At 41.5% G+C, this 60324-nt stretch overlaps 3 protein-coding genes across 3 annotated transcripts; 1 reads left to right on the top strand and 2 right to left on the bottom strand.

The window, feature by feature from the left end:
• Positions 1 to 235: 235 nt before the first annotated feature.
• diras1a (DIRAS family, GTP-binding RAS-like 1a) lies at positions 236 to 16648 on the bottom strand. Its single transcript, XM_036521746.1, has 2 exons — positions 16392 to 16648; positions 236 to 1869 (listed from the first exon to the last, which is right to left on the bottom strand). The coding sequence occupies exon 2, from the start codon at positions 1818 to 1820 to the stop codon at positions 1224 to 1226; it is 597 nt and encodes a 198-aa protein (XP_036377639.1). The 5' UTR covers positions 1821 to 1869; positions 16392 to 16648; the 3' UTR covers positions 236 to 1223.
• A 7421-nt stretch (positions 16649 to 24069) lies between these two features.
• Positions 24070 to 52807, top strand: apc2 (APC regulator of WNT signaling pathway 2). Its single transcript, XM_036520920.1, has 15 exons — positions 24070 to 24146; positions 33713 to 33871; positions 35514 to 35604; positions 35897 to 36203; positions 36701 to 36809; positions 37048 to 37161; positions 38314 to 38409; positions 41174 to 41263; positions 41415 to 41802; positions 41921 to 42019; positions 42386 to 42525; positions 43186 to 43263; positions 43978 to 44094; positions 44255 to 44469; positions 44630 to 52807. Exons 2-15 carry the CDS (start codon positions 33731 to 33733, stop codon positions 50352 to 50354), a joined length of 7710 nt encoding a protein of 2569 aa, XP_036376813.1. The 5' UTR covers positions 24070 to 24146; positions 33713 to 33730; the 3' UTR covers positions 50355 to 52807.
• Positions 52808 to 52865: 58 nt separating this feature from the next.
• c2h19orf25 (chromosome 2 C19orf25 homolog) lies at positions 52866 to 56517 on the bottom strand. The gene is made up of 3 exons (XM_036521420.1): positions 56411 to 56517; positions 55788 to 55950; positions 52866 to 54763 (listed from the first exon to the last, which is right to left on the bottom strand). Exons 2-3 carry the CDS (start codon positions 55933 to 55935, stop codon positions 54579 to 54581), a joined length of 333 nt encoding a protein of 110 aa, XP_036377313.1. The 5' UTR covers positions 55936 to 55950; positions 56411 to 56517; the 3' UTR covers positions 52866 to 54578.
• Positions 56518 to 60324: the final 3807 nt, after the last annotated feature.

Raw genomic sequence — 60324 nt, 5'->3', positions numbered from 1 at the left:
CTTGCTTCGCCACTCCTGTACAAGCATAGAGGATTCTGTGGAGAGGCAAACTTAGTGTGGTACAATTTCACCCTTCCAAAAGGGGTGAAAAAAGGGGGAAATTTCATTAAAAGAAAATACTAAAAATCAGATTTCTCACCAAAACACATTTAAATTCTGAGAGATTAGAAAAATGTACATACGTTTGTTTCAAACTTGCCTTTCTGCTATTCCTCTTTTTTTGTGCTTTGCATCGGTAAAGCTCTCCACTGAAAGTGGAATTTAAATGTAAGAGAAATATCAAGGGAAATGAACATGAAAGGCATGAGAAACATACCATTTTTAAGAATGATGAAAAGAGAGCGAAAGCATGTAATTCACTCTTGCAGGAGATGTTTTTTCCTCAGGTCCATGCCATAGGTGCTACCTAACATCTGATTGTCCTGTCATCTCATATAATCCATCAACCAAATTTGTAATGGTGCTTTTCTCTCAAAACATTGGATAGATGTGCTGCCCAACTATTATGATGCATCTTCTGGAGACAGACTTTGTGTAACTGAATTGTACTGAATTTACCGGATTGCCCTGTCGCTGAAATCATGCTAAACGTGAACAGAGGAAATGAATGGGTACTCAGACTGAGCTGATGTGCGATGCAGGCTTCTTTTGATCATCAGTGATGCATTGGTAAACTACAACCACTCCCTTCTCCTGAGAGCTCACAACAAACGTTTAAACGAAACTGAGACAGCTATGAGGAAGAGAATCTGAATATGTGGAATGCTGTAGCTCTTGTGGGGGTTGTTTCTTTTGTTTGGAAATATACAGTGACATGCAGTTCTCCACCCTGTTCCACAACTGTGTAAATCAATTTGTTCACGTGTTCGTTGCAAGAATATGTTCATTACACTATTTTCCCATCATTTATGTTCCTGCCTCCCAGTTCCCTCCCCAACTCCCATCTTTAGAGCGGAAATCTCTGAATGCAAAAACGCATGACGTATGAGTTGAGTATGCCTTTGGTGATTCCGGATTTCAGGTCAGTGTGGTGAGGGAGGTGGCAGGCGGGCTGTGGGGGATGGAGTGGAGTGGACAGGATGGTTTCTGGTAGGATGTGGAAATCTTTTCAGATGACCCTCCCTGCCCTTCCTCAAAAGATCTCCTCCCCAAGCACCTGTCCTTTCAATGCCAGTCTCTCCAACTCCACCTGGCCTCCTTCTTTTCTCCCTGTGGCAGCTGACCTACATGACGCTGCACTTTCCCTTCAGCTTGTCAGCACGCTTCTGCTTGCTGGAGCGCTTGCCATCGATGTTGAGGCTCATGTTCCTCTTCTTCTCCAGGTTGAGCAGCTCTTGAAAAAGCTCCTTGACATTGTAGTTCATCTTGGCGGAGGTCTCCATGAAGGCACACTTCCACGCGGCGGCCTGTGTCTCGCCCTCCTTGGTCTCTACCTCCCGCTGGGTCTCATCGCTCTTGTTGCCCACGAGCATGATGGGAATGTTCTCCACGTTGCCCTTGATGGCCAGTATCTGTTGGTAGATGGGTTTCAGCTCCTCCAGGGACTGCCGGCTGGTGATGGAATAGACCAGGATGAAGGCGTGGCCCTTGGATATGGAGAGACGCTGCATGGCGGGGAACTGGTGGCTGCCGGTGGTGTCGGTGATCTGCAGGGTGCAAACACTCTTGTCGCAGCTGATCACCTGCCGATACGTGTCCTCCACGGTGGGGATGTAGGTGTCCCGAAAGGTGCCCTTCACAAAGCGCAGCACCAGCGAGCTCTTGCCCACCCCACCAGCCCCAAACACCACAACCCGGTAGTCATTGCTCTGCTCAGGCATTGTGGCCCTGCGGTTTTACAGCTGCCTGTCCTTATCTTTTACTTGAGACCTAGAACAGAAAAGAGAACAGACATTAATGAGGTTTTTGAGGGTTTTCAAAAGGAGATTGATAATCAGATGTGCATACACAAGTAACATCCTTCAATTAAGGGTTGCAATAAATTTTTTGTGAAAGACACATGAACTTCTAGAGAACCTGATGGACCTAAATTAACCCATTTGTGCCCAAATGATTTCACATTTCACACAAACTCTTCTGCATAGATCAACAAAGAGTGCTGACAGAAAGATTTCACCACAGAATGACAGTGCAAAGATTCAACCCATTACCGGAACATCACAACCCTTGAGTTAAGTCTGACATAGTGTAAATTTGCTTTTTATAGGTCAGTGTTAGGCACTATGCGCATGTTTGTATGGAGATTATGTATATGCACTCAATGTATTCTGCTGATACAAGGTGAATATAAACTGCTTTCAGGATATAAAAGACTGTATACATTATACAGTGTTCACTAAAAAGTGTTGCTGTTGTGTGCTTATTTCTTAGTTGAGGCTCATTACCCAATGTGTTACTTGCGATTGTCTATCTATGCCCTTATTCTTGTGGCTCTGTCTTGCATTGTTGGTTTTGGAATCACTTTGGGTATAGAACACAATCTGCCTACCAAATGAAAACATATTTAAATAAATAACATTCGCACCTTTGACTATCAAATCAGAAAGTAATTTCTCTAAATGCATCTTGAGCCTTGTCCTCATGTGTTCTTTCATTATGTAGTGTGTAAGAGATATATTATGGAATTTATTTACTGACTACATGTCTAGGATTCCCAATCAGTGCAAATAATTTAAATGGTGGTAATTATATCAGGAGCTCGCTGCAATCAAAAGCTTGCTGCCTTACTGACATTATTATTATTATTAATATTAATAATAATAATAATAATATACATATGTACACATTCATTTCATCAATTTTTACATTGTTTTAAAACCTCATTTTGCTTCAGATGCTCTTCAGATTATTACTATTATTGCAAAGCAGCCTGAACTCTCTTAGATATTTTCTTATTCACTAGGATAAATTCTCACACTTACTGGACCCTTTAAAAAGGAGCTTGTCATCATAAATTAGCATTAATCTGTACAAGGCACAGGAGAGTCCACAGATCAATAGACTTTCAGAGCATTTACTATGCCTTGTGCAGCGGTATCAAAACACAGCCCAGCCAAAGAGACTCCAAATGAAAAAACATCCACTGGATAATGATCAACAAAATGTTAGATCTACAAATATCCACAAATACAATAAATGTATGTAACAATGATCAAAATAACCATTCAGATTAGAATGAGTGTGTGTGCGTGCATGCACATGCGTGCGGGTACAGTCTCTATCAACATCTCGGTCAGACTCCATTAATGACTCATTCATCTTGCTGAGGCCAAAGCTGTGGCCATCAGTCTCTGAAACCAGCAGGCCCACAGGCTGGATCAGTCAGATGAATCACACCTTTGTGTGCCAGAATCAAGGTGACACCTGCATCTGAGCCCTTCTTACACTGAGTGCCATTCTGAGCATGCATGCATGTCGGTGGGGGATAGGACAACTACAGGAAGGTATTGGTTTATGGAATGGTATGCCAGCTACATGTGTTTAATAATAAATAATTTATAAATCTTGGTTTTCAAAGAGGTGAGTGAGTTTTCTCTGCCATGTATCTGAAGCTAAAAGAGGCTGGACATGATTTCTACCTCTAGGGAGTCCCAGCTTGCTGCTAGAAATAGTGTTGCTGGCCCAGCAGGGGTAGTCATCCCTCTGGATCAGGCAGAAGGCCATTGCCCCAGCACAGTGGCTTTGTGCCGTAGGAGATGCTGCCGTTTGCTTGAGATGATAAATAAAGGACCTGACTTATTCTGGTCATTAAAGATCGCATAGTGCTTATCGAAAAGTGCAGGAGGCTCCCTGGTGTCCTGGCTAAATTCTCAATCTGTTCCTCTCAATCTGGCTATTTTATAATCCCCAGATTAATTACCTAACCCAAATCCCTCCCTCTCTAGCTCAGCTGGACTGTGGTCAGCCATGTACTGCTAAACAGTGGCTGTGCATCACCAAGTACTACACGTGATGGTTGAGGTGATTCACCCACTTCCACTCCAAAGTATTTTAAGACCCTTAAAGGACACTATATAAATACAATCCATTATGATTCGTAGCAGTACTAAAGAGTGCCCTGAAGGCACTGAAGGGGGAAGTGAATACTGATCATTAGATCTTATTACTACATATTCTCTTGGACTTCATGAATGAAAATTAGCCTGTCCTTTCAATTGCAGCATCTAAAATTTCTATTCACAGTATGGAAGAGCCTTATATTAATGCTAATAGTGTAATCTTGTCACAGCAAAACAGCTGTAAATGGACAGCATTCAGATTATCATACCAATTACAAAGTGAAGCAGTATTGATGTGATACTGCACCCACTCTGATCGATGCGATTCAGCGCTGTGATGTCCCTGTGGCCGGACCGGAGCTCCCACTGCATCTGGCCCCATAAAGCTCTCCCAGCTATGGCGGAAAACAGACAGTGACGCCAATACTTTCAGAGAGGCGTTCTCATTTATTCGCTGATGTTTTTTGTTTGGAGAAGACAGCAAGCTGAGGCAATTCATCTTATTAGAGGTTTTAGATGAACTGTGCATTACGGACAAGTCCCAATACAATGACTGCGGTGCATTTTCACCATCTGTGTCAGCTGCATTCTCCACAGAGATCTGCTGACGCCACAATTTTTGGGAATACCCATTGCTGCTATGCATCAATATTTATGAATCGAGCATTAGACAAAACTGTACGGAAGTGCAAATTCAGATGCTTATGCCTTAAATTGCTTGTGGCAAAAAGCAACACTGCATATTTCGTATGTCTAGAGACAGTAATTATTTCCTGATTTCATCACAGTCAACTAACAGTCATGTAACTGAGAAGCCCAAAGACAGGTGCAGGGACCGCGCCTGTCCATCAAGCTCAGGCCATGGTGACTGGACCTGGGCTTGTCTAAGGGGAGACCCACGCTCTGCTTTAGCAGAAGCTTGCAACCCCCCTCCCCCTCCCCCCCCAATCTGGCAGCAACAGCGATGCGAAATGACAGCCTGACCGTGTCTATCTAGTCACAGGGCCCTCTGCAACCATTTGCACTAACACTTTGACTGGCAGGTAGTAACTGAGGATGCCATCATTAGGTTGGCCAGTCTGTCGACCTGCAGCCCCAGGGCAACAACAAGAACAAACAACAGCTCTGCCTTGAGATGCTGAAAATCCGGCAATCACGCTTTTAAATTTGCTGTGTGTTTGCTGTGTGTGTATACTTTCACAGTGGTCACAACATACTACAGAAATGGAAATTTAGCCAGTTATCAAAGAAAAACATCTTTATTTGTAAAACAACACAGTACTAAAATCCATGTGTGCTTTTGAGCACGGTGTTATTTTTACACATTTTTATTCTTAATTTTTTTTCAAATTTGTTAAATGAGTGTATGAATGTGTTGCTAAACCTAACTGAATGATGTATAAAAACTACACAATCTCATGTATTTAAAATCCATCAAGCAGGTTTGGTGATGTAGTTCTTGACACAGTGACTAATTTAATAATGAATAAGAATCTAAATACAGTTTTCAGTTAACGTGCATATCTTGGGCAGAGTGCGAAAGGCATATTATCATAAGATGGTGAATGTTTCTGAGTGTAGGTGGATGCATTTCATGGCATGTGTATAGCATATGTGCGGGTGAATTTGACTGAGTGCGTGGGTGTACACTCCTATGTCTTTAGGTCTGTGACCATATGTGGGTGTACTGTATATCTCTGTGTGTCTAGCTCTGTGACTGAGTGTATGTGGGTATATATCTCTATGTGTTTAGGTCCGTGACTGTATGCGTGTCGGTGTATATCTCTATTGTCTGGCAGTGAATTGCATGTGTGTGGGTGTATGCCTCTATGTGTTTAGGTCTCTGACTGTGTGTGGGTATATATCTCCATGTGTTTAGGTCTCTGACTGTGTGTGGGTATATATCTCTATGTATTTAGGTCTGTGACTATGTGTGTGGGTGTATATCTCTATGTACTTAGGGCTGGGACTGTGTGTGTGTGGGTGTATATCTCGATGTACTTAGGTCTGGGACTGTGTGTGTGGGTGCATACCTCTGTGTATTTAGGTCTGTGACTGTGTGTGTGGGTGTATACTTCTACATATTTAGGTCTGTGACTGTGTGTGTGGGTGTATACCTCTATGTATTTTTATCTGTGACTGTGTGTGTGTGGATCTCTGCATTTAGGTACATGACTGTGTGTGTGTGTGTGGTCTTATACTTCTGTGAATCTGGGTCTGTGACTATATGTGTGTGGGTGTTTCATGTCTTTGCATATCCGTTATGTGTGTGGCAGTACATTACCATGTGTTTAGGTTCATGACTGTGTGCGTAGGTGTGTATGTCTGTATAAACGCTGTGTGTTCCCCTGCGTAACACAGACATGGGTGTACATCTGTATGTTTGACTGCATGAATGCATTTGTGTAGATGTGCCTGTGTTTCAGCATACTCTCTGTGGATTGCAGGGATTTCTCTGCTGTGGGTTTTTTCTTTAACTCTGGGGTTTCTCTGGTTACTGTGGTAACAGACCCAGAAGGCAGGTCCATTGTTAGACACAGGGAGAGAAGGAGAGAGGAAGAGAGAAAGAGAGCAAGGTAGGGACAGAGGCAGAAAGAGAGGAGCAGAGACTGGTTACGAGGGGGGCAACATAAAATAGTCCCTGTCAGCTCTCAGTTACCGTGACAACCTGCCAACAAATCCTCACATCATAAAAGAAAAAAACAAAATCAGATTACATTTGTGGCTCTAGACTTCCACTGCATATTTTGTGTGATTTAACATCCTGTCTCATAAAGAGAACACTCTCTGGCAACATGAACCCCATTTACCATCATTTTTACTTACCAGCAGCAGGATTATGCACTGTAGCCAGAAACAGACTGCTGCAAAGTAACAAACCAACTGGCGTATGCCACTGTTCAGAGATTCAGTGCCATGTGGTAAATGCCTGTGAAGGTTTGATCACAACAGTAAAATAGGCTCACCACTTTACACCACACAAGAATTTGACACTACATGGCTGTAAAATGTATATACAGTAGTTGGACCAAATTTCAATAATCCAGACAGGAAAGAAGTTGAATAAATCCTAATAATGTACATTTAAAATAATATTTCTTTCAGTTTTGGTCTCTGCAAAGAATGCCATTGCACCAGTATTTACATATTCTGCTTATTGATACTACCACATAGAGCGTCATACCATTTAGAAAGCCAATATACTGTGCAGCTGCATGATAGTACAGACAAATACCTCTTACTTAACTGACCATTCATATAACAACAAAGGACCTGTACAAAACCCACAACTCACACTTAAAGCTTTGCAACTGAGATGCCAAATGTGCTAATTGCACTGAGGGCAGTGCAATGCAGCTCATAACCTTGAAGTACCGGCAGTCTTTAAACTGACTGAGATCACTGGTTACTGGGTGGTAAGAGAGTAATGCCGGCCACAGAGAGGAGTGTTCCCTGTATCTGCAGCCCTAGTCCTGACCTGTCCCAGGGGCCCAGGCTGATGAATAACTCCCATCCAGGTGTCTGCAGCTACACAGAGGAAGCCCTGGGGTGTTCATTCCACACACGCTGAGCAAGAGCAGGCGTTGCCGATGCTTAAAACAACATGAGCTATTTCCATGGCCATAACGAGCTTCCCTCCTGACTAAACTAACCCCTTTCATCACATGCGTAAGCATGTACACACAGTATGTACACATGTGTGAATGCGCACATGTAAGGACACACAATCACACCCAGACAGAATGTGTCTCATCACTACAGCATCTCATTTCTGTCAGACACAGAACTCTCACTCACTGCAAAGGTCCCAAGGCTCACTTACTCTCATCATGAAACTCAGCTGTGATCAGCTTGACAATGTGCATATGTGTGTGTGTGTGTGTGTGTGTATCTGTGTGTGTTATGGAGGCTTTAAAATGCAGAGTGACTTGAGTTGCAGGAAGGTGAAATGGGGAGAAATTTTCTCCTTTCCTTCTGACATTATTTATAGTACCTCCAGCTCTTTCCATGAGAGCCAGTCATTTCACGCTGTTACTGTCAACTGTTCAGCTTTCTGAGAAGCTTGGAGATGGGCAATGAGTCCACAATAGGATGGATTCTTTGGATGGATTCTCAGTCTGCGTAATCACTACCATCCACAGCAGTTTGTCATATTTCCGCCAAGATGAACTGTACACAATGGTGCAGAGTCTTCCATCCACACAACCTCTCTCCTGCTAGGCTTGTACTGTGCTGCTCTTAATTTGTGTGGTAAAATCTAGCCAAACGTTATTGATGGGGAGCCACTTACAACACACCCTCACACTTAACTAGGGGGAAACTGATACTTTTCTAGAAAAGACTAGACTCCAAATATGGTAAAGATTAGCTTAGTAATATCATGCCTCTAATAAAACTCAATGCAGGAAATAACCCACAACCCTAAAGCATGTATATGGCCAATCTCCAATTGTTACAAAAACACCCATGTATTTTTGCCTGCAAGAAACATTCATCACTTATATTGCAACTAAGGCCACAAACTGTATAATTTTCACTTGATGTTGCATTTCCTTGCAGCATTCTATGGGCTGGGTCCAGCTTACCAGCATACTCATGACATTACTGAATAGCCTGAGATTAAACAGAGAAAACTCATTTAAGAAAGAAATTGAAGACATTCAATCAATATGCCAATTTTGTGCAAAAGAAACAAATGTAGAAAAGTGTATGGCAAACAGAACTAATTTCACTGAGCAAGTACACAGATAGCTACAAGAGCTTTTTGTCCACTCCAATATATACTCCTTTTACTTAATACCAGCAGAATCATAATGTAATGATATTAGCACATAATATGACATATATTCAGGCTAGGGGGAAACAAGTGAAACAAAGGTTGAAAACAAGCAAAAAAACAGTAACTGCTGTAATGTTATGCTACTACACATCCACAGCTACCAATGTGCACAAGATGAAGATGGATCCTAACACAATGCATTTATTACTGTGTTGTCACAAGAGTATCAATTGTTTTGTGCCCCAGTTCTGTATCTTGCATTCTAGCAAGAGGTTTGACAGCTCAAATGGTGACATGGTATCTTCTAAAGAGCAAGAACAACACAAAGACAGAGAAGGAAAAAGAGAAAGGGAAACAAAGTCATAGCCAATATTTCAGCTCTCAGTTTTGCTGTAATTTTTTTGGATAGTGTATTCAGATAAGTTGACTAAAACAAAGGTCTCTATACAGTTCTCACACCCCCCTGGTGGAGCATAAAATAAGTTGGCTAAAATAAATTTTCCACTATAAATAGGAAGGTCAGAACAGGTCCCTTGATTAGTTGGTTTTCCTGCTGTGTAATCTAACCGTGCTTCTGAAATATGTACAAAAGATATCCCTTGGTTCTCTCTGTTGCCAATGCCAACAGAAGGTAAGAAACATTGACTTCTGAGTACCGCATAGGCTGTTAGTGTTCTTCTCCTTGCCAACAATACCTACCCTCTTTCAGCCGTTTTTCCAGAATCCTCCACTGGGGTAGCAGTTTGTATCTCTACATTTTTTTTCCTCTGTGTTCCTGTACATGTAAGTACCTTCACAAGTCTCCTGTCCTCACACCATCTGACACTAAATACTCCCATCAGGTAACCAAGATCAGACAAAAATGCCTCAAGCGTGTGAACCCACCAGACCGACTGACTCCGAATTAAGGGCAGCAGACTCTTCCGCATCAAACTAGGCTCCAAACTCTCTGAACTGTAAACAGCCAAACCTCCTCAATTAGTTCATCTACATTACAAGATGCTGGATCGTGTAAAGGCAGAGTGAACTCCTACTGTGGCAAATAGACAACCATCTGTTGTTTCCCAATTTAACGCCCCACACACCCCGTCATTAAGGTGTCTTATGCCATAAAGTTTATAATGCAGAGCTTCAGCACAAATTAAATTAAAAAGTAAATATCTGAAATACATATAAAGTTGTGGATTTTCTTTTCTCCACCTTCTCCACCCTCCTCTCACCCCCTCCTCCTCCCTCCCCCTCTCTCCTCTCTGCCAACGATTTCAGGGTTTACTTCGAGGAAAAGGTGACCAGCATCCGGGACTCCTTCACTCCTTCAACAACACCCTTGACCACCACGAGCAACTGCACCAACCAGCTGTCTTCCTTCATGCCGCTCAAAGACTTGGAAGTGCTCCAACTCATCACAGACCACCATGCCACAACCTGCCCTCTGGACCCCATCCCCTCTACCCTGCTCCAATCCATATCTGGTGAGATCGCCCCATTTTTTCCTCATTTATCAACTCCTCACTAACCTCTGGTACTGTCCCCACAGACTTCAAGAAAGCTCTGGTCACACCACTCCTCAAGAAACCATCCACCGACCCATCCGATGTTACAAACTACCGACCGGTATCTCTTCTCTCATTTCTATCTAAAACCCTGGAACGTGCAGTACTTAACCAACTCTCCCCTTTTCTTCTCAGGAACAACCTCTTGGACCCCCATCAGTCAGGTTTCAGAGCTGGATATTTATCTGCCCTCATCCTCCTCGACCTCTCTGTTGCTTTCGACACAGTCACCAACAACCACCAGACACTATTATCAAAGCTGTCTGAGATGGGCATCTCTGGAACCGCCCTCTCCTGGTTCACATCCTACCTGACTGGTAGATCCTTCCAGATCTACTGGAAAGGCTCCACCTCTGCACCGACCCCCCTCACTACAGGAGTTCAGTACTGGGACCCCTACTCTTCTCAATTTATATCAACTCTCTTGGCTCAGTTATCAAATCACATGGCTTCTCCTATCACTGACGACATCCAACTCTTTTTCTCTACCTCCCTCTACCTCCCAGGTCAACAAAAGAATCTCTGCATGCCTGGCTGACATCTCCAAATGGATGACATCCCACCATCTGAGGCTGAACCTCAGTAAAACGGAACTGCTCTTCATCCCAGCCGGCCCTTCCCCCCTGCATGACCTCTCCATCACCGTTGATGGCACCACAATACCATCCTCTCAGTCAGAGCTTGGGCATCATCCTCGACAGTAACCTGGACTTCAAGGAGTACATTGCTCACACGTCACGGGCCTGCCGATTCCTCCTCCACAACATCAGGAGGATTCGTCCGTTCCTGACAACATACGCGACGCAGCTCCTTATCCAGTCCACAGTTCTCCCTCGACTGGACTACTGCAACACTCTCCTCGCAGGCCTCCCAGCCTGCACCACCCAGCCTCTCCAGCTCATCCAGAATGCAGCTGCCTGACTGATCTTCAACCTCCCCAAATTCTCCCATGTCACTCCCCTGCTGAAATCCCTCCACTGGCTTCCTGTCGCTGCCAGGATCAGATTCAAGACCCTGACCCTCGCCTTCTCTGCAATCAACAGGACAGCCCCTGCCTACCTCCAAGAACTCATCCAGCCCTACACACCAGCCCGACCCCTGCGCTCAGCAGCAACTGGCCGCCTCGCTCCTTGCATGGTCAAGGCAGGAGGTGCTCGTTCTGCTAGACATCGGCGTTTCACCTACATCACTCCCCAGTGGTGGAACGAACTCCCTGTCTCGCTACGGACAGCTTCTTCATCCCATTCCTTCAGACGGGGCCTGAAGACGCACCTCTTCAGACTCTACCTGGACTGACCCAGCACACAATTGCTGCCCCCCCCATCCCCCCCCCCCCCCCCCCCCCCCCGAATCAGTGCTGTCGTAAATTGCTGTGCTTTCTAAATTGTGCTTTTTAAATTGTTTCTTGTTGCCGCCTTTACCCTGACGCTCATTGCGCCGTTTGAAGTTGTTGAAGTCCGCCGTTTGAAAGTGTATCGTATTAGTTGCCCTATAGGCTGTAATTGTACAAATCTAATAGTACTGTGTCCTCAAACAGACCTTGCTCTCAGCTGAGAACTGTCTCATTGTGGAACTGTACACATCCTGTCCCCGTACTGTCACTATACTTGCTGTATGCACTTTTGTAAGTCGCTTTGGATAAAAGCGTCTGCTAAATAAATAAATGTAAATGTAAATTGTGGTACCCTGGCAAATCCCATCCATCTGTTCTATATCGGTGTGTTTCAATCTAATTCTAAAAAAGACTATAATTGTCATTGATCCCTGTTGTGGGTTTTCCGTTTTAAATTAGGAAAAGTGTGCCTTATGGCATGGAAACCTCAGTGCTTGAGAGAAACCAGTTCTCTGTTAAATTTGTTTACTCTTTGAAACAGAGTAGTATGCATCATGTGTTATGTCTCTCTTTGGCTAATCTAATTTCCCTGACATTGCCACAATCCAACAAGATGTCTGCATGAACCGGACCATACAGTACCGTACAGTGCCTCCGATTGCGTGCCTTATTATTCTCAAGCGGAGATATGAGTAAAATCCGTTAATGAATGATGTACTCTGACCCCTCTCCAAGGACAGAACCACAGCTGGTCTTTTTGGCACTGTTTATCTGCTGTGAGCATATATATCATGATGTCATCTTTCTCTCTGTGTGCATCTTATTTCCTCCTCATCATTTCCTCATACATCTGACTGCCTTACTTTGTTTTGTGGTGTACTGCATTATACTACCAATGCTTACAGTCATCCACAAAAGGTCTCAAAAAGTCAAAAGGCCTTCATTTAAGATTGATTTATTTTCTGATATACCACTCAATGCTTATAGTCACCCACAATTCACAGTGACCATATTCAGTCATCAAAAGGCTTTGCTTTATCACTTAAGTCAGAAATGAGTGTCATGTGGCCATTACAGAGCAACCTCGACAATGCTGACAAAATGTGTTAATCAGACCTAACATCTGATTGCATGCCACAGTGCCTAGTGATAGTATTCATTGTGGTTTTTCTTGAACTTTGCTGGTTCAATCCACTGAACATATAATAAGGTCAATGATATAGCACAGACCTGGAATTTTTAGGACAGGGAATGTAAAAGGAGGAACAAGCTGTTTTAATGAACAAACATGTGCAACAATACTAAGTTAATGAGAAGGAAAACATTACGTGACATGATAACCATGGAAAAAAGAACACACAAGAATTCAACAACTTGAATCCTGGGGATATTTGTTGAATTCCCAGATTTTCATGAAGGTTCAATGTGATAACTGGTGTGGTCCAATCAGATGTCATTGGCTTGACTCCCATCCTTGACCCCCATCCTGAACCTGTCAAGCTGACATATGAATTGATGTTGAATTGTTGACGGTTATTAGATGGCAGAAACCTGTTAATGATTCCCTGGACAGTTGATTTAAGCCTGCAATAATTGCCCTAGTAATAGAAAAAGGTCTTCCTTGCTTAGTGGTTATAGACTGTTACTGAGTCAGGCTTTGCTACTATTAACTTCTCTTTGCCTGCTCCTGACTTGCTTCTGGTCTTCCCCCTTCCCCATTTCTATCCAAAAAATGAATGCAACATATTCATCTGATTACTTCAAATTAGTATCATTTCATTTGATAGTGATTATATTTCTAGATGTGTAAATTAGTAGCTAAATCTATTTCATGATAAGCAAGGTTAAACCTTTTAAATGCTGGCCCAAGCTGCCCTTGCAGTTTTGCAGTGCCAGTTCTACTTACAGTGCTCATGTAATCACATAGCATTCTGGCTACCTGGGATAAGATGCAATGCTTAGAGAAAATGTTAAAGAGAAAATGTTCCCATCTCAAGTAACATTAACACTGATTCTTTTTTTTCTTCTTAAAACTGCAGTCAAGAGTAAGAGGTTGTAAGAGGATACAAGCAAAACTATGAACTAACAGCATCCAATTCATGTTTGCGGATATAAAAAATAAAAATGAGTCTGTCAATTTAAATTTAATGGCTAATGAGAGGGAAGAGCACAAAGAAGGTTTCTTATAGTTATGTACTGTAAATTCTTTTTACAGCAGCAGGAAAAATGCACCCTGAGCCATGAATATTCAGTACCAGCAGGCTTCCCTGCATCTCAAGATCCGGTCAGGTCCGGTCAGTTGCATTCCAAGCCGCTGTGCCCCAGCGTGACAGTTCAGCTCTGCCCAGTGCTGTCTGACTGCTACAGGAACAGTGAGACAAATCCACCACTGAACAACTTCCCTCCTGAAGGAAGTAACATAGCCAATCTCACAGCGCAATTGAGTTCCTGCCAAGTCATGGCATCCCACATTCTTCCCTACTGAACAACAGGGCTCTGATAGGTGTGGGAAGAGATTCAAGTAAAACAGGTTTGTTACAGATATTGGTGTATTGTAAATGGTGACTCTGCCATTTTGGCAGTAAGTTTTAAACTGCAGTCCCGCTGTAAGGAGTAGTTATTGTGACTAATAAACTCATAAACTATATCATATCTATGAATGTATGTACGTAAGTATGTATGTTTACATGAGTGCACATATTTCTCTATTCATCATGAACACTTGATTCCGCATTACACAGACGACTGCATTTTATATACATATATATGTGTTTGAATTTATGGACTTTTCATCTGCAGATAACCAAAAATGTGTGAACATATGAGTACTAGTAGATGTGCACTCATGTACTGAACATGACACAAACTGTATGCTTTATAATAGCTTTGAGACAAGAATTCAGAGCACTGAAGTCTGCAAAACCCTGTTTCAGTTACCTAATAAAAGAAGCCAATTTTATCCTATGTAGTACTAATGAATGTTTCTAGGGAGAGGAGCCTGTTTTGCCCCAGTCTTTTCTGACACAGATGTTCAGCACAGAGGGTATACTGCCTTTCGGTCTCCACCCCTCTCTTCCCCTTCTCTTAATGCCGCTCTCCATATTACGCACTACAAACACAAGCCCCCTTCCACTACTTATGTGGTCATCTTATATGCCACTCTGCATATGCATTTGCATCCTAAATGTTGGACTATACAGTTGTTCAGTACACATTGGTGCTTATTGTAATTTAAGCTGAATAAAATAACCTGGGTGGCAATGCAAGCAAATGCTGTTGCAATGTACTGTAGGGAATGGACTACAAGTAACAAGGGACAAGCTGTACACATGTACCGAACAGCAGCTTTGATTAAGCAATACACAAAGTCTATTGACTGATACATTGTACTCCATTATGGCAGAGCCTGTTGATACCTGACAAGAAATAAGAAACATTTAAAGAATGTTAAATCAAAGATGGTTTATTGTGAATACTCAATGTCATTTTGGCACTCCATTTCTATTCTTTAAAACCATATTTACCTGGGTCTAAGGGGTCACTCAGGGCACCTATGAGGTCAATGAGGTGTAGTGTATGGGTCGCATTGTAACACATGCTCACTGGCATGATGAAACACAGTATGCCTTTACTCAATTTATTGATCATATTTAATATACTCCTACTTTACAATTATGCATGGGATGAACACAAATCATTATTTTGTGCTTGTTATATGTGAGATCACTGGCTACATTTACAACATTAAACAGCACACAGACATTTATTCTCTGTCAGCCCGTATGGGCGCATGCATGTATGCATGTGCATATGTATTATATTACCCATCACGGCGGCATTCTTATACAACCAAAACGTGGGCTCGAGAGGACGTCAAAAAGGCATGTATACACCCACATAAACAAAGCCAGGACTATTACCCTCAACTATAATCACAGTTTACCGACTCGTTCTCAACAACACATCTCGGTTAATCACTGGAATTAACAGCACTCGTCATTGCCTCCACGACTTCCACGCACTAAATCAACCCTTCACTCGCTCTTTCTCAGGGAAATTATGCTGAGCATTGCACCCGCATTGCAAAGAAAGAGCCAACTGATACAGCTACCCCCACATCCCTTGAGTTGGGATCTGTGTGCTGCTACGGTCAGTTTTAATGTTGATCTGAATACTGATTGTCTATTTTCAGACCACATGCAACTTAACATGGTCTCATGACAGGATAGTTACAGCCACCAAACAGAATATCACTAATTATTCTAAACCCCATCGATGACGGTGATTATTTTTTGATGAATACAGTAACAATAATACAAGCGTTGCAAGCATGTCGAGAGTGAAGTTGCTCTATGTACAATGAACTTCGAAGCGCACTTAGACCTGGATCACATAACACAAATCTGCCTTTTATCTAAACACAAACACGCTGTTCGCAATCCGTCGGTTTCAGTCCCAGGCGCATTTCGCATGAATTTCATTCATAAATTGCGGGCGAGGAAATGTTACCCTCACCTGTCTCGTTATGCTGTTCCGTTATTGCATGCTATTATCCATTTACCATTATCATACAAAACAAGGCTTCGCACAACCCACTAGACTGTGGGCTAATACGGCTATATCGCAATGCCTGCATGCTTAAGTATAATAAAAAAAAATTAAGTGAAAGAAAGAATGAATGAACCGATTAATGAATTAATTAATGAGAAGAAATGTGCCTTGCCTACCTGAGCTTAATCGTCTCTTTCCTTGCCCCGTGTTCAGGGTTTAAATTGACACAACCGTGAGAAATAAACTGAACCTACAGTGGAATCCTCTTAATGCATTGTACAGTATTCGTGTTGTGCGGATGTAGTCCTCTCTTCACTGCAGTTTCTCTTTCTTTCTCTCTCTCTTCTCACTCGCTGTTTCTTCTGATTTAAACCCCTTGATACCAAAGATAGGAGGTGCTTTTCTTTTTTTTCTTTTTTTCTTCTCGCCCTCCCTCAACTAGCTTCCTTCACGTCGAGAACTGACGCAAACCACCGGGCATTTCCAGCAACCAAACGCTTATCACCCCCTCCTTCCTTTTAGCTACTACAAACATTCATATGGATATTCTTTCCCACCACATAGCCACTGTAACTTAGTCTTTATCATTAACCTAACTCACCGTAGTATCATTTGTGCCTGCCTTTCTTCAACGTTATCACAGCAAACGTAAAAGAAATCTCTCTTGACCTTATTGCCCAAAGTGCTAGAAATAAACTCGTTGTTTATACCGTATTTTTCAACAATCTGTACATCCTCCCGAAGGGCATTTTGACACATTTATAGAACATATTTGGCTGTTCAAACGCATCGACGGTATTTGCAAATGTTCTTCTACTATACTCACAAGTTTCACAAGATTTTTCACCACAAAAAAGTTTAAGAAAATTATGTTTTACTTGCAGGCAGCAGTCTCCAAACACAGCCAAACGAAGGCTTGTTTTTTTCCTATTTCCTGCACTTAAGTCATGGAATGGCTGAATCCAGCTGCAACAAGCAACAAGCAACACGGATTTCTGGATCTGAGCTGTATGTTCACTGATAGAGAAATGTTGTTTACGAAACAATTCATTTCTTTAAACGACTCAGTTTGGTTCTGACAGCAGCCCGTTACAACACGATGCCATTCGAAATCCCTCACCCGTTGCAGTGCGTGCGGGTACACAGAAACAGCGAGAACACGCTAGAGCTACACTTTGAAATGTAGCCTACCATCGCTCATCCCTTGTCTCCGCCTATGTCAAGCCTGTTCGAAATCTTTTGGGGATGCCTTTTCGTAAAACAGTCAGGTCTGTGGTTAATGCATTGCCAAATAATGAACCAAACTGCATCGAAAATTTATATTCATTCATCCGAATCATAAAAAAAAAAAACTTAGTGCCACATTGATGTGTCAACGGATATAGTTTTGTATGAGTTCAGATGGGTAAGGTAAGGTTCTTGTCCCACTAGGCTGACGTATGAAATATTACAAACTCACTGACCAGCCAAATTCCCAGGTTAAGAGCGTGAAATTTATTATGTTTGATCAGCACTGAATCCTGTCCATGCAAAATTTAGTAAAAGAAACACCATACCACGCCTATTAAAAGTAACCTACTTTTGTAAAACATGATGATGTTGATATTGTCGACATTTTATATATTTATATTTATATATAAGCATAGGCTGTGTTTATAATTTAAGTTTTATCCTTTAATTTAAGCAAATGACCCAAAGTCTATCTGTATGGACATGTAAAGCAAATGTGATTGGTCAACGTACATATGTTCCATTCCATAGGATGGCTGATAACAATGCTAACCGAATGTTCTCTTAATCTATTCACTGTAATTACTTACAGGGTAGGCCTACGTGCACAGAATGAATCACGATAATATAAGTTAGAAACATGACACACTGTGAAACACGAATCCATTGTTTTTTAGAGTAAGCAAAGCACCGGAGTTGGAAGGTGAATGGTTTATGGGCTTAATGCTGTTTATAGGCAATTGAGGCATTTGGGAACCGTAAAATAAAATGGCTGCTTAGCACAATGGCTGAGGACGCTAAATTAAAAAAAAGAGTTGCTTAGAAAACAAGAGACACAAGTTCTCATTAGAGTTTGAGAGCTGCAACACACATACCGATTAGGACCGTAAAATCTCACAAGTATGAAGTTATACTGGGGTAAAGGTTCCGGTTTGACAGCAAAACTATTTACATTTTTGCACTTGTGACCATTCACACCACAGAACCTTCAATTGAACTACTGAATATTGAAACAATTACCGAGATTTTGTCTCCACCTAGCGACATATGTGAGAAATGCAGGCGGAAAGCAACAGCAATGGCTTGGTCCACAGGGCGCGGCCGTGCATCATGCATGGTTTCCACACCATGGCCGCTACCCACGGGCGGCTACGGAGTGAGCCCTAGGTGGACGGTCAGAAGAATGTGGAAACATGCAGACTTTATACTCTCAGTTTACATATAAAATTTCAAATGGCAGCATACTTGACAATGTACTATTTTTTTCTGTCACATGCAGCTATTAGTGAAAAATCACTGAAATTCAAGCATCCCTGTTTCTCTCGAGCTTGGTATGATCCATAAGCGTTGATCAACGTCTGTTATACTATTCCGGCAACTACAGTCAAATATGTATGTAATGTAATGGAACATGACTCAGATGATATGTTTTTGAATGAGATCATCAAACTACCATCCGTCGCTGTTATAAACATCTCTTCTCCTCTTGGAAATGATTTAATGTAGTTATTGTCATTGTAGTAAATACATCCAAATTGAAATTAAATGGTTTTAAAACTATAAAATTTTAATAATTATCTCCCGATGAAAAATATAGTAACTTATCATTAACTGAGAATAGCAGTGCTTCAAAAAAATATTTCGTATTGGACCGATCTGTCCATTTGTTCAAATTTATCAATAGTCAACTAGCATGTGACGAATGTGCAGTTCACTGTAATTATCATGAACTGTTTCATAGAATAATACGTTTCACCCCATGTTTCACTTAGCTGTATGCTCTCAGTCTGTTTCCTGTCATTTATCATTTGTCAGATAATCCACAACATCCACTTTTACTTAACCTGCAGAATAAGCCTGTGTGTATGATGGTGTAGGAGCAATATCATAAATTTCAAATTGGAACCCATAAGATTGCATATTGCATTAGCACATATTTTGGTACTGTCCACTGCCTTTTACGCCCAGACCCATATATCTGTTCAAACCCATTTTCATTACTGATATAAAATAACAAATTTAACAATTTGTTATTCAACAAGTTATTCAACTGGTATGCCCTTCTGTTCTGATTTCACAAACTACTAAAGATTTTTGTTTGTAAACCAAATGAACGTTAAAAAGTATTATTACAGCAAATTGATGCACATTTTAAAATGGCAAATTACACCAAGGGATACCATGTGTACATACTGACATACAATACTTTACCTACCATACTCAACAATAGTGATAATCTGCTTCATGCATTTATTATTATTATTATTATTATTATTATTATTATTATTATACAATTATAATATGATGTAGAGATAAACTAAAGACAGGACAAATAAAAATGATTAAAAATAAATAAAAATACAATCTGAGTTCGTAATTACATATTAGGTGAAGACGGGAATATAATGAATGTGGTCATTTGACATAATGAACAAAATAATAGCAAAGAAATAATTGTGAAACATAAGATTTAGCTCCTTTTACTACATAAGTCAGTTTAAAAACAAGCTATTAAATGGGGTTTAAAAAGTTACAAATTTTCAGGTTAGTGACACAATAAGACATTCCATGTGGAAGAAGTGGCTGGTGGAAAAACCCTATCACTCATGCAGTACAGCTGAGTTGCTGGGATAGACAGTTTCCTTGGCTGAGAGATTAAGGTGTTCAGAGGGGCATAATTGTGCAGGAGCTGGCAAATGGAAGCTGGGACAGTGCCATAAGAGACTTAAAGAAGTAAGACTTTAGATGGTTCTGAAGCTGCTGTGGAGCCAGTGGTGATTAAAGAGAAGAGGGACAATGTCAGTAGTGCAAAAGAAAAAAGACTCAAAAGGCAGCTGTTTAACTGGTGGTACACAGATCTGTGATATGAATGGTTTTGCCTGACGCAGAGGCAGAGGCATAATGTGTGGCATAGCACAGTGTTACATTCTTGGGGCTCTTCTATTCCTTATTTGGGAATGACTTATCAGCTGTAGTGAATGGCATTTTATCTGGCTAGGAAAAGATATGTTGGGGAGTTTAAGTAAAATTTTATCTGTTCTACATGCCAGAGAGACAGTTGCACCAGATGAATAACATGAAGATAATGTGATAATGTCTGCTGGAAATTAACACTGAATTACATTTATCTTTTTGTAACTTTGGATCAGTCACTACCAAGTGACATATTGTCTGCAAGATATTCACTCATTTGTGCCAGCAAACTAAAATTCCCATGACATAACTTTAACAAATTTAAAATGAAAATGAAGAAAGTATTAATTTGGTGCTAATGCAATGTCATTTTTGAATGGACACTCAAAAGGTGTCCTTGGATGGGCTTCAGGGGATCCAAGAACTGTACAAGAAATATTCTTTCGCCTATTTCTTTGTTTATTTTGAAAACATCCTGTGTTAAAAATTGTCAAATGATGTTATTAAGGTGTTGTTTCACTCCCAACAACTTCTGGGTGGCATGGGATGCTACTGTACATGGTCCAATAAAGTGCAATCATCATTGCTGCCATGTTAAGACATCTAGAATAGTTTCTCATTGATAGTGATTACAGACAACATACCTCTTTGTTTACATTGGGTCACAGTGGATTTTAAGGTATAAATGTACAATTGTACAGTGTTTATTGCATTTTTGTCATTCCAGACTGGTTACTATAATTTTGCTTAAGACTTGGCTTCTTAAGACATAGCTTCTCACGTGAAATTAAATTTAGTGAAATATGTCCTGCAGAACACTGAGCTGGTCAGCTGAAATTCAATTATGTGTTAACAGCATGGGTCCCTGAAATCATTGTCTGATAGTAATGGTTCATAACCATCACAGACATCATACAAGAATAAATGATTTGTCCTGCGAGATAACAACCATGCCTGATTTTCAGGTGCCAAAACAGGGGCTTGTATATGCCTCCAACAGAGGAAAAAGGAAAACTCAGGGAACCAGAATAAGTGGGTGTGGTACTGTATGTTTTTCTTCATTTTAGAGCCACTTGAAAATTTATCAGAGCAAATTGGTCCTATTTTGTATTCCTCATGATAGGTGCTGCGTGGGCTAGAGTCAGTACACCACCAATCATTTTCTTTATTGTTATATTTCTAAATATTGCCAATGCCTTAAGACCCTGCCACATAGTAACATGTGCAAAGTGTATGTGTAAATGTTTAGTGTTGATTGTCTGCCTATAAAATAGGTGTGTAGTTTAAATCATAATATTTGAATCATTTTTTTTTTATTTCAACTACCTACTTGTAATGAGGTAAACAAACAAAAATGTGATAATTGGTCATTATAATCTTAAAACAATATTATAATGGTTATTATGACCATGGCAATGATGACAACAATTATAAATAATGGCAATAAAACCTGACTGTAAAAATACTAAATATGATATACTGTATACATCGAGCACTAGAAAATATGGCAGAAATGTGAAATTAATATATTTGATGAGATGCTGCAATTACATGGCAGCTCATTCAGCTCATAGTAAGGACAGAGAAGGAAACATAACTGGGAATGCTGACCCTTCACAGGTCTGGGATTTGAGACCTGCCTTGTCTGTGCGAAGCTATATGGGATACATAATGGGATGCTGATATGGTTTTCTCTTGGTATTATAGTGTCTGTCTGCAGTCCTTAAGGAATTATGTAAATGGTTAATAAAAGGGTCAATGTAGCATTTGTCTTAATTAAGAAATAACTGAATTTACTGGTTGGTAACCACTCATATTTTACATTATTACTATTATCATTAGTAATATTATAATTATTACATTATTGGCATTTAGAGGACACTCCTTAACCACTATGCTCCTGTTATGCTCCTTAACCACTATGCTACACTTTTTAAATGGCACATCACACTTCAATATAGCGTTTTAAAAATAATTCAGAGGACCAGAATCAGAAATCAGAATCTCAATATCCATATAGGGAGTCTTACATCAACATATGTAGTAAGACATGATTATCCTAAATCAATGTTGAATTGCAATAATATATGAGATGTGCCGGCAAAGTATACAATAGCAGTGACATGATTTTGTTTCTTGGAGGACTTTTGATGATGCTTACTAAGGTCCTCCAGGAAAAAAGGAAACTGTAATCATGAACAAAAAATGGACAATGCCTAACATAGTGTGTGAAAGCAAACTGGACTACCTGTCGATCTCCAGGAACAAATCCAAGGCACTCCTCTTGAAGGAGGTATACATAAATATCCTTTATTGCGTTGACAATATTGTATCCATTTAGAATTGGAAAAAAAGAATCAGCAGAACATAGCATCCTCACATGTTCACAACCTGAAAAAAAACTTGTGCTAACATTCATGCATACACCGGCAACAAGCCTTCATCAGGGCATAACCCAGGGCGTAACTACAAATTGGATCTATTTATACATGATAAGCTGATTAATCATGGACACTCTGCAAGTGGACTAAATCATTTAACCAGTCCACAAGGTGTCAGTTTAATTCAATGCTTTTGTTACCACTTATTCTGTACAATATGTACAGTAAAATTAAATTATTAAAATAAAATTGAATAAGAAAAATAAATCAAACAAAACATAATATCATCTAAAATATCATTTAGAAATGTGCACATCAGTCTAGCTTATGATGTCTATAACTCATTTCTTTATTTGGTTCTAGATATGCAGTGGTCCTGAATGTATATACGCTCCCTGAGCAGTCTCACCCCCTCTCAGATGTTTTTCTTTACTATAGAACTAAAAAGAGACGTAATTTCTGACGATAAATATGCAACAGAAAGATGACTAACATTATTACATGGTAAACACGTTAATATAATATACAATATTAATATACAATATACAATCAACTAATATTAATTTAAGCAGAAGACATTGAGGTACTAATTTTCCCGGCAATGTCAACACCTGCTTAAAATTGATAATAGGTTGTTCAGGGAAAGCAACTCTTAAACTTGGGTCCTTTTGACATACATCCCAAATAGAATGTATAATTATTTTAATAAGAAACGTGACTACTGTGTTGAGGGACAAAATAGTCGATTTTGTCCAGACTTTCCTCTTCTTTTTCTCAGTGCTGTGAATGATGAGGTTTTAATAGGCGTCACTCATTGTTCTGATGTGTCTTTTTTTGTTGCGGAAATTCAGATATCATGTACACTGTAAAGATGACACATTACACTGCTTCATGGCAATATCTTAGGATGGTAAAGTTTTGAAAGTAGCGGGCATAAACGTAGCACATTAGAGAGTTTTGGTTTTCAGAGAAGGACATCAATCGTCATAGGGAGCACAGAATTGCTAGATGGATCGAGACCATTTTATGATTTGGAAACATAAATGTACTGCCCCCTCTATCGGCTAGATTGGTGCACGACAACCTTAATTCAAAACGAGCAAGGGGAAGTGAGAGAGATGGTGAAATACAGGGGAGGCGGCAGCGAGTGTTAAATTTCTCCCTCTACCGGCTAGATTGACGCACGACAACCGATTTCCAAATGACCGAGCGAGCGAGAGAGAGTGAGAGAGAGAGAGAGAGAGAGAGACGGGGGAGGGAGGGGAGCGAGGCCTTGCAGACGAACGCGTTGACTGTGACATCAGGCGGCAGCATCACGGAGCTGAAGGAGCAGTCTAGCATCCGTCTAGCACGGGTTTGCTCAGTGCTCTGGCTGCACGCCTCATTGCACTCTATACTGGAAATGAGGTAAGACTCCGACGCTTCTGAATTTTTATATATGTTTTTTTGGTGTTTGTACAGCTACATATGTACATGCATGGTCAGGCTGTTCAGCTGTTGCGGTGCAATGTGAAAATCGTAATGGAGATTTGGTGTGCTTTTGTGGACCTCCGCTGAGATTGGTCCTGATGCGAATATTAAATAGGACATGGTGGACATGACGTGTTTTTAATTTAAAACTACTATAAATGTATTAGTCTTATTCGATACAATACACGTTACCAAAGTCTTATTTACAGAGGTGACGATAATGATTCCAAAACGGTGAGCATTGCAGGTATGACATTGCACACCGATACATGCAAGGTCGGTTGCAAAAACCGTGCTATTGTTGATAACAAATGTGGCATTTACATTATGTGGCAATTGTGTGGGTGTGTGTCAGTTGTTTGGGTATTTTATACATGTTGGTATGGATTTGGATGTTTAATATGCATTATACTATGGTTTTAAGCTGGCGTTATTGACATTTATATTGATGGAAAGAAGTGACTATTGTGCGTTGGCCGCGGTTACTTCTGCACTGCATTAGTAGGATGTACATTGCCTGCATAAAATATATGTAATGTTTGTACACGGACAAGGGGCAAATCGTGTTTAACAGAATATAGTTCGAATCTGCTTGAGGACTTTGGTATGGGGATACACATTTAAGCAGCAATAGTGTTATCAGAATAGGTACCAGTGGTCGTATCTGTCATTTGTACAGATTAACGTATTCTGAATAAAATCCATGCTACAATATTGATAAGGAAACGTCATGAGTGAAAGATTCTGAAGGGGGTTGCACTTCAGTAAATCATACTTCACACAAAAATTAATTTGTTCACTATTATCGATTGCTCCTGTCATTCTTCCTAAAGCCACCGGTTATTTTTGCTCAGGTGTTTAAAAAAAGGCATTATTGATCATGGCATGAACTGATCAAATCGCGGTGCATTTAATGAGGTGTACACCAATCTGTCTGCTGTGGCTGATCCCTGGGTTTGTGGAGGAAACACACAATGGAGAAGGCAGGCAGTGTTGATAGACATGGACCCCATACTGTCCTGATGCCTAGTGTGGTTTCATAATGGTGCTAATGAGAAAGATCTCACACTGAATTATTGTATGCACACACACACACACGCACACACACACACACGTCTACCTCTAACGAGACTCTGAGGGATAGAGGGCCTGCTGTGCTTCTGCTGTGATGATAATGTGAGTGGCTGGTGTCATTGTAGGGTAGGATGTGACTATGGCCTTAAGCAGGAGGGTGGAGGACCCCTCTTGTTCTAAAATTTCAGGTCCTGTACCCTAAACCAGGAATCCAATGGAGTTTGTCCGATTTCAGCCTCTGTTCTTTGTCCAGTCCTGCACATGTATATTAATGTGTTCTTAGCACTGTTGTACTAAAACCTATGGCCTGGGGGGGCATGTTTGTGGACACAGCAAGTGTGCATCTGTAAATGCAATGTATAGGATTAGGCTGTGTCTGGGCTGTGGGACTGATGCTAAGGGCATCATGTGAGTGTGTAATGTGGTTCTGGGCTGACAAAACAGGCTCAGGGCAATAGAGGGAACAGGCGGGTGAACTGTACGGGGTCATGAGTCATGGGGCCTGTGGGGATGACCATGCCTTATGGTACCCAAAACTGACAAGAACATCGTCAGCTCTTACGTAATGTTACGTAACGCGATGTTTTAGCAAAGGGCAGGATGAGCAACACTGCAAGGTATTCAATTTTGCAACTGTTGCTGTTGTTATATCACCCTGCATCCCGTGGTTAGATATTGACACGGGGGACAGACACTTGTTGGATGAAGAGACCGGCAAAATTAGCTTCTAACTAAGTGAGGTTAATTTGCTGGCTTTCAACTGAATCACTTTGACAGGTCCTCTGGAGAGCCAGGCGGATCTGAAGCGTTTGCATCCTGAGAGACAGAAAAAATGGATCATCAGTCAGGGGCCAACAAAGTTTCACTGTGATGAAAGTGTCTCTGATGAGACTGACTAAACCAGAGGCATGTTTCACTGCTTTAGCATCAGGATCCTCATCCATTCTACACTGTATGATGTTGAAAATGAAGGACGTTTTGGCTAAGAGATACATTTGGTTTAAAACCAATGCAAAAAAATGAACACCCTAATGTACACAGTAACGTTGCCTAAAGTCCCTGTCTTACTACCGCCCTGTAAACTGCATGCCCAGACAATGCCATAGGCTCAGATCCTGCTCATTATGAGTTTCTGTTCCTGTCAACACAAATACATCATCCTGCTCTTGTACGACACAACGCTAAGCCCAAATGGATTTTCCTCTGGCTACTTCCTGTGGATTTTGTCCTCTTTTTGTGGTTTGCCTCAGTATCTCTCTAATGTTTAAGCACACAAAAGAGGCTTACAATCTTATTTATGTCTGAAAAACCACAAGGGAAGGAAGAATATCATATAATTTCCAGATTGACTGTTGTTTTTTTCTCCCTTTTAAAACAGCAGAGGTAAGGGATGTTTATTTTGTCTCTGAAATCACTATTTCCTCTGTTGCTCTGTCTCTCTGCTTCTGCAGTAACCATCCTTCAGGTGCCTCTTTTCAGCAGCCACTGATAGAATTAGACCAGCTGGATGTATTCAGAGACATGCTCCAACCTGAGAATACAATGCAACTATTTATTGTGCTTCAGCATATATTACCCTCTAGACTTGCATTTGTGTTATTTATTACAGATTGATAGATTAAAGGTGGAGGTGTGGCATGGTAAAAGTTAAGGTTATTTTTGAAGTCAGAGATTATAGAGATTATAACTGGTTATTGGTTTCACCCTGCCTTGGATATCATGGAACTGTAAGGAGTAGAAGAGAGAGGAGAAGGTGCAAGTATGAGGAACTTATGCAAGTGCATATGAGGAAAATGGTTTGGTATCTTGTGGGTCTTGAAACCTGCATTTCCTTTTTCTTTACTTAATAATACCCCCCAAAACAGGGTGGTCATTGCCACTTCACATTGTGAATAATGTCATTGTAATGACATTGTGTTCACTGGTCCTTCGATCTGGAGTGCAACTCACAGGCAGGTCTTTACAGACAACTGTGGCTTTGCATCTCATTTTCACTGTATGGAAGGAAACAATATGTTGTGTCCTCTTTTGACTGATGTGTCCCCAGAGAGAAAGAGTAGTTGTGTCAGGGTCATTTGAGAACTGCAATGCAGAGCTGAAGCTTGTCGCTGGTAGGTTTTCCCAACGAATTCCAGTCAGCTCTGATAATAATACTGTATCGATTTCCACTTGATGAGCAAGCATAGAAGTGCAAGTCACAGCTGTCTCAGACTGATGAAACCCTTCCAGCTCCACTACCCCCTGGGATTGACAATCATTCCAGTGATTGGATTTTCCACAGGGAAAAGTTATGGGCGAAGGTCGAAATGAGATACTGAGGGATGGAGTGGACTCAGAATACCATAGAAGATCCCCCGATACAAAAATAAATGAAGAAACAAAAACATTTGTTGTTTTCAGCTGCCTGCATGTGTAGAAAGCTCTTATTACGTCAACAGTCATTAAGAAGCAATGGATATATGGAACAATCCTGAGATTTAGCAGGATGGAAGTTGCCAGTTCTGTTTGATGATTTAATTGAAGTATAATAATAGTATCCGTGTATGCAAGCAGGAGCTCCTCTTATTCAGCTCTGTGCAGCGTTTTGTTCAGTCCATTAATGGTGGATGTGTCAGCAGCACTGACTGAACCTCCATATATGCATTCATATTCTGTTCAGGGATGTAATTCTAGAGGTTCCCTCCGTCTTCAAAGAATGAAATGTATTGTGACTGTTGAATGGGCATGGAAAATAACCATAAACTCTGTTAATTTAAACAACACAGTTGAATTCACATTAATTTATATTTAGCACCTTGAGATGTGAATGTTTAAGAATTTGTAAGCAGAATTGCAGTAAGACTTTACTGTGTTGTCACTGCATTTACAATATTGAAGCTTTCAGTTGAGAGATCAGAAAGGTATAAAACACCAACTACATGATATCCAAACAAGTTATCAAAAAAATGCTAAAGTATGTAATGCAGCTAACTTGAAACAAGTACAAAGAAAATCCCAAGGGCAGCAAATGAACAGAACATCTTCTCTTTTACCTATAATTTAATCTTTATTTCCTTCTGAAATTAAAGGCTTTATTTGAGCAATCTTTTTATTTCCTACTTTATTGTCTTCCTTCTCGATTAAAATATATAAAATTTTACTGAGCAATCTTCATGATGAAACTATTCCCCTTTCACCAACTGGCCATGTTAGGTATTATACAAACCATTCTTGAAATATCCCAGTTAAGGCTTTTTTTTTAAAAAAAAAAAAAAAGAACTGCAATGTGCGCTTGAGATAGTGTTCTGCATATTGATTGTGTCTTTAGCCAGGATTTACTTGTACACTTGCTATTAGGAATTAGAAGTGATGAAGTGACTAGTAAGTCATTTGCCTCTATATATGTCTGCAATAAATAAAACGTCTGTGGGTCAGATACAGTTTTGGGACTGTATTGTGGGTAGAATCTGTATGGTTGTGTGTTTCTCTGTGTGTGTGTGTGTGTGAGCGTGTGTGTGTGTTAAATTAGGTGGTTAATCCCCTGGTCTTCCATCTTTAGGCAGTGGCAGGTCCTGTTGCCATAGTAACCAGACTGTCTTGGGCTGAATGGGTGGTTGTAAAAATGCAGCAGCAGAGAGGAAGACAAATCCAGTGCAGCTCTGGCTTCTTTGTTCTGTCTTCCAGACTCAGCACCTCCACTGAGGGGCTGTTTTTACGACACAGCATCAGAGGGTCATACAGTACACGCAGGGGTAGCACACTCATTTTTTGATGCAGTGCTTTCTTTTATCAAAAGATCACTAGTATATTATTCACTGCATTAGACAGATTTTTTTTGACTTGTGATTTCAAGTTGCAGTCCACTCCCTGACTTGAAACGATGCCCAATGGCTCAGTCAAATGAGTTTAATTAAGTCAACAAGAAGGAAGGTGCCACAAATGCCTTGGGCTCTGTATGGGGGGCTCATCTGGATTCTGCTCAGAACCTCAGACTATTCTGAGACAACTGAAGAACCCCTGCTTTCTTTCCCTCCGCACAAACTGGGGCTGTGAGTCATCCGTCAGAGACGGTGGTCTTGATTAGCTTCTTTGTTTCACCCGACTTGGTCTGCGGATTTAACGAGCAATAATTTCATACGGCAGACATGTTCCAGGCCTTTGGCTATGATTATGTTCACATGAGCGGAGAGCTGCAGTGGGATCGTGGTGAGCTCTATATCCGAGAGCACAGGGATCCAAACCGTGCAACATGGACACAGTGTGACATGCTCTTCACCCCATCCTCCCATCGCTGATAAAATGCACCTGCCGTGGCTCTCTTTATGTACTGGTTTTAGGTATCAAGCTCAAATATTATCGTGAGGTTCCTTCTCTACTGATGTACTTCTACAGCATACTTTCAGAGTACGCTGAGTACAAGATAACTAATTCACTGAACCAGCTAGGGGAAACAAAACAGATTTGAGGTCATTGAACTGAAATCTGGGAGGGCAGACTCATCAGACCTCCATGCTGAAAATTCATCACTGAAATTCATATTAAACAAATGAGTTGTTTCAGATGAAAAAGAGAAAAAGCCTTTGACTGCAAAATCCAATACAGCATGCTGATGTGTGAATTGGGTGGGAGTTGGGTCAGCAGGTCCAGGCTAGTCCTGTGGGATTACATCATTACCTGAAAATATTTCCCATGTGACTGACATGAGTGACAGGTGCTGGCCTGCTCAGGGCAGCTGAATTTACATATTATCAGCAGGGGTGCTGGAAACCTTTTCACTGCAATCCCCATTGCCTCATCATCAAATCTGACTGGGTGCCATCTTCTGTGGTCCCCATTAAAAGGAATGCATTAAAAATTAATAACCCACTCAGCCCCCACACCTCCAAAATATACCACAGGAGCTGCGTCTTAAAATTGTTACTGCTTCCATCTTTGTCATCAGAGCTGAAGGATACTTACGTTTCTTACTTGTTTGTCCCAGTGTGATGCTAATAGGTAAGTGTGGCTACACTACAGAATCAATTGTCAATTCCCTCAGCACACTGAATGAGTCTGAAAACTATGCTTTAGAGAGGCATGAGATTCTGAATAACTGTTGGAGAATGGAAAGCCTGGGGTTGTATTGCTCCCATTGTACTGTTAGTTTTCTGCTGATAGTTTACATTTAATTTCTTGCTCAGCTGCTACGAGTTTCCACCTTTTTATCGTGCAAAAGGGGATTGGTCATTGCCATGGCAACTGTCTCGAACTCTGGCACCCCATTGGCAGGTCACTGACACTCTCTTGGCTCCATTTGAATTATTTTCCTCTAGGGAAAGATTTTGAAACAGATTACCCAGCAAGCGCTGCAACATCTCCTCCAGCAAATAGGACAGAACAACACAAGCAAAAAAAAAAAAACATTAAATGAGTGTAAAGACAAAGGAGAACCTGCAGATGCCACCACTAGATCTGACATAAATATGCCACTGCGATTAATGTGCTGCTACCAGCCAATTAAGGACAGGGGGATGGGCATACTATTGACCTATTCCAGACCCACTCATGAATGTATTCCATTTGATCAAACTAAACAAAATGGGGGGGGAAGCAACCAGCCATGTTTAAATCCTTGGGGATGATCCCACATGCTTCATCCCCACCAAGCATCACTCAAGCATCTGTGCCTCTTTCAGCACAAACCGACCCTCCCTCACTGCCTTCAGTGCGCTCTGCAGTAATAAATGCATGTCTGCTCCTGCTTCGACACGACAAAGGATTCTGCCTAAATGGAGTTTGCACCAGTGCTGCTTCGATGCTGCAGGCTCACGTACATCGAAGAAAACTCAGTTTTGAGCGCTGAGCACACTGTGCGTTCTGTTTATAATAGTTTATAATCCGAGTGATTTATTTTGCTGCTTTCCATTTTGCTCTTTGCATTTATGCAAGTGAGGTGAGATTTGAAATTGAAATCTGAATTTCTGACTGGTACAAAAAGGCAAAAGTGAGGCTTTAATTATGATTTTTTTCTCCAGCTGATCCAGCTAAGCTTAATTTACATTTACATTTACATTTATTCATTTGGCAGACGCTTTTTATCCAAAGCGACTTACATAGGTTACAGTTGTTTTACAATGTTATCCATTTATACAGCTGGATATTTTTACTAAGGCAGTTGTGGGTTAAGTACCTTGCCCAAGGATACAGCAGCAGTGTCCCAGCGGGGATTGAACCAGCAACCTTTCGGTTATGAGTCCTGCTCCTTAACCACTATGCTACACTGCCGCCCACTATGCTACACTGCCGCCACAACAAATACATGAATTTGTTCATGTATTTGTTGATCAGGTTGATCTGATGATGTTGGCATAACCAATGGTGGTCTACGATGAACATTTTTTTCTAATTGTGAATTTTTGGACAGCTCTAAGAGAGACTACAGTGTGGATTGATGGCAGCATGACTGAGAGGAAATTTGAAAAATACCTAGGCACAGCTGACATTTATACTAAGCAAATAATACATACTGTATATTGTATGTGCTCAAGAAGTAGGTCAAACAAAGAAACTTGATTGGAAACTTGGCTGCAAATTAATAGCGACTACTACAACTATGTATGCCCTTCTCTGTAGGCAATACGTATGTAAATAGATGCATGTTTTCATAAATACAGACATACATAAAAATTGACTGTGTTCAATCAAATTAATTTATAGCACAGCTGTAAACTCCAAACTGACAATCCTCAAAAACGCAACCTCAGAGTCATGTGTACCTGACAACCCCCCACTCAGATTCCATGAGGCATGTAATGAGATGCAGAGGCCTGAGTCTCCAGGCTTTGCCGCACTGTCATTGCTTGTCCCTGGAGCTCAGTGGTCCATGCTTTGACCTTTCCAGCACTACCGTGCTGTAGAACAGCTCCTGTAGTAAAGAGCTGTGCTACATTGTGTAGGGGCGTGCACCTGCCAACATTGCCTCTGATGTCTGGAGCCCGCATCCCCCACAGCCTGTACGGGCGGGGGGAACCTGCTTGAGTGAAACATTTCAGAAGGTTCATTTTAGCTATTTCTTTATATAGTATCAGTACCGCTCAGCATCACTGATTAAAATGTATTAATAAAGGCACAAAGGATATTCTTTTCAAGTAGGTTCACCTTGCACTTGGTGTGTGTGTCGGTGTATGTGTGGCAGAGAGGGGGAGAGAGAGAGAGAGAGAGAAGGAGAGAAGGAGAGAGAGGACAAGAAAGAGAGAATGGGGGATGTTCATTTCCCCAGCACCCCCTGAGACATGCAGTCAGGAACAATCAATCTTCTGTCTTAGGAAATACAATGAGCCAGCCCAGTGTTTAACACTAGTGTATCATGCTGTATTTCCTCAATAAAGGAGCCATTATGAGATCACATGAGAAGACCATTGCTAACAAATGCATTGACATAATACTAGCTTGCACAATACTGTGACCATAGTCCTCCTTTTATTCTATATACTGAATATCGAGAGATGAAGCGCATCTCAACAATTCTGCTATTGTCAAGGTATTGGATGGAGTGAAATTTACTGTACTGTGTAGTGACTAAAGCAATGCCTCCCTGACCCACATGTCTAAATGAAATCAATATTGTTAATTAAATTGAGCCTAATCCAGACACTAAAAAACAGCCTGATTTCCAGAACAGTAACACTTCAAACCCAGAGAGCGTGTTTTCCTGCATACATCCTCATACAAGGGACACCAATGGCTTTTTGTTTCTTTAGCCAAATTTTGATAATGGCCCACCCTTATTGAATTGCCAGGTCAGAAAGTGAATTCAGGCCTTTCCAAGCCGACATCAAATGCTTTCCAAGCATTGATCAAAGCACAGATTAACATGACCTGACAGATGATCAAGCTGCCTGCATTCCATCTGCTGTCAACAAAACAGGGAATGGACAGAGAAGGAGCACAGTAGGAAGTAATCAAGAATTTGAACACCCTGATGTTCTTACTTATTCATGCTGAGGGGTTGTTAAAGATGAGACAGTAGACCTAGTTTCTCTTAAGCCTCATGCTCCTTTTGTTTTGTGGCACAAATCTAAGTTCTTTCACTCTCTCTAGCCCTAATCTCTGTCTGCCTCTCTCTATCCATCTCTCTGTCTTTCTCCCTCTGTTTCTCTCTCTCCATACCTCTGTCTTTCCCCATCTCTTTTTTCTTTCTCCCCTTTCCACTCTTCATCTTCATCATCATTCACTCTCTGTCCCTTATGTTTTTCTTGCTTTTGCCCTCTATTCATTTGTATATCTGCCTCTCTCTATTCCTCCCCTTTTCCTTCCTCCCCTGTCTCTCACCCTCTCACTCTCTTTCTCTCTACCTATACCTCTCCCTTTATTTCTCTTTATTTCGACCTGTCTGCCTCTCCCCTCCATACATGTCTCTCCTTCTATCCCTTTGTATCTGTCTCTCCCATCCCTCTGTCTGTCTCTTTCAGGGACTGAGCCGAGAGAAGATGGCGGGCTCTGTTTCTTCCTATGACCAGCTGGTCCGGCAGGTGGAGGCTCTCCGTAAGGAGAACACCCATCTGCGCAGGGAGCTGGAGGACAACTCCAACCACCTGTCCAAGCTGGAGAATGAGACCTCCGACATGAAGGTGAGGGGGTGGGGGGGCAGCTCCTAGGCCACACCTCTCAGTCAGCCACACCTACCATCATGGTTGTGTTCCTCACCATGAAACACTTTCACAGTCGCTGTATATTGACAAAGGCCACATGAAAACGAATGGTTTAATTTGGTAGAGGAGTGTCACCCCAGTGCTTCAAAATTTTTGAGGGAGGGATCTGACAACACATAATAGATTTTTTTATTTTGGCAATACAAATTTGGCCATGATTTATACTAGTAGTGCCACCACAATGTGGCTGGTGGACACTTGCAGTAGTACATTTGCTTGCGCTAGTTCCCATAATATGGGATGAGGCACTCCTACTCTGTGCAGAGATGCAGAGAAAAGCACACCATTAGACGGTGGAACCCATTATAACTCCTATCCCCCAGTTTCTCATTATCTCATTTCTCATTGATCTTCTGTTTTAAAGTCCTGTAACTCTGACTGGATGTGCAGAGTTGGCATAAAGTGATTTTCCTGTGGTCAGGCCCTGAATTCCTGTAAGGAAGTTGCTTCATGTTTCGTTCAATAGATTACTCTTTGTGACATCATGTTTCATTTCAACCTTCATGATGTAAACAGGAAGAATAGAACAAATCAGAACACATATTGTTAGTTGTCCTTTGATCAATAAAATTATCATTTTTGCCAGTTTATTTGGCTGATGCCAGTGATCCCTTGTGATTTATAGAACATTAACAAACAGTGCTCAAATGTATGATGTAGATCAGCATGTCATGTCAAGAAATTTTCTCATAGAAAATTAAGCTTAGAAAAAGAGATGTGGTGTCTGGATCATCAGTATTCGCCCTGCAAGGACACATAGCCAGATATGTGGCATTAACATGTGTCTTAGCATAGCATAGCATCTTATCTTAAATGGTTTGTTCAACCATTTCAGCAGCTAACACAGATACTTATGGGCAGGTGAAAGCACTTACACCCACAAGTAATCTCCTGCTTACTGTGATCACCAAAATGTCCTCATTGCCGTGTTGAAGTGAGAAAGTGGGAAAATGGGGAAAGCAATGTTTTTCTTTATCCTGAAAAACAGCAAGGTGTCTGTATGGATCTCCAAAGCAAATGAAATGCGGCCACATCCAGCAGGACTCTCTAAGTAGGACTCGCACGTGTCACCCAGTTCAGGCTGTCTGTCCTGGCATTCCTGCCTGTGCTCACGTGCACAGATGTTGGGCACAGCTGGATAATCCCCGCTTAGCATTTTATCCTAAGGTCAGACCACTCCATCATCATAAAACCAGGACGCTCACTGGAAGTTGCACGGAATCTAGTTTGAGAGAAGGGTTTCACGCCAGTCATCTGCTGCTCAACAAAACCAAGCGTTAACTGGTACGATAACAAGAGTAAATATACTTGAAGATGACAGAATTTGACCATCGGTTTTTCTACTGCATTTTGTGCAAAGTTTAACTGGGCTGGAAGAGGATTCGAAGATGGAAGTCTAGTTGTTATGTATTTTTCACGCTGAAGCTGTGCTACTGGGTCAGCTTAATCCCTGTCTGCACTGTGGCAAGTAGAAACCTGTGACAGGGGCACCAATTTGGCCAGTCTGCCAGGACTCCGTAGTGAGGACAGGCACTGACATGGGACTGTTTCCGTATTATAGGAGGTACTGAAGCAGCTGCAAAGCAAACTGGAGCAGGAGGCTTGCACTTTGGCCTCCTCAGGGAGAACTGATGTACTGGATCAGCTCAAAGGTATGTTGTTGATGTAAACTTTGTGTAAGGTCGGGCCCACATAAAGTGGACATCCCTGTGTAACTGTAAAGAAAATGCTGTTTGTTTTTCTGTGCATTTAGGTGGATGTGGAATTTCACCTATTCGGGCTTTAGTCTTATTGTGCTTTTTCAAATGACATTGTTAGGAATTAGACTGGTATTCTTCATTATTTTTGGACTGATTTGAAACGCAAATACGATGCAGGCTTTTAGGGATCTCTAAACATTCACGCAGGTCTGTGGTATGACCTTTTATTGAATTTGCTTTTTAGAGTTACACATGGATTTGACCAGCTACTACGAGTTGAAGTACCAGCCACACAATCTTCGGGTGGCCCCAGAGAGCCTGGCCATGCATGTCAGTGAGGGGGAGGACAGACTGCCTCTCCCCTCCTCCAGCATTGGGAGAGCCAAGAGCCCCCTGCGTATAGCGCCCCACCAGGTTCCCCCCCTTTCTGGTGAGGGGACAGCTGTGCACCCGGGACCTGCTCACCTTCTGGACGGGGCTGTTCTTAAGCCAGGCGCTATTGGAGAGGGCTGGGTCACAGCCCAGCACCTGGAGGAACTCTGCAAGGAGAGGTCAGGGGGTTTGAAATTTGGCACATTTTCTTGGACAGGTCTTCATAGGTAGCAATCATGGATGAGCTGTTTCAAACAGTGTCTAACAGTTTATTTTAGAATGTTAAACAAAACTACATTACATTATTGGCATTTAGCAGACACTCATCCACAGCAACTTACATAGGTTACAGTTTTGTGTATGTTACCCATTTATACGTCTGGATATGTATTAAGGCAATTCTAGGTTATGTACCTTACCCATGTGTACAGCAGCAGTGCCCTAACAGGGAGTCAAACTAACCATCTTTTGGTTACGAGTTCTGCTCCTTACCACTATGCTACACTGCTGCCAAATGAATAAATGTAAATAACAGAGCGGAGCTAATAAGAATACCTGTGAAACTGATCTTGTCGTACCACACCTTTAGTCATTCACTCCAGATCTATGCACTGGTGAAAGTACAGCATTGCAGTATTGTGGGGCATGTGTGCTAAGATGTGTGCCTGTGTTCTAGGACCATGCTGCTTAGAGAGACTGAGAAGGAGGAACGAGAGCGTCGCTGGTACTACTCTCAGCTGCAGGGGCTGTCACACAGGCTGGCAGAGCTGCCACAGATCGACACTGTGAGTACAGCCCTGCCTCTACACAACTACTGTGGAAACGTGAACAAAATGATGCCATGACCATTAGGAACAGTTTTTTTACACAGGCCAACACAAAAAGATGCACTTTCTTTTACTTTTAATAATTTTTAGAATGGAGTTTAGAAAGCAGGAAACCCACCTTACTGCTGTACTGTACAAATTCAGCTTAGGTTTGACTGCAGTGCTTATTTGTCATTGGAGCTCTTTCCCCTCTCAGTTCTCAATGCAGATGGATCTGATTCGGCAGCAGCTGGAGTTTGAGGCCCAGCAGCTCCGCTCTGTCATGGAGGAACGGTTTGGAACCAGCGATGAAATGGTGCAAAGGACACAGGTGGGAGGAAAAACCTGCCTGCCAGCTTCTTTTTTGCCACACTGGGAAAGAGACAAAATGGCCACCGAGTGAATTGTTACTCACATAGATTATAATTTTTACATGTTATCCATTTATACAGCTAGATATTTACTGAGGCAATTATAGGTTATAGGGTATACCTTGTGCAATGGTACGGCAGCAGTGCCCCAGCGGGGAATCAAAACGGCAACCTTTTGGTTATGATCCTGCTCCTTACTGCTATGTTACACAGCTACCAATAACTATATCACATTGCGGGATAATTCCAGGAAGAATGGGCAAGTGGATTGACCGCTTCATAATATATACACTATATGGACAAAAGTATTTGGCCACACCTGTTTTTCAGGGTTTGGGCTAGTCCCCTTATCTCCAGTGAAGGGCAATCTTAATGCTTCAGCATACCAAGACATTTTGGACAATGCTATGCTTCCAACTTTGTGGCAACAGTTTGGGGAAGGCCCTTTTCTATTCCAACATGATTGTGCCCCAGTGCACAAAGCAAGGACTATAAAGACATGGTTTGATGAGTTCAGTGTGGAAGAACTTGACTGGCCCGCACAGAGCCCTGACCTCAACCCCATTGAGCACCTTTTGGGATGAACTGGAATGGTGATTGCGAGCCAGGCCTTCTCGTCCAACATCAGTGCCTGACCTCATAAATGCTCTACAGAATGAATGGGCACAAATTCCCACAGAAACACTCCAAAATCTTGTGGAAAGCCTTCCAAGAAGAGCGGAAGCTGTTATAGCTGCAAAAGGGGGACCAACTCCATATTAAAGTATATGTATTTGAATACAATGTCATCACAGTCCCTGTTGGTGTAATGGTCAGGTGTCCAAATACTTTTGTCCATATAGTGTATGTGCCAGTGCATAATTGATGTAATTTGGAGAAGTGCACAAAATGCAATGCTCTTAAAAAATGTGTAATGGTACAAAGGTGAAATGAAAGCAGGGCTTTCAGGAACAGTCCTCAGAGAGTTGTGAAATGAGAGAGCGTATGTAATAGATGCATGCATGAGTGGAGTCTTCATTGGGTTTGCTAGTTAAAAGTGATGGGGGATGGAGGGCTGGCTCCTGTCGAGCATAGTGAACGCATCTCTGATCAGACTGTGCTCCCCGCTTCAGATCCGAGTGGCACGCCTGGAGCAGCTGGAGAAGGAGCTGCAGGAAGTGCAGGAGGCGAGGGGCGGACAGGAGAAGAGCCCTTCCACTGACGTCCAGGTGAGACGACAGTCCCTGAACCCACATGGTCTGGGTCAACAGAGGGACAGTGTGGAATCTAAAGATAGGGAGAGTTAGAGAGATGGTCAAAAGTACAGGTTATAGACAACCATGAATAAATGTAACAGAGACTGATCACCTGGTTGTCTGGCTTCAAGGAATGCTCAATGTGTCCTGTTGGTTTTAAGCTATGTTCATATATATGTTCAAAAGGAGATTTGTGGTAGGCCTAATTAGATGAGCCACTCTGACTTCCTTTGTTGCGGCTTGTGACTCTCCCTTCCCCTCTCACTGCTTCCCCTGGTTCTGATTTGTCAGTGTAGCTCTGAATGTTTTATAGATGTGCTGAAATATTGAGGCCCTCCTGCTCGGGGTGTTTCGCAGAAACCCCAGTGGATTTCTCAGCACACAGGCCGACAGACACATACTAAAAATGTTACTTATTCGATTTTTAAAAATGTATGAGGCTTATTTACTGACCAATGGCAAGTGAACAGTTATGCCTTGTTGCGGTAATAATTTCTGCAGAGGTTTATGGTGATGCTTGGAAAGGCATAAAATGCTGTAGCTCATGAGTATAAGCTGCTGTGTTGAGTTATTTGTAAAAAGCAAAAAAAGATATTCTATTTTACAGCTTGGAGGAATATGGAAAACAAAAGAGACAGTATAGAAACTACATGAGTATAGTTAATGGATTTTGTAGGAAGCACAGTTCAGTTCATTTCTAAGAACTGTGTGGCAGTGTTATACATTTTTAATCATGGAAATTTCAGTCAGGCTGAATAAGTTTTCACCCCTTTGCTTGAAAGTCACAAAGATCACTACATTTGTTTTTGTTTCTTCATAATTAAAATATGTTAAATAGATCATGTTGCTAAACTTAAACCAGAATAACCCAAATCCAAGATTTATCTCTATCGTTTATAATGATGATATTAAATGGATGGTTTAGTGAAATACAAATATATAGCAAATATATAGCATAGTGTGCGTGTGCTTTGCCTGTAATAACTATTCTGTGTATATATACATACTCTGACGCATACTCTATGCCATCTGCTGAGATGTGTTCTAGCAGACAGCAGTCCATGACGCAGCTGCAGTAAAACCTGCAGTTGGTTTCAACCTTGAGATGACTGAGCTGTGCTGCTGCACTGTGCAGCTGGCCAGCTCACGCTCACCTAGTGCGGTTCTCCGACTGCGCAGGCCGGTCGCTTCATGTTGCTATGCAGAAACTGGGCTCTGCCCCACACCCAGCTCAGCTCTGATTGGCTGCGCACAGTGTAGAGGTGATGGTGGGCCTGAGCACCGCAGGCCAGGCAGAGTTGTGATGCTTCGCCCAATCTGAGTGGATCTCAGAGCTGCTTGATTGTGTGCCTGCTGGCTGTCGGTGTGAGAATAGCAGTGAGCTCTCTGGGGCCAGGAAGCTCTGAGAATGAGCAGAAGGGAGAGGAACTGCTGTCGTCTCCTGCTTTAGGTTTGATACGTCCTTCTTTAATGCTTCCTGCAGACTGTTCTTCAACCTGTAGTGAACTAAAGCAGATGGCATGCAACCCTCTTTGCTAACTTATTAAATTTAATGCTGAAACTGTTATGGCCTCAGGCACAATTTTGAAGGAAGAATCTACCTTTCATAGAATCTGTGAAAGTGTGATTTCATCTGATTGCATGCTGCTATATATTGTGACGATGGTTGACTTTTATTGCCACCCTCATGCAGTTCCCATTTACTCATGTATACAGTAGAGAGGGTCTCAGACAGACATCTGTCTAGTCCCATGTCTTTGTCTGAGAGGAAGTCTTTGGTCTTGGTCAAAATGGCAGCAGCAGCTCCTTGGGTTAGCATGGAAATGAAACTGAGATGAAAGGGTGTGTATACAGATATGACTCTTTTAGGGTTCCAAATGTGCAAATTAATGTGTTAAATGCAAATGTGTGTGAATTTTCAGCAGATGTGCCATGAAAAGGTTGAGAATGAGATGAGTGTGAGTGTGTGCCTGCAGCGTTTAGATTAGGCTATCAGTAACAGACAGCTCTCAGCAGCGCCACTTATGGTCTTGGCCTTGGATCTCAGTTTATTCACAGATGGTAGCTAGCAGTGTTATTGACTTTTCATATCAGCAAAAGGACACTGGTACTGCAAGTGCTGTGACTCTTTTCTGACTTTGGAACACATGCTCTTTTCTAAATATACTGAGCAGTTGGAGAAAATGGGAGTGTGAGAATATTTATTTTCATTTACTCACAGAATCTAATTCACCCTCAGCGTTATTTTGCATGGTAATTTTAAAATAGGATGATAATGCATTTAGGAGAGGAGAGGGTATCATTAAAGTAATACTACTTAATTTCCTATTGATTCTGTATCCATATCCATGCTGCATCATATAATTACCGACCCTGCAGTGTATAATTCTGTTTTATTGACTCTTTATACTAGAATCATTCTTTTGATCTTAAGATATTGTCCCAGTGTTTGGTTGGTGTTTCTGTCTTGGGGGGTATAAGTAGCATAGACTTACCACTGCCATTTGTTACCCATTGATGAAAACATGGATGGAATACAAAAGTAGCTGCAAACCATCAATGGGCTTTTGTTCGAATCCCACTGTAGACAAGCAAACTAGGGAGCTTGTTTGACTGACTGTCAAGTTATAAACAATGAAAAAATTAAATGCATATTTACTATAAAAGGTCATTTGAGTTTCATCATGATAAAAGGGGGAGTGTCAAACCTGGGACATCTCTCTCTCTCTTATTCTAGCCTAATGGCAGTGAAAAGCCAGCTATTCTGGAACCACAAAACATGTCAAACAATTCCATTTCTGAAGCGGCTGGAGACACGGGAAGCAAGGTAAGAACATACAGTGATCCTGTTCATTACCAGGTACTGTAGACTGTAGATCTGTAGACCTCTGACTCGTATAGACTTTCCTGTGGGATAATGCTACAATTGAAAGCCATCGTTTTTTTCCTCATTGCTCTATTATATTTGCTGGAACAAGGTGGAGATGGTGTTCTGGCTGCTTTCCATGCTGGCTACGAGGGACAGGGAGGAGATGTCCCGCACGCTGCTGGCCATGTCCAGTTCCCAGGACAGCTGCATTGCCATGCGCAAGTCGGGGTGCGTCCCCCTGCTGGTGCAGATCCTGCACGACAGTCCGGGAGGCATAGGGGAGGGGTCCGGGAACGGTGGGTGCAGCCGTGAGGCCCGGTCCCGCGCCAGCGCCGCCTTGCACAACATAGTGTACTCGCAGCCGGATGAGGGGCAGGCGCGGCGGGAGATGAGGGTGCTGCACGTGCTGGAGCAGATTCGCTCCCACTGCGAGAGCGGCTGGGACTGGATCGAGAACCATTTAGGGACTCCGTCACCCGGAGGCACCAAAACCACAGGTAAAAAGACATGGCTATGAAAGCATACCGCACTATTCTGGAATCAGGCAGACACAAATACTGATTGCTTGTTATCTGTGTCAACTGTATCATTTTTTTGAACGCGGGGACTTCTCAGGCATCCCAGAGCCACTGGAGCCTCAGATTTGCCAGGCCATGTGTGCTGTCATGAAGCTTTCATTTGAGGAAGAGTACCGACGGGCCATGAACGAACTGGGTGAGTGCCATCTGTCAGGTGCCCATTTCAGCTTCTTCACATAGTCATTAACTAAATGGCAGCAAGGAAAATTCTTGTTGTCTTAAGAATACATCTATATAAATAATTATATAAAATAACAATATTGGGTTGAAATGAGGATTCATTGCTGGTTATGTTTATATTTCATAATTGAACTATTCATAAATCAATTCACAATGTGGGCCAAGGGAAGTCGTTGTACAATTAAAAAACCTGTTCACACTGTGGCAGTTCAACCAAAGATATATATATATAGTCCTTTAAATCGGTATATAGTGCATATGAGTTTGTACACAAGCCCTAAACAATGTCTGTACCAATGTGGATGTGATCTTTGTCTGTCAGGGGGTCTTCAAGCAGTGGCAGAGCTACTGCAGCTAGACCAGGAGCTGTACGGAATGCAGAATGACCCTCTCAACATGGCACTGCGGCGATACGCTGGAATGGCACTCACCAACCTCACCTTTGGAGATGTGGTCAACAAGGTGGGGGCTAAGAATTATGAATAGACCTGTAGGGGAAGAGGCACCCATACATACCAGGCACACCAATACAACCACCGTTTCCATTTTAGTTATTAATCCAATGAAGTGGGTATGTCAGATTCCTGAAATTTTAAATTCCTGAATTCCTGAAACTTATGTTTGTTAGTTTTAGGTGTATAAATATGATTACAGGGGTCCATGATAACACTGTAAGTGCCCATGGCAGTGATATTTAGAGGTAGCAAAAATGACATTTTACCCATTAATTATGTCAGTCAGATTTCCCTCAATATATTTCGGAGCTAAAGTGTATTTTAATTTGTTTTTCCTTCAGGCTTCCCTCAGATATCTTATTGTTATTTGTCTACTATGTAATATCTTTTTTAAGGAAAATGGAATTTTCACCATATGTTTTTCTTTTGGCTGGCACTGAGTAATTTAATTTTTGAATGTAAAATCCAGTTTTATGTTGTAGATTGAAATCTTATGTGAATGTATGTATATACACACCTCTATATATCACGTCCTTTAAATCTATTTGATCTTGATTAACTTAAAGTTGCAGTTTCTGTAACACAGAACACAAAACACAGACTTCTGTACCACATTGGATGGCATATGTTCTTATTGATCATGTCTTTTTGAACATCTTTTCCTCAGGCCACTCTGTGCTCAAAGAAAAGCTGCCTGCAAGCAATTGTTGCTCAGCTTGCATCTGATAGTGAAGAACTGCATCAGGTATAGTGATGTTTTTAACATTTTCTCTATAAAATACTGCTGCAGTCATTGCATTTTGTTATTGTTTGGAAAAATCATGCTTGCTGAATACTTCAAAACAGCTACAATACTATTTATGACGCACAAAACACTCGCTAATCTGAAAAGGACACCGCCTACAGTCCAGTAATATGAAATAGTATTGTGAATAATCCTAAACATAATATGAAGAAATACACTTTAAAACATATCCAGAGTAAATATGGCTGGCTAACCTCTCTGCAGATAAGGCAATATGGCTACTAAATAACCAAGCCAAACATACTTAGTTGTCTGAGACCACATTGATAACACTACCATAATCATTGTACTACATTTAATCTTTATGACAATAGCATGTTAACTTGCAAGCTTGCTTTATGTACGTATATCTGTTGGCTGTCATTACTGTTTGTACCCTTAGAGATTACAACAGTAGAGTATGTAGCAATCAAACATCAAACCCTGACTTGGCATTTTTTGTTCCCAACATTTGCCTGAATAGTTCTAAACCATAAGATTTGAGTACTGTCTCAGGAGAAAGTATTAACATACCCAGCATTAAAGTTCTCCAGATTTTATTAGTTGAGGTCATTTAAATAAAAGCATAGTCATTTTACTGTAAATGCAGCAAATTATCTCTCCTGTTTTGTAGATTCTAAGGACAATTAACCTGTCTGTTCAATCTGCTCACAGGTAGTGTCTAGTATTCTGAGAAATTTATCCTGGCGAGCTGATATCAACAGCAAGAAGGCTCTGAGGGAAGTAGGAAGTGTGTCAGCACTGATCACCTGTGCACTTCAGGCCACTAAGGTGAGATCACACATTTCAATTATTATTATTATTATTCGTACATTAGTCAAAGCTCATATAGGCTTGATACATTGATGTTTCATTTACTACTTGCATTATGTTTTTGTCAACCATTAGAACTTGCTGTGAAAGCTATGAAAATTCTTTGAATGCATTGCAGGAATCAACCTTAAAGAGTCTGCTGAGTGCCTTGTGGAATTTGTCAGCACACAGCACTGAGAACAAGGTGGCAATTTGCTCTGTGGATGGGGCACTTGGTTTTCTGGTCAGCACTCTTACCTACAAATGCCAGACAAACTCCCTGGCCATCATTGAGAGTGGTGGTGGTATTCTGCGCAATGTGTCCAGCCTGGTGGCCACCCGTGAGGATTACAGGTAGCTATAATCTTTAACGTACACACTTAATCAAGTTCTGCAGAAAGAAGCAAAATAGAACACAATCATAATAAATTCTTTTGTAACTTTCATTCTTTTACAATGTAAACTAGTTATATGTGTGTTCTAAGGATTTCTTCTGGATACTTTTTTTGCACAGACAAGTCCTCAGAGACCACAACTGCCTTCAGACCCTTCTGCAGCACCTGCGGTCCCACAGCCTGACCATTGTGAGCAATGCTTGTGGGACACTCTGGAACCTGTCAGCCCGCAGTCCCAAAGATCAGGAGCTGCTGTGGGACCTTGGAGCAGTCAGCATGCTGCGTAACCTCATCCATTCTAAGCACAAAATGATAGCAATGGGGAGTGCTGCTGCCCTCCGGAACCTTCTCACCAATCGCCCTTTAAAATACAAGGACGCCGCTGTTATATCCCCTGGGTCCTGTATGCCATCCCTGTATATGAGAAAGCAGAAAGCCTTGGAGGCTGAGCTAGATGCAAAGAATTTGGCAGAAACTTTTCATTCGATTGAAAAACAAAGCCCCAAGCATCCAAACATCAACAAACCGCTGCGACACATTGAGAGTCTGGCGAAGGATTACGCCTCTGACTCTGGCTGTTTTGATGATGATGAGGCCCCCAACATCTCAAGCAGCCTCGACACAGGGAGCATCTCGATGCTTTCCATGTTTCTCAACAATTCCAATTTCCTCCAGGGTCAGACTCGCAAAAAGAGCAGTGAGCCTGAGCGAGATGTGGACCCACAGAAGGAGGATGATAAGAGGTCGACACTTCCTGATGATGAAGTGTCTGTCGCAGCAGAGGAACTGGCCAAAAAAATCACCAACACAGTGGCCAAGATCGACAAGCTGGTGGAAGACATTACCATGCAGACATCTTCAGAGGACAGCTTTAGCCTTAGCTCTGAGGATCATTTTGTAGACTGGCAATATGGGTCAGATGAGCTCCATGAAGCCAGAGCCAAGTCATGCTCCCCCTGTCGCCTTTCTGATACCAGCAGCTTTGCACGTAGAGAGCGTCTGAGCAGAGCCCATGCCCTCCTGCGCCTCAAAACAGCGTATACAAGCTTGTCTACAGACAGTCTGAACAGTGGCAGCACCAGTGACAGCTACGGTGGAACCAAGGACCAGATCCGACCCTCGGCGAGGCCAGCAACCGTACAGAGAAGGCCAAATAAACTGGATCTTAAAGTGGCTCAACAAGGATATCTCAACAACGAGTCTAACCATGTCCTCAATGAGACAAGTCAGGGAGAGGTGCCAGAGAGGGATTCAAAGGGCTGCAGAGAAATAGGGCCTGAGCTGAGCAGCACAGACACAGAAAGGGTTCAAGAGCCACCACCACCTACACCAGCTACTGCATCGACAAAAGTCTCATCTGAGGGTGGCATGTCCACTATCAAGCTGTCCCCTTCTTATCAACATGTCCCATTAATACAGAGTGTAGCAAAGTTTGGTGTGGCCAAGAATACCATCAATGTAGAGGCAGCTCAGGCAATGAGAAGGCAAGCCTGGGTGCCAACAGTAATGACTGGTGGGAGTATAACTAAGTTTTCCCCAATCAGTGGTGCAAGGAGCCCAACTCTGGGACAGATGGAGACTTTGCAAAAGTATTCTGTGGAAAATACACCTATCTGCTTCTCACGCTGTAGTTCTCTGTCCTCACTGTCTTCTGGAGATGGAGCTCTAGATGGGCAGAGTCAGAGTGAAAATGAGCTGGAGAGTGACTCATCTCTGGAGATTATTGAAGTGGATGAATGTGACCCGGTAAGGGGAGAAGAGCAGGATGAGACCTTGGCAGATCTAAGTGATAGTCAATTGCTGCTCACAGATCAGAAAACATTTGTAAGCAGTAACAGCCCCACATCTGAGCCAATTGAGATCCCCTGCTCTGTTAAACGAGAAAAGGTATTTCTCAGGGGGATTTCACCAGGCATACATGAAGACAGAACCCCATCTAGTTCCTCAGAGAACTATACCCATGAAACTCCACTTGTGATGAGCCGCTGTAGCTCTGTGAGCTCACTGGGTAGCTTTGAGTCCCCCTCAATAGCCAGCTCCATACAGAGTGACCCTTGCAGTGAGATGATCAGTGGGACCATCAGCCCAAGCGATCTCCCTGACAGTCCAGGGCAGACTATGCCACCAAGCCGCAGTAAAACCCCCTGCTGTGCCGACTCAAGCGGACAGGAGACACAGGCTGGAGGAGGGGGAGGACAGTGGGAAAGCAACTTACGCAAGTTCATGGAGATTGCTGATTTCAAGGAGAGGTTCAACCTACCTCCAGATCTGGACACTATGATCTACTTCACAGTGGAAAAACCCACAGAGAACTTCTCGTGTGCCTCTAGCCTGAGTGCCCTACCACTTCATGAGCACTACATCCAGAAGGATGTGGAGCTCAAGCTCATGCCACTGCTTCACCAGAAAGACAACAGCTCAACATTCACTGTGGCCCGTGGACAGCAAGAGGATGAAGGAGATGAGCATCTTTCCTACATGGACCAACAGGAGAGATACAGTGAGGGTAATTCAGATGATGACATAGAAATTCTCAAAGAGTGCATAAATTCAGCAATGCCCTCCAAATTTAGAAAAGTCAGAACCTCTCTGATGACTAGCCTATCCACTCAAGTACTCAACTCCCAAGCTCGAAAGTCTATGCAGTTGCCAGTTTACATGATACTTCCTAATAATACCAATCAGATGTGTTCTGTGGGAAAAACTGCAATGCAACCAAAGGACTTATATCATGATGATTCTTCCTTTACTGATTCAGCTGAAGGTACCCCTGTCAACTTCTCAAGCACCACATCCTTAAGTGATGAAACACTGCAGTACCCAGTGAAGGAAAATGGGTCAAAAGCCTGGCGGGTTAAGAGTATAGACAAACCAGAACTGATGGATCTAGAGGCAAAGAGAATCGAAGAACTCCGGGCTTTCTCCCGCATCCATAAACCTACAAAGGTAATCAGTCAGAATGACACATCAACTGACCAAATGAAAGGAGCAATTAGGGCTGTCATGGCTAAGCAAAGGTTTCAAAATCGGAATAAAGAATTAGTGGCAAAACTGCCACAACAAAGAAGCAGAGACCAGTCACCCAACCATCTAATCCAAAAGCAGGAGCAGAATCAGTCAAGGAGATTGCCACAGTTAGATCTGCCTGTCATAAAACAAAGCACAGAGATGTCCCAGAATCATAAAATACTCTATGGCAGCCAGGGTAACTTAGCATTCCAGTCCATGCGCCACCCAACACCCACAGAAGAAGCTATTTATTGCTTCTATGATGACCAGATGGACAAGAATGGGGAGGATGGAATGACAAAGACAGTGAGTCATCAAATGAAAGATAGTACCAGTAATATAGTGAGCCACAGTGCAAATAGCATGGATCAGGCTGCAAATACCCAGACGAGGCACAAAGGTAGTAATAAAGTTAAGCACAATTTAATTATGGATGAAACTCCTCCATGCTACTCTCTCAGTTCATCTCTCAGCTCGTTGAGTGATGCTGACCTTGAAGAACACCAAGGTAAATCTCAGCAAGTGTGGGTGAAAAACAGACATCATAATATGACATCCAGCCAGAGTCGTAATTCACCTCTGAGCAACCATAATCAATATGATGAAAACGGATCATCGAGCTCAGTCAGTCTAGATTCAGAGGATGACCTTCTGCAGAAATGCATAACTTCTGCTATGCCTAAGCAAAGGAGGAAACACTCTGGAAGAAGACGCAAGCTAGAGAGGAAACAGAAACTGAAGAACACTCAGAAATCCAGAGATGTCAGGAACTTGGAAAAAGACATGGAAAGTGATGACATGGCATCTGATAAAGACTCCGATCTCAACAGTGTTGAATGGAGAGCCATACAAGAGGGAGCCAATTCTATTGTTACAAGGCTGCAGGCTGCATCAAAGTCACAGGAGCATTCATCTGAGTCTGAATCTGTGTTCTCCTTTATGTCTGGTGTATCTGCAGGATCAAGCATTCTCCCCATACAGGGACAAGATGACAAACAGAAGTATCCTACAGAAAATAACAAGGGGAACAAAGCATTACAAGGTAGAAATTCACGGACACAGCTGGATTTTTCCCAGCGTAAGCCAGTTCCAAATTTGCCCGTTGTTTTCAGGGGTAGAACGGTGATCTACATGCCTAAGAAAGAAACAAGTATCTCCCAAAGGCCACCAACGAAGAAAGTGTCACCCAAGACAGAAACTCCAGTGAAGAATCCGGACCTAGCTCAACAGAGGTCTAGAAGCCTGCATAGATTAGGAAGACCTAATGAGCCGACTGAACTTTCTTTGCCTAAAAGAAGCTCAACACCACCTGCCAGAATACCAAAGAGCACATCATCTGGGTCATCTCAAAACTCCACACCATCCAGGCAGCCACAGAAGAAACTGACATCCCCCCCACAACCAAACAAGTGCAGTCATAGGAAAGATGTAAAGCCAGCAAACAGCCCATCTGATAAAAAAGGAAACCCCTCTCCCCCTTCAGCTCAGAAGCCTGTAAATACAAAATCGCCAGCTCACAAAAAGACCCAGAAATCACCTGTTAGAATACCTTTCATGCAGACCCAGTCCAGACAGTCCATTCCATCAAAGAATATATCACCTTTAGTTTCTAACCAGCCCTCTGGTGTCTGCAGACTAAACTCCCAGGTGTCAGGGAAAAAACCCATACCTACTAATCGTCTTGATTTAGTCCGCATGACTTCTGCCCATTCAAGCAGAGGTGAGTCAGACCGAAATGGTTTCCTGAGACAGCTGACTTTCATCAAGGAATCACCTGGTGTATCAAAACCTGAGGTTCCTTCCTCACGTTCTGTGCCTACCTCTCAGTGTGCCTCTCCCCGGAGAGCACGGCCGGGTGCCCCAGCAGTCTTTCTCTGCTCATCACGTTGCCAAGAGCTGAAGGCTGCTGCACAAGGACACAGACTAACACAAGCAAGGGGTCAGGGACAAGGGCGAGGGCAGGAACAGGGACTTCTAAGACAGAGCCTGACTCTCTCCAGAGCCAGTTCTAGTGACAGAGACCTTTCAGTGAGACGTCCTGCCAGAAGAACCAGCTCTGAGAGCCCTTGCAGGATACCTCAAAAGACAGTCCCAGGGGCTTGGCAACGAGAAGGAGATGCATTCAAGAGACACGCTTCATCCCCCAGCATTAACATTCTGAACAGGATCACCAGCCGGTCCTCTGTCCGTTCCTCATCTTCTGACTCAAGCGGACGAGCTAAGAGTGAGGAAGACACAAAGCAGAGACACCAGCAACCAGGATCTCATGTCAGTGGTAGAGGTACCTGGAGGAGGATTCGGGATGAAGACGTACCTCATATATTGAAAAGTACTCTGCCATCCTCTGCTTTGCCCCTTGTACCATCCCCTGATGGGCACAAACAAATAGGGCCACTGTTGGCAGGCAAACTGCCAACCATCTCACTGCCACCTCGAAAAACAAGTGACGCTACCGTTCAAACAGAGGACTTCCCTACAAACAAGACTAATTCAAGCACTTCACCCACCATTGAGCAGGTGCCTGTCCTATCAGAGGAGGCTGCCAAAATAGCGCTCCTAAGAAAGATAAACATGGCCTCTGGAACTAACCTCTACATGCAAGATGGAGATTCAGATGGATCCTACAAGAGCCACAGCACTGCCTCCACCTCAACCTCTCATTCCGTGGATGGGCACAATGGGGGCATTGGGCACTTTCGTCAGAGCTCTCCCAGCAAGGCTGTCAGAGTCACCCCTTTCAATTACATACCCAGCCCTATGGCCTGCTGCTTGCAAGATGTGCAGGTCCGAGCACCAAAACTCAATGAAAAGTCAGTAGAAAAACTTGAAGCTTAGCAACGTGTCTGCCACAGCATTCATACATGAAGTGGTATCTGTGGATTCAAACTGTGCTCCTGATAATGAAATAACTCAGGTGGTACTCTGATATAAGCAAAACATGACTCTTTTACCTCTGGGATTCAACCTTTCCTGTCTCATTGTGTCAAGAATTCTTTGTCCTTAATGGTTAATGTAGCATATAGAACCTTAAACCACCAGACTAGACTGGCAAATGACTTTTCATTCTTTCAAGTGGGATGTATGCATGAAACTATTTAGGACATCAGAGGAAGTTAAACAAAGGGGAATTTTATGAGACATCACCTAAAACCAGAAGTTATCTCATAACAATTGGATGTGCATCGTTTTTGGTACTTTTTATATCTGTATATAGACAATTGCCTGTTTGAAGTGTTGTGTACACGAGGGACCCAAAAAGGAAATGCTGTCTTCAGATTTCAGGATACTATTCAGCCTATCACCATAATTTTGGTGGGAGAAACTGCTCAATTATTTACAGAAAAAATATGCAAATCACTGGGTTACAGCCCAGCTAAGACTTGTCAGCTACATGTTTGAAAAAGACATAAATGTCACTGGAGATACTGAAAGATATGACTGTTGAACTATGAAAAATACCTAAAGCAAACATTCATGGTCACACTTGCTGAGCATAGCATTTGTTGCAACAAACCACATGTTAAGGTTTTGCCTTTTACCAGACTCCAGACTGTGAAAATTAGTCTGTCTTCACTTTTACACCAGTTACAGTATTATATGTACAAGTAGTCCACTACAAACTGTCTGCACTGGTGGAATTCTGTGTAACTGTCTTTATTTAGCAGTATTAATTCCTTGCAGATACAGTACTCTACAAGCTTCCCAGTGAGCAAAAATGACGCTATGTGCTGCTCTTGACCGCATGCCTCTCAACAACCCACGACCTGCACATACCTGTTAAAATTTTGTGGATCTTGGTTGAAGATTCTGTTCCTTTTGGAGAACAGAACAAGTAAACAGCTACTTTAACTCATTTCTAAAGCAACAAAGTTATTTTCAATCGTTATTGCTGAGCAAGCTTAATGACTATTTAATCCAACTGTATGGCTGTAAATACTTATGCTTATAGTATGATATGTTTAATATTAATGTGTTTGCCTTAGAATCAGGTAAGGTAAAGGTAATGAAGAGGGGAAGAAACTGGCTATTGTGGGACAATGAAGGGACAGCTTGCAGATTACTGGTGAATAGTAGCCACCTACCCAAAAAGTAGTACAGTCAACTCCTTATAACTGTCTATCAGATAAGTGCATTATTTGTTTTATTGCATAACATGCAGTTAGTCAGTCTGACTGTTCCTACTTCTGTTTTGGTAATACTCTGGTCCAATGCATAATGTCACTAAGAATTCCAAACATATGCAATCATCAGGAGTCAGCTATATTCGGTTGCAGAACTCAGTTTGGAAGATAGTTTTTTATGAATAAAGATTAGAAACCCTTCTTGAACCTGAAGCCTCCTTAAACAACACAGAAATTACTGTACTATTCAGTGAAGGATGAAAGATGACAAAGTATGCACAAGTGAAAAAAATCCGGTGATGTGTACTTGGTGTGTGCTTCAGCAGTCTATGTCTTTCCTCCATCACTGAACCTTGGATGCAGGGGGGAAAAACAGCTGCAATTAGCAAGTTACACTGACTGACATCCTGCTCTCAAATGGAGGTCTGTCGCTAGGTGTTCAAAACATCAGCAAATGATGTACTCATTTATCAAAAAATACAGAGCTCACAGCAGAGTTAACTTGTATTTTTACTAAAAAAGCTGTTGTTTTGTAGCACTTTTCTTAGCCAGATATCCTTTGACTCCCTTGTGGAGTTAGCTAGGTGGACAAGTGACTTCTGTATTCTTATTCTCTCAATTAAAACATAGATATGCAGCACAACTAGAAATGAGTAAGTCTGACAACATAAAAGCATCTTGTCCCTTCACTTTGGTCAAGCAACAGATGTGTGACATGATATAATCATATTGAAACACTTACTGGTTTGCATTCATTGAAAAATAAGGGAGCCCAAACTGTCATCAGCTTAACAGAAAATGGGTTCCACAGTGTTAGTTTCCTTCAAATTCTATTATATCCCTCTACATATGTACACAGCACAGACTTCCTTACATACAAAGCTTTTTTGTAATAAAATGTGAATAATTCCTTTACCCATATTCCCAGTTGCATTAAGGAAAGCTCAACATTTCAGTACTGAAATACTGAACTGGAAGTTTTGACTTGGATAAAATAAATGAATGGGGTACATTGTGTTACCAACAGGAAGTGCTGTGAGTTGCAGTATTGGGGAAAATACACTTTTTTATCTGTTACAATCCCCTTAATTTGAATAAAAAGGAAATGATGGTATTGAAAAGGTGTACAGTGTTCATAAAGGTGATGGGTAATGTACTGGATAATAAGCAAGGATTCACAAAATAAATGTTTTCATGAAAACAACAAAGTGTTTTATTTCCCTTATATAGCATGCCTTCAACATACTTACTCATTCTGTCATCCAGAAGTAAGCAAACAGCATACATCATAATGCTTTGATTTTTACAGACACTCTGTCACACATCCATATTGTCCTGTCACAACATCAAATTGGATGGACAGATCAATAACCACTTTTGCAGGGGGTGGTTTAAAAACTTGCTCAGCAGTTGATCTTGTATGACAGGATAAATGTCCATATTGCTGACCATTCCAGAGTTTTGCTCCCAGTTTTTTTCTAGCTGACACTACATCATCATTTTCAAATGTTATCAGAATGAATGTGCCAGTTATGCTCATTATCATATTTTGAACCTCTAGTTAATAATTCACAGGTGCGATGCTTTAATGACCTTCCACTGAGTATTCCATGGAGGCAGGAGTTTTCTTGATGACAGCTGTAATATTAAACTGGGAGGCTGAATGCTACCCAGTCAGAAAAAAAGACACAAAGTGAATACCTCGGCTGCTCTATTGAGTTCATGTACTCAGCTCTAGGGAGGAATGATACAATAGTCATATCAACCCTTTTAATGTATGGGGATGATTTACACCATAACAATTCAATGTGAATATAAGTATGAAAGGTTAAAAAAAAAAAAAAAAAAACAGTTCATGATTGACTAATAACTACACTTTTCACCTGGACACCTTCACAAGAAAGACATCCTCGTCAACACGGAGGTCCTCACAATGATTTCACCGAAAACATTCCAGTTAACAAACTGAAATAAATATGAAATAAACGAATATGTGATGCATGGCAAAGAAAATACCCCCATACTGTATATTTAGACTGGCAGACTAGTCAAAAACAGCTGACGCTACAACCAAATATTAAAAAAATAATGTTTTAAAGTGCATTATTTCAAGGCTTTATTTAGAATGTCTTTCAATACAAATGCCCCTGTAGTCAATATTTATAAGACAGGCAACTGCTGTATGACCAGCTCCATTTTAATTTTCTTTGAAACTAGAAGATGGAAATAAAACATAATTGGTGTTCTTATGCTGTCTGAAATGTTGAGGGGGGAAAGAAAGTAACTTGCTGAGCTTAGCAGCTAACAGTAGAAAAGAATCTGCTGATGTACAGGAAGATGATCAGCTGATATACAAGTTAAATACATAATTTAAATTGGAAATTTACTTTTGATCAAAACCACAATTTTCAGTTCCCATGGAAACACTAATAACTAGTTGTTGGCCAGCCTCTAAGGAGAAAAGATGGTTATTTTTATGTATCAAGTGACAACTACATGAAAATTGAATGAACAGTGGATTAACACGAGTATTTCCCATTTTATACTTTATTTGTAAAGAATGCACACGCATGTTATAATTGGGGTTTTTGCCACTGTCAACCAGTCAATCTCCTTACTAGCAGACTTCAGAAAATCTGTAATCATGCAAGGTCTACTGCATGCATTTGTTGAAATAAGACTCTGTAGAAATCTCAAATAAACTCCTTCCTTATGCAAAATTAAAGTAAACTCACATTAAATTATGGTGTTGAGAATATTATGAAAGACTCATTAGGCAAAGCTTCATATTTGTTTTTTTTTTTTCCAGTGGGATACCACCCCTCTCAATTTTGCTACCTTAGCGCATCACTTTTGTGTTAAAAAAAAGTTCTGAATAAAAGGTCAATAACGGAGGGTACAGAAAACCCCAATTTCCCCAAAAAGTTGTGACGGCACATCAAAGCGCTCTCCCCTTGACCTCTGCGACACTGTGCTGCAGCTCCTCTCCCGCGGCCCTCAGCTCCTCCCTCTGCCGCGCCAGCTGGCCACGCGCCTCCTGAAGCTTCTCGTTCAGCTCCAGGTACCGTCGGCTCTGCAGATACCGGCTTTCTACCTCGCTGTCCGTCGACCCCGCTTTCACATCTGAAAGGGAGAAGCCAACCACAAAAGATTTAGTGTTGGTGGAGAAGAAACACGCATACAATCTGATTGTTCAGACTTCGAAACTCTACAAAAACTCAAAAATGGAAGATGCCATGTACGCGTTTCCAGCTCATGAGGCGATGGCTTCGAAATAAACTGTGCCTACATTAAATATTACTTCATATAAACATGTTTAACATAGGCAAAGCAGACATTTTTATCTGTGTCTCAGGAGGTTAAAGATTTCAGTTCACTACATTACCATGTATCCTGGATCGATTACAGTGTGCCTCTTTGCCATAAATTCATGTTACGGAATGCCCGTGATCTGTACACCATTGTTTGGGCACTGAACACCCAAAAACTATTCTCTGAATTTAAATATCACTGATAATAACATTTTACTAATTCAGTTTGAGGGTTTAATATTCACCCATTTCATTCACCCCTTCATCTTTTTTTATCCAATTCATTTTACAGTTACAGATGTTCTAAAATATCTCAGTCATATTGGGTTTTACTACAGTCTTTTCAGGCTGCATGCCGTAGTACAAGAGGCGGTCATTCTAAACCAGGGAACTCTTCTCTATGACGTTGCAATGCTCGAGACCAGACAAAGCTAAAGATATATCCGCACTTGGAGAGGAGGGGTTGAGTACAAGGTAGCCAATGACACACAAATTAAGGAAAAACAGACTCAGCATCTGTGAAGAAAATAAACCTAATCTCAAATCCATCTCAAATACTTGAACCTAAATTTTAATGGCAAGTGAGTCATACATTTACTTTTGCTAATGATTTTGGGATGTAATGAACTTTTCTGTGGTAAAGCCTCAACACAGTTAGACTAACTAGCCAAGCATTGCATCATTTAGTACATTAGGTCAAAGTATTTTACCCCACAATTTTGCCCTTCGGAATTAGGTCATTACACTAAATATGACAAGGTTTTTTGCAGAGACTGGAAACGTCTGCTCGAACAGGAGCCGCAAGAGACAGAGCTGAGCGATATAGTTCGAGTTACCTTGGATGCCATCCTGCAGGATGCTGAAGACCGGATCATTCGGAAAAGCTCTGTTGATGTCTTCGAGAATCTGCTCAACGGACGGCGGGTCTGGTCGGGATGGAAGGATCACTCTCTTTTTGTTTTTAGACCCCATACTTGTCTTCATCCAAAGCGACGCTTTCTGGAATTTGTAGTAATGGTCATTCACAGCATTCCCGGCAATACTTTCGAAACCAATTACGTTAGGTACGAAATATCTTTAGGTAGTATCAAAGCTAAACGTTGTAATAGCTGATTCGATGGCAGGATGGCTTTTAATTAAATCATGTGCTTTAAAAACGTAACAGCGTGACAGTACAATTGCAAAAAGAAGTCTTGAAATCTCGACGCAGCATCTAAGCTCAGCATGCTAGCTAGGACAATTAATTATCCATTTTTGGCTGGCTAGCGTTTCGTATTCAGCTAGCATGTTAACACTAACCGTGAAAACCAATTGTTCATCTAACTCACAAGCTAACTAGACAACGAAAGTCCCCTTAATTAAAAGTACTTATCTACAAATTTCTCATTCACATTCAACTGAAAATATACAAATTGCAGGCAAGGCACAGCTTGCTAGCTGGGAGACAATAAAATCTTACCTTGTTATTTTATCACTTCACGATTCACTCGCCTTCTCTTAGATACCACCTCATCTTTTTGTCTATTGAACAACTCTAGCTTGCCACGACGCCATTTTTTCACTGGACTGACAGCACTGGGTTAAAACCTACATTCATGGAGCATACTGCCACCTATTGTGCTGGAGGATGGCAAAATTGTATAATGTAAATGCTATTTGCTATTTAAGCCTGTTGCTTCTGATCCATACTTATCAGAGTGGACTGTAGCAATATCCTGTTATTGCCACGCTAACCATCGAACAGAACAGTTTTAGCTTTTCAAAGACTTTGAAATCACTTGCTGAGGACTACGAACCGTTTAAATTGTGTTTTGATAAAAACAACCCTTGTCCCGTTGTGATTAGTGATGCTGCTGTAAAAATGAATGCACCAGCTTGTGTCATTACTCTGAATGAGGAGAAATGTGCAGTGTTGTGCACGAACGCGTTAACGAGCGCGTTCATTGAACGTGCTCATTTTTCCGGTGAACCGTGAACGTGAACGTATCCGTTTGCAACTAATGAACGCGAATTTGAGCTCGTTCAGGTCTGCGCGACATTCGGAATCCTTGGGTGTGTTAAAGTTACTGCTTGATGAATAAACACGGACGGCGTTATTCCATACTTGAGACAGTTTTATTAGTGCGTAACAATCACTGCCCATGTAGACGTACGCATAAAATAGTCCCTGGAGCAGCTCATTTAAAAAAATGGAAGAAATGAAACGGGATTGTGAACTTGTTCAAAATTCAAAATTGTGAACTATGAACCTGAACTTGTTCATTTTTATCTGTGTGAACTGAACTTTGAGCTAGCTCTTGTGAAGTGTGAACTTCAAGGGCCAGGAAAAGAAAACATTTATTTTTTTTTAATTTTCTCATTCACAGTTTTTATTATTAGAAAAACAGAGGACAGAACATACAAAAGACAATCATACAATAATCCATCTCATCACTATATTAATGCAAAACAATTCCAAATGAAAACCATGTATTCAAACATCCTAACATTGGTTTACCTTATTTAAAACATGTCTGTCATGTTCTTGTCACAGGCTTTAGAACAATTACATCATACAATGTAGTCATTAAGTCCCAATCTGTCTTGATTAAAATACTTAGAATTATGTCAAATTACACACCAAGTCTTAATACTCCTAATAGCAGTTTCAGGTATAACCCAAGAGCAGCAAATATAGTTGGATCAATGAGTTCATTGTGTGACGTGTGAAATGATTATTATGCTTTTGCATTGAAATAAAGACTTTTACAGAGAAATATATTGGGGCTTAAGGACCACCCTGTATATTAGGTGAATTAAGTGAATTTTTTGTGTATCAGCTCTCTTCATGCTCAGCACTGCTTATTGCTGTTGCATCCATTTTAAGTGTTACAGAGAACCTCAGTGATTGCAAAGGTGCTACCACTTCCCACTAAAAATAACACTCTTAAAACTAATATACAACTCCATTTGTTTCTACTTATTAATTAAAGCAATGTGTAATTCATTTAGTCATTTCACATAAGTGATGGAGAACTGAGTCGTATTGTCACTATGCCCGCCTGTGCAAATTTTGTCAACAACAGTAGTAACAGCGTAAATCATGAGGAATAATATATAACTGAATTCCGGATACTAGAATTGTTTTCTGTAAAGAGGTTACAGACTAAGACATGATCGATTAAACAACTACATGAAACTGAGCCTGTGAAAACAGGGGAGAAATTTACCTATAAAGGCAAAGTCTGAGACATTCTGTGGGCCATTGTAGAACAGATTTTTCTTCTCTCCTTCACACAGGCAATAAGAATGCTACACTTTTTGTAAACCAAAGAAATGAAGGTTAAATTGTGAAATATTCAAATCAGAGAGTATGCAGACATCAGCAGAGAGGCTGCGGAACAGTTGACAAGCGGCAACCCAAGACTCTTGTGTAAATGATTTTGTCTTATTTTTTCATTTTAAAAGCATTGCACAGTGGTTAGGTTCAGATGGTGTTGCAATCAGATAGTATTGTAATCTTAGCTGAACACAGTTTTAATCCATCATTGGATGTCAAACATCAGCAAATCAGTGTGTGTGGACCAAAGAAATCCTGGTAAATCACGCACAAAAGTTGAGTTTCCATACTTCATCAGCTTACTGGGACTTCTCATGGCTGGAGTCACCTTGCTGTAAACATAACAAAACATAAGACAACAAGCATTAGTGGCCAAGGCACTGGCAGTATGTCAGAGTTAACTAGGCCACCAGATCAGTTTGACAGTTTATGAGCACTGGAGTGTGTCAGCTGCTTGTGTGGACACTTACCGATTTAGTCTACACTGAGATCAGGCTACAAAGGAACAGACATAAAATGGTAAAGAGAGATTAATGATGAATGAACATCAATGGCTGGGAACACTGGCACCACTATACTAGCTGTCAAGGGCATGTTGTACATATCTGTGTTGAGTTTGAGGAACATCATCAACACAGACTTTGAGGTAAATAAATGCAAGTTCTGCAGTGAAGGCTTGTGTGCCAATTCATTCTCTCAGAAAACACGGTGCTGGAATAACTGCCACCCACTGCAGCAGCTTTAATCCCAGCATGTGGCTCCACGTGTGAAATTGCTGACCCACATCTTGTTTGTCTCCCTTCAGAAAACAAAGGCGGGAGGGACTTACTCTCCAATCCCCTCCGCCTGCTGTTTCTAGGCTTAGACAAATAGAATCTTAAGGCATCTTTTCCATTTAGTCTTTGGTCATTACGTTGTAATAACATCTGTTTGTTAAAACATAATGACCAAAGACGCAATGACCCCCTCCACAGTCGTTTATTATCTTTATAGTACAGTTTGTCCAGAGAGGTTTATTACTAAACAAAAACATAAATAATCCATTGGAGATAATCTTTGGCAGCAATTAAATAGCTCAGAAACTGCCTTCTGTCATCATAGTACCTCTATTACAGATGTGCCTCTTCCAGCAAGAAACCTTTCTTTCAGTAAGACCCGGAAGCATGAAAGAACTTACTTCTAAAGAATATGGATAGTTATAATGGTTTTCGACACAAGTTACTTACTCAGATTGGCATGCAATGATAAAACAATAGAGATGTAAATTGCTCAAGTGCCCTAGACTTAATACTTTATAACAGTACATTTTGGAAAACCTAACAGCATTAATGTATATAAATAACTGAACCAATCAAGCTTATTGGTTCCGATCCCTCAGAAACTGATCACCCCTGCTTAAGAGCACGTCCACGTACATAAGTTTAAAATGTATTCAACCTAGATTTCCAACTAGAAGGTAGCACACAAGTGTGATGTTTACCTCCAGATGTTTACCTTCATGTTTACCTTTACCTTTTGCATAAAGAATACAACCAGTGAAACCTGAACGTGGCAAGTGTTTGTGATGAACTGTATTTTTCTTTATCTGTCATTTATGTTGAAGTCCTCTGTGAAGTCCACCCAGAATTAAGAAGGCAATAGGAGGAAAGTAGTTCAGGGAGAAAGTGAGGGATGTGTTGGCCACTGTGATCATCAGTTTATCATTTATTTAACCTTGCGGCAACTACCATAGAGCCCAATATAATGCACTGCAGGCTGAAACAGATTTTTTACTTCTCTCAATAAAGCGTTAAAGGGTTCTTCTCATTCCAATCATGGCACTCATGTTCTCCCTCCATTTACTGCAAGAATATTTCCCTACAACTGTGAACAGCTGAGCACTTTAGTACAGTTTGTGCACCATCTTTCACATTGAAGAAAATTGCCCTATGTTCTTGTAAGCAAACAGCAGTTGCTCACATATGAAGATAAGATAAACCTGCATATATGAACATGACTTCAGTGCATGGTGAGGGGACATTTCCTCAGAATCAACAATTATATTGCCCCATTCT

The sequence above is a fragment of the Megalops cyprinoides genome, chromosome 2 (genome assembly GCF_013368585.1).
Source record: "Megalops cyprinoides isolate fMegCyp1 chromosome 2, fMegCyp1.pri, whole genome shotgun sequence".
NCBI lineage: Eukaryota > Metazoa > Chordata > Actinopteri > Elopiformes > Megalopidae > Megalops > Megalops cyprinoides.
Note: the sequence above shows the minus strand (reverse complement) of the source record. Positions and strands in the feature narration are given on the sequence as shown.

Bases quoted from the DNA above. Each gene is read 5' to 3' on its own strand.
- diras1a (XM_036521746.1), bottom strand. From the start codon at position 1,820: ATGCCTGAGCAGAGCAATGACTACCGGGTTGTGGTGTTTGGGGCTGGT.
- apc2 (XM_036520920.1), top strand. From the start codon at position 33,731: ATGGCGGGCTCTGTTTCTTCCTATGACCAGCTGGTCCGGCAGGTGGAG. The intron at 41,264-41,414 runs GTAAGAACATAC...TGCTGGAACAAG, and splicing joins CTGGAGACACGGGAAGCAAG to GTGGAGATGGTGTTCTGGCT. The intron at 42,020-42,385 runs GTGAGTGCCATC...TTTGTCTGTCAG, and splicing joins ACGGGCCATGAACGAACTGG to GGGGTCTTCAAGCAGTGGCA.
- c2h19orf25 (XM_036521420.1), bottom strand. From the start codon at position 55,935: ATGAAGACAAGTATGGGGTCTAAAAACAAAAAGAGAGTGATCCTTCCA. The intron at 54,764-55,787 runs GTAACTCGAACT...TCTCCCTTTCAG, and splicing joins CCTGCAGGATGGCATCCAAG to ATGTGAAAGCGGGGTCGACG.